The sequence below is a fragment of the Temnothorax nylanderi genome, unplaced genomic scaffold, assembly GCF_030848795.1.
Source record: "Temnothorax nylanderi isolate EJ_2023f unplaced genomic scaffold, tnyl_v1.0 TNYL_tig0506_pilon, whole genome shotgun sequence".
In the NCBI taxonomy this organism is placed as follows: Eukaryota; Metazoa; Arthropoda; class Insecta; order Hymenoptera; family Formicidae; genus Temnothorax; species Temnothorax nylanderi.
The window spans coordinates 700-72,788 of record NW_027249568.1 but is presented as its reverse complement, the minus strand read 5'-3'; the positions used below and the strand labels follow the sequence as shown (position 1 = coordinate 72,788).

At 35.2% G+C, this 72,089-nt stretch overlaps 3 protein-coding genes, 2 long non-coding RNA genes and 3 pseudogenes across 7 annotated transcripts in view; 5 read left to right on the top strand and 3 right to left on the bottom strand.

Annotated features, from left to right (window-relative positions):
- Positions 1-11,457, bottom strand: part of LOC139783497 (inactive hydroxysteroid dehydrogenase-like protein 1) — a 32,686-nt gene extending 21,229 nt beyond the window's left edge. Inside the window, exon 1 of one of the 2 annotated variants that reach the window (XM_071722679.1) lies at positions 11,280-11,457. The gene's annotated coding sequence lies outside the window, so the exon portion shown is untranslated. Of the gene's footprint in view, positions 1-7,304; positions 7,426-11,279 lie in introns of those variants that run through there. The other variant, XM_071722678.1, reaches the window with a different exon arrangement.
- On the top strand, positions 4,538-8,107 carry LOC139783498 (uncharacterized). Of its 2 annotated transcripts, XR_011721292.1 has the most exons (5): positions 4,538-5,388; positions 5,515-5,649; positions 6,710-6,941; positions 7,494-7,707; positions 7,820-8,107. It is a non-coding gene; the product is annotated as an uncharacterized lncRNA (long non-coding RNA). The 2 variants fall into 2 exon arrangements; XR_011721291.1 differs by having other exon boundaries at positions 6,710-7,707.
- Positions 11,458-18,115: 6,658 nt separating the features above from the next.
- Positions 18,116-18,711, top strand: LOC139783500 (uncharacterized). Its single transcript, XR_011721295.1, has 2 exons — positions 18,116-18,293; positions 18,524-18,711. It is a non-coding gene; the product is annotated as an uncharacterized lncRNA (long non-coding RNA).
- Positions 18,712-35,315: 16,604 nt separating this feature from the next.
- LOC139783492 (uncharacterized) lies at positions 35,316-37,257 on the top strand (annotated as a pseudogene).
- A 2,899-nt stretch (positions 37,258-40,156) lies between these two features.
- LOC139783491 (uncharacterized) lies at positions 40,157-41,116 on the top strand. The gene has a single exon (XM_071722668.1). The coding sequence runs from the start codon at positions 40,157-40,159 to the stop codon at positions 41,114-41,116; it is 960 nt and encodes a 319-aa protein (XP_071578769.1).
- A 2,896-nt stretch (positions 41,117-44,012) lies between these two features.
- On the bottom strand, positions 44,013-63,291 carry LOC139783488 (dedicator of cytokinesis protein 7-like; annotated as a pseudogene).
- A 2,233-nt stretch (positions 63,292-65,524) lies between these two features.
- LOC139783489 (terpene synthase-like) lies at positions 65,525-67,931 on the bottom strand. The gene is made up of 7 exons (XM_071722667.1): positions 67,887-67,931; positions 67,125-67,276; positions 66,791-66,932; positions 66,573-66,693; positions 66,326-66,465; positions 65,998-66,097; positions 65,525-65,859 (listed from the first exon to the last, which is right to left on the bottom strand). The coding sequence occupies exons 1-7, from the start codon at positions 67,929-67,931 to the stop codon at positions 65,630-65,632; spliced, it is 930 nt and encodes a 309-aa protein (XP_071578768.1). The 3' UTR covers positions 65,525-65,629.
- Positions 67,932-68,026: 95 nt separating this feature from the next.
- Positions 68,027-70,209, top strand: LOC139783504 (uncharacterized; annotated as a pseudogene).
- Positions 70,210-72,089: the final 1,880 nt, after the last annotated feature.

The following is a 72,089-nucleotide window of genomic DNA, read 5'->3' as shown; positions in this document are numbered from 1 at the left end:
TTATAATTCATAACAGATAAAGAATACAATTATGTTAATAATTGTTTGCATCGTATAATATAGAAAACAATTCATTTATGAATGTATGCATACATTTATAAATGTAATTTTTTTAATTTTTTCTATATACATATATACGATTTTATTCCACATTCTGTTAATTATAAATTGTGAAAAGTGATCTTAAAATTATCATAATATTCTCTATATATTACTTTTGCTTTTCTATTCTCTATCCTTTATATTCTTTTCTATTTTATTTATTCTTTTATATCTATCTTGTGTCTATCCTTTTAACTATCCTTTATTCTATCTATTCTATCTATTTCTATCTATCTTCTATCCTATTTACATTAAATATTCATTCATTCATTCATTCATTCATTGGAAATGTAGAAGTTATTTTCTTTAATATTATATTAAAGAAAATAATCTTTTACATTTCCTACTGACGGAAGAGACCACCACCTTCTCGCGGTTTCCGTTGAGCAACAATGTGCACGTCGTCTATTAAAAAAAAATTTACATAACAGAAATATTTGTTCCTTGCTTAATTACTTTTACTCGATATTTTTCTTAATTTTACCATAAATCGATAATTTTGTTATTTTAATCATTAATTCCAAATGAAAAGACGAACCATATTCAAATATGAAATCTTAAATAAGTACATTGTATGGAAATATCATGCGTTGGCTCAAATAAACCTTCAGCTTTATTTAAAAAATTATTTATTTTGTTGTAAAAATAATTTCTCTCTTTTATTTTATTACATATATTTTCTATTAGTAAAATAACAAATATATTATTAGAATAATTTATCCACTAGCATGTAATAAAACCTTAATATAAATTCTTTGTTTACATTTTATTGTGCTAATTATAAATCATCTTTTTAAATTACTAACAGATGATTTTGTAAGAAAAAGACGTACACGTTGGCCAAGAGTGGATTTCATTTTCTTTTTCTATCCTTTACTTCCTTAATTTTAAGTTAATACTTTTTATATACACAAGAAATTATAATTTAATTAATTAATGATTATAACTTCTAAATTGTAAAATCATTAAGCGATATGATAGTGTATCGCATCTGATCGCATGTAGTGTAGAAAGAGGCATGCGACAGTCAAGCGCAGAGACACTTGATATTTTGGATAATTTCGATTAGATCATTTTCCAAAATGCCTAAAAGCATAGGTCATACAATTTGTAGCGTTCGAGATTGCCGAAATACGAGCAAAAAATCAAATTGTCATTTCTTTCGTTTCCCTAAGGATGCCGAAAGGTTTGTATATATCGACTTTTTGTACATGTTACAGAACAATTATTTTTCCTTTAAATCATAATACAAAAGTTTAATAATTTTAGGTTAAGACAGTGGGCAATTGCGTGTCGTCGCGAGGATCTTTTGAAAGGAAAACCAGAACGTGTTTATTCCCGCAGAGTTTGCAGCGATCATTTTGAGGACCGAATGTATACAAATTATTTGAAAAACCGTTTACTTCCTCTGGCTCAACCAACTCTTAATTTGGGTGAAAATTTAGAAAATGATCAAAATATGGTAAATTTAGAAAATGATCAGAATATGGAAAATTTAGAAAATGATCAGAATATGGAAAATTTAGAAAATGATCACAATGTGGTAATTAAATTAAAAATGATCAATTCAAGATTAAGTAAAAGAATCGAGCTGCTGATTAGAGGATACTGCAGCTGATAGATTTGAACCTGCTAGACGTGATCTTTATAAAATCTGATTTCAGAATTGTGCAAATGCAAAAAGTAACACTTCATCTGGCATGCGACAAACCACTCATTCGTTGGAAGAGGGAGAAAGGTCGCAGCTATTAATTGAGTTATATTTAGTGTAGGTAACAAAATATACAATAACCTGAAATAAACATTTCATTAAATTAATAGTACACTTTATTGTTTTAATGAAGCAATAGATAAAAATTATTTAATGTATAATAAATATGTTAATTCAAATCACTAAATACTTTACTGTACTTACTTAAAATAACAATGTAACTCCTTAATGAGAATGTCTAATCACTTATTTGTTAAAAAATAAAATCGCAAGATTTACAAAATAAGCTTTTTATATAAGTTTCTGCAATCTTTGCAATATTTTTCTCAATAAATAAGTATAGTCAGAAATACTGAACAAATAACTGAAGCGTTATATATAAAAAAAATACTGTGTAAAAATTTTAAAATAATATGTGCTCTTTTTTATTTTGGTCTTACAGTCGGTCATTAACCTTATAAAGGAGTTACACATTGTGTTATATTAATTAAGTTCGTGAAGTACGATATTTAATGATTTCAACTAACATCTATATTTTATGTATATTAAATAATTTTAATCCACTGCTTTATTAAAACAATGAAGTGTACTATTAATGAAATAATTGTTTCAATTTATTGTATATTTTATTACTTTTATTAAAAGTAGCCTCAATTATTTACAATTTTTTATTGTTACAATCTATTCTTTTGTTAATACAGATAAATCTACTATTGTTTCAAGTAAATATGCATGTAAAGTAAATGCTATATTTCTTTGAATTTATCAAATATAGGTCTAACTCACTGAAATATTTTGTAGTGTGAACCACATGTTTTGTTGGAAATATCAAAGTACAATTAATTCAACAAAATACTTTTTTAAATTAACTGAATATTTCATTGAATGTATTACTTATGCCTTCAATCCCTTGAATCATTTGATAATTTTGATGTCGTACTTTGATAGATCAACGAAAAACATTATTGTTTCAATCAAATATTTGATAATTTTCATAAATTATTTCGTTGAGTTCCACAAAATGTTCTACAATTTTAATTACATATGTAATTAAATAAATCTCATATTTCATTGGATTTATAAAATATAGTGTTAATGCATTGAAATATTTGATAATTTTAATCTGATGTTTTATTGCGACAATAAAATGTACAATTATCTGAACACAATATTTTTTTCAACTAATGACATATTTCATTTACTTTAAGAAATATAACTTTGATTTATAAAAATATTTCATAATTTCCATCTGCTATTTTTTTGCCTCACCGAAACGTATTATTGTTTCTATGAAATATTTGTTTATTGCTCTCAGTGTACTTACTTTCGATCGTCTTGATCACTCAACACTGAAAGCGCGCAATGGTCGATGTGCTTTTATATTATGTTTCCCCACTCGAGTTAACGATTCGAGAAGGGATGGTGAAAGGCAGATGATAATGAAGACTTCTCGCATTCAGTGACAACCCTACTCTCGACGTTACGTAACAGCCGCGCCGAAATTCTTTGCAACATAGTGGAGGCAGATTAGATTTTTATCTCGGAACCGGTTAAAACTACTCGGATTTGAACGTTTTTTTTTTAAATGTAGGTAATTAAAAACACTACAATGTTTATGGGTTAAAAATTGACTTTAAATTGGCTTTAAATAGGATATTCAAGAAAATTCCGAAAAATTGAAATTCTAAGACAAAACATTTTTTAAACGTGCTAGCTTGCATTTTTTGCTTATAAACTTAAAATAATTATAAAAAAGAGGTTTTTCAGATAGTTAATTATGTTTTTATTGATTACAATTTATAAAATTTGAAATGTAATATTTTACAGAATAAAAAATAACATTACAAAAGTGAATAAATGTGATACAAAATATGAAAGTAGGTAAATAGTTTATATTGTTTCTTTACATAATGTTTAAATTTAAATGTTTAAATCTTTATATTTTAAATATTTTTTTAAACTTCTTCCTCGAGTTCATTTTCTAGCAAAATCGTAGGGGAACAATTGGAGCAGTTGTCGCCGTTGCATCCTGAGCAAGCTGGTGAACAGAATAATCCCGTTTTCCTGCATCCGCAATTTCCTCCACATCCTGATTTGCATTTGCAAAAGATGATTTTTATCAATTTTTTAGGGGCAGGTTGCTGATTCATGGGATTTGGCATTAAAAAATTACCAATTTTCCATCCCCATTCGTTTGGTATCAAATTATTATCTAACCATAATTGCGTTTAAAGATAAACTTTTTTTAAGTGTTCTAGAGCTGCATCTGCTGTGCACTATTTTTGATTGTACTGAGACGATCAACGACGATTCAGCGTCAACGCTGGATGTTGAATAAATTCAGCTTTATTTCTTGACGCTAGCGTCAAAGCGAAACCACGTGACCCTAGAAATAATATTTTTTACTTATTTATATTATATAAGTAAATTTATATATATATATATATATATATATATATATATATATATAAAATATATTATATTTGAAGATTTTTGTGCTCGCTGAAAATGAGCGTCGAGCGTCAACGTGAAATGGCACCTTTAACCAAGGTTAAATCAAATCAATTTAATTAGAGAGGAGAATTATGTGCATAATGAGGAGAACGAACGAGAGAAGCAGAGTTATTTTTGCTCGCGCGACCAACGTTTTGTTTACGTTTACTGCCTGTTTTCCACGACTCGCCGTCCTTGCTGACAAATTCGGATGGAATGCGAGTGAAGTGAGCCCGGATTACCGGTTCAGTGTTCTTTACTGATTGCTTCATGTGTGATACGCAGCGAGAGAGAAAGGAGGAGCTGATCGATCAACGCCGAGTTCTTCGGCTTCCGCTCGTCGTGGATCAAAGTGACCTGCGAAAGTATCGCTTTTGAGAGTGTCGAGGCTGCGATCGACCGAGTTGCGGAAATCTACGGGAATTTCCATTCGCGTAGCTGTGCGCCTGGGTGCAGTGGTGTGTGTGCGCCCAAGGTTAGGATCGTGCCGCTGGGAGAGAAAGAGCGGCATTCTCCTCCCGCGCGTGAGTCCTGTTCTTCTTCTTTGATATATGGCCTTTGAGCAGTACTGCTCTTATATGGCCAGGACGAACCAATAGTCTTATGAGCCGTGAGGCGTGTCTTTTTTCAATTGCACTGACGCAAGTATGAGCCGTGAGGCGTGTCTTTTTTCAATTGCACTGACGCGAGTATGTGTAGTTGTGTGTGTATGTCCGCGGTGTCGGGAACTCGGGTTAATGCCGTAGGTTTGTTAGGCCCAAGGAACTGCGCGGATCACTTCCCCCTGCGGCCGCGTGAGTCCCGTGAGTCCCGTGCCCGTGGCCGGGAAAGGAGAGCGGCAAGGAATCTGGAATCGGCGTTGCGGCGCGCGCGAGGCACACCGAGGAAAACGGAATATCGAATCGCTGGGCGGAGAGGGGTAGCAGTCTTCGATCGAGATCTGGATTACGCGGGCGCGTCGAGGATCGCCAAGATTTTACCAATTCGTAAAAAAGGAGAACACAAACAGGGATTGTATGAGGGAGGGCTCTCACTTTTTTTCACGCTGCTTACTGTTACATCGAGCTTTAAAGCTTTAAAAAGTAAGTGTATCAATTTTGGTTATTTTATGTATACATATGTATATATATGTAATGTATCCCGTTCCGATCACGTGCATAGCACGAGGGTCTCATTTACAATACAAGTTTTTTTCTTATCTGTTGTAGCAAATTCTACTGCTGTTATTCTTCATTACTTCCACATTTAGTCCCACCTCGACAACTGCAGAAACTTGATTCTGGAAAAAACATAAAGGCGAGAATATATCTGAGGCAAGAGATGCTTTTATACTCCATGTGACAGTAAGTTTTATTGATATGCTTCGTTATATTCAGTTAACTTTTTATTAAGACACCGAATTTAAATGTTTATTCAAAAAGCAAGTTGGAAATTGCTTGTAACAAGTTATTTGACAAACTAATAAATATAAATTAACAATTAAAGTAATTATTACATCGACCGTAACTGGCAATATATGACGTCTTTCCGATATGAACATAGAAAAACTGTGAGCCAACTTGGTTTGTCGGATTCATACAGCACTTTTTCGAATCAAATCGAGACATTATTAATTTCGACCATGGGTTTTGGTCAGTTGATGTAATTTCTAAGTTAAATAGTTTAAATTTTTATTGCGAAAAAATATTACCCCAGTCAGGGTTTGAACCTGGAACCTCCCGTATACCGTGCGGGTGTCGTGCCAATTCGACCACTGGGGCTGTGGTAATATTTTTATCGCAATAACAACTATAAGATGGAGCACCGGTTCCTCAGGTCGACGGTGTATAATAAACAGAATAATACATTTCTTTCGCCAGTATATAGAATAACAATTGTTGTTATTCTATATACTGGCGAAAGAAATTTATTATTCTAATAAATATACTTTTTTTAACTTCACTTTGTTATTACATCTGCTATTGCATTGCTATTGCATCTGCTTCTATATTTAAGAAAAAATCAAGATATACCTTAAATATCTCTAACTTTTCTTCTTTAAAGTATATATTATTTGATTCTTAGAAAAATTGACACCTAGTAGTTTGTTTTTGTTAAAAATAGTAAAAAATTTTATATTACATATTTTGTGATTTTTATTAAAAGACATATTTTCTTTTTTGTACTAATCTACTTTTATGTGCCCAATTCTATAAAGATTACAATAAAGATGTCAAAATATATATTTCCTTTTTTATACTAATCTGGTTTCATAAGCCACATTCTACAGATTACAATAAAAATAGATTGTTTTTTTTTTCGCTTTTATAAAGTGGAGCATGTGCTAAAGTTTCCTGAATCTTTTGCTCCTTGTAAAATTGTAATGTAATAGTAACTTTTTTATTTTATTTTTCTTATATATAGATGCCAGGAGATATTAACCCCGCTATTCAACGAAGGCGTGCTGTGGCTTTAAAGCTTAAAACTAGAGTTCAACCCTTTGTTCTTCTTGTTGGGCCTACGGTGGAACAATACGAGTGTTGCTACGTCATAATTGATGACGTCAAATATCAATTTAACAATGTGTTAAAAGCCTTCGATCAATGTTTCAAAGCAATACAAGTTTTGATGACTGAATATTCATATGAAGCAAGAGGTGCATGGCTTTTTGTTCAGCAAGCTCTATATCGTATCTCCACAAAGTATGATAGAAAGAATTCAACTGTCAATGCGCTTGTTAAATCCTTTGAAGTTCTTCAAACAAAAATTGCGAATGAAACTGAGCAAACATCTGGTTAAAGTTTTAATTTAAGTTTAAATCTACGACGTTTTCAAGTTTGTAGGCTTCTATTCTAACAGCTCTAGGTATAGCCTCTAAACATCATTATCGTGATGTATTTTGTAATGAATACAATTTATCCTTTCATAAACCAAAAAAGGTGTGACCAATGCACAGCTTTTAAAAATTTATCAGTCGGTGAAAAATTGATAGCCCAGAAGGAACAAGATGAACACTTACGAAATAAAGACTTTGCCAGAAATTGTATGAAAGAGGATAAGCAGGCTGCTGTGAATGACTCCACCATTTGTTGCGCATCTTTCGATTTACAAAAAGTTTTGAATGTCCCATGCGCTGAATCATCTGCTTTTTATTATAAAAGAAAATTATCTATATATAATTTTACCATTTTTGATTTGGCTACGAAAGAGGGCGAATGCTTCATTTGGAATGAAACAACAGGAAAACGTGGGGCTAACGAAATTGCAAGCTGCCTATGGAAATTTATATGTACCAAAGTTAAAAATGGTTGCACGGAATTTCGCTTTTATAGCGACAATTGCGGAGGCCAAAACCGTAATTGTATTTTATATACAATGTATATGAAGGCAACGCTTAATTTCAAAATATCAATAAGTCACAGGTAAATTACTAATAATTTTAACTAATTAACAAAATTGTAGTTTTTACATAATATCAATGAATCAACAATTCACTTTAGTTATCTAAAACTTTAAATCATCAATAAATTTCAGATATCTTGTAAAGGGTCATACTCAAACTGATGGTGACTGTATGCATTCAAGTATTGAGAGTACAGCAAAACATAAAGTGTTGTATACGCAAGAGCAATGGTGCGACGTAATAAGATCTGCGAAAAAGTAACCGATCCGAAATATAAAGTTCATACAATAGAGCAATCTGAAATTTTTGACTTCTCGAAACTTGTCGAGAAAAAGCAGTGGAAAAACGTTCCAATTTCAAAAATTACTAAAATAGAAATAAAAATAAATGGAGACAAAATCATTGCTTATAATAAAGAACCGTACAAAATTACCTTTCTTAAAAAAAAGGTAAAGAAAGGCGCCAAGTACACGTATAGTAGTGTATATGTTGTTACCTCGAAAAAAAAGAAAATGGTAGTATTATACCTCGAAAAAACCTAAGTAACAAGTGGTAGACGTACTCTTTGTATCTCGAAAAATCTCGAAAAAATCTAAGCAGTAGTATCTTTATTTCCAAAAAATTATAACCCAAGTGATACACATCACAAAATTATGTTACCTTATCAAAGAAGAGTCGCGTTTCAAGTGATCTATTACAATTACAAAAAAGAAATGATATCTCTTTAAATTATAGCGCCAATTACAGAGAGAACATATATATCGCCTCAAAAAATAATTGTTGCACTACTTTGAAAAATCTTTACATGGTGTCAATTAGAAAAAGAATGTATGATAACAATTTTATAAGATTAAAAAATTTTATTTAAATTTAACAAGGGAATACAAGATATTTAAATACAAAGTTTACATGTGTATTTTTTAGTGGTCACAAAGAATTACAGAGGAACAATACAAAATAAAAATATTTTATTAAAATATTTAATCCAACGAGGGAATACAAGGTATTTAAATACAAAGTTTATATATGTATTTTTCAATAGAATAAAAAATTTAATCACAAAGAATTACAGAGATAGTACAAAATAAAAATATTTTATTAAAATACATAAATTTTTCTTGTAAAAAAACTTGGCGCTGCTAGACCTCGAAATTTTAAATAAATAAATAAACTTATCCTATACTTAATTATAAGCCGCATTATTCGCCGTCGTCACGCACACCCATATCATTCGCTCGCACATACACACCACGCTGATAATCATTTTGTTACTTCCGTCGCATTCTTCTATGAATTATTTTTATTTATTGTTATCCTTATTTATTTAAAATTTCGAGGTCTAGCAGCGCCAAGTTTTTTTACAAGAAAAATTTATGTATTTTAATAAAATATTTTTATTTTGTACTATCTCTGTAATTCTTTGTGATTAAATCTTTTATTCTATTGAAAAATACATATATAAACTTTGTATTTAAATACCTTGTATTCCCTCGTTGGATTAAATATTTTAATAAAATATTTTTATTTTGTACTGTTCCTCTGTAATTCTTTGTGACCACTAAAAAATACACATGTAAACTTTGTATTTAAATATCTTGTATTCCCTTGTTAAATTTAAATAAAATTTTTTAATCCTTTCTAAAAAAAGGCATGTTAAGTCGATAGTCGAATTTATTGTTGCCGCTTTTCCGCGATGCTGATTGGTTTTCTCGCTGCGCTTACTTCATTTGCAGCTGTCATCGTATATTTTGACAGTTGTGTGTATCAAGAAATTAATAGTGTAATAGTAATAGCATAATGTTAAAGCTAAATAGCGCGCGCGAAGCGCGCGTCTGTGGTGCTAGTCTTATAAAATTGTTATCATACATTCTTTTTCTAATTGACACCATTGCATGTAAAGATTTTTCAAAGTAGTGCAACAATTATCTTTTGAGGCAATATATATGTTCTCTCTGTAATTGGTGCTGTAATTTAAAGAGATATCATTTCTTTTTTTTGTAATTGTAATAGATCACTTGAAGCGCGACTCTTCTTTGATAAGGTAACATAATTTTGTGATGTGTATCACTTGGGTTATAATTTTTTGGAAATAAAGATACTACTGCTTAGATTTTTTCGAGATTTTTCGAGATACAAAGAGTACGTCTACCACTTGTTACTTAGGTTTTTTCGAGGTATAATACTACCACTTTCTTTTTTTTCGAGGTAACAACATATACACTACTATACGTGTACTTGGCGCCTTTCTTTACCTTTTTTTTAAGAAAGGTAATTTTGTACGGATTTGTATTTATGTGATATATGTAAACTTAAACACGCACATATTTTCCTGTATCTTTTCATGTACATTTTCCTGTATCCATATATTAAGCAGCTTACCCTAACGAATAAAATGAGACTTTAGGAAATGATTTAGTCATGCCTCAGAGCTAGATCAGAAGCTAATCAGATTTGCTGCAAAATTTCCAGGAATACCAGTATTTAGAATCTGCATTACTGATGACTTGATGAGGTCTACCGCTCAAACTAAAAAATAATTACATTTGCATGTATTATTTCTATCGATAATGTTTCTATCGTGAATGTTTCCACAAAATTTCTCCTGTTTGCAGTCACTAATAGCAACGGCTGAGTGCAGTTTTGCTACTTTTCCACTTGTTTATTATATTATATATATAAACCAATTTATTCATAGTTCCACTTTACTACTGATTAGATAACAATTATAATTAACAAATTCATTTTTTTAAACGATTTATATATATATATATATATATATATATATATATATATATATATGTATATATGTATAATTGGCTTTATAATATCGTTCTTTACTGCAGGTATTATTCATTACATAGTATCTCCAACAACTCCTGCAAGTTTCAACAAAATCAGCGGAGAACAGCGCGTAGTGTCCCCTTGTTGTTAGTATAATACCGAGTGGTGATACCATAAACATAGCCGTAGTAAACATAAAATTTCGATCACTCGATCTGGGTGAGTCACATTTTATATGTACTTTGTGTCGCGATACTACACCGTACCGCGTGATCCAACAACTCTATCCGATTTTAGAGTTTTACACGGTTACTTACATTTAGCTGTTGTAAACATATTTGCTCAAAATGTGTAAAACTCTAAAATTGAATAGAGTTGTTGGATCAAGCGGTACAGTTTTAGCATCGTGACGCAAAGTACATAAAAAATGTGACTCATCCAGATCAAAATGTATAATAAATATTTGTAGGCGACATAAAAACAAAATTCATGAAAATGTAAATACGGAACAAACATGGAGCATGAATGTTTTTTATTTGTATACTTGGCTTATTGGAGGGCAAATATTATACTGAAAGATGAATTTGTTTCGATTTCGATGAATAGCGTTAATTTCGTGGATATTCTTCAATTGTCCCTAAGGTAGTTGAAGTGTTAGGCTACGGTCAACGTGACGCTACAAATGCTTCGAAGCATTCCTCTTCTCTTTTCTTTCAATGAAGAAAGAAGGAGAAGAAGAACGCTTCAAAGCATTTGTAGCGTCACGTTGACCGTAGCCTTAATCGTAAATAAAGAATCACATCTATCTACCTCTTTGTAAGTTTTTACAACTGATTTCGTCCTGGAGACGGCGCGGCGGTGGATTATTTCTCTCGTCAGGATGACAAAAGGATGTAATGAGTCTCTCGTGCGATTATTATGCCTTCTCAGAAAGTTGGTAAGCTTTACTGTCAGCAGTTGGATAACGATCGGCGTTGTTGGAAAAGAACTGAAAGATCGACACTATATGCATGATACTTAAATATTATTGGCGATGGTTAAAGAGAGAAAGAGACTGCAATATTGGTGGCACCGTGTACTCGCACGGCAAAACAACGAGATGAAGAGCAGCACGTCATACATATTTTCTTTAGGTCTGAAGATGCTTTATGCGTCAATCATGATTTATTTATTATGAATGAAAAATGATCGATGTATTACATGTATTACAAAAAATTTTATGCGAGCTATTCTGATTAATATCTACCATAATGAAAAATAATAATATCTATATATCTATTAAAATAATTTAAAAAGTAGTTTGTTTTTAATAATTCTAGTTCCAACGATAACCGAATGTGTAGATAAAAAATCTGTTTCGTTTTTCTGTGTCAGATTACTGAGTGTCCAGATTTTATGGGAACCGTGAGACCTTGCGCGCTTGGACGCGTCACGCAAATATTTGTATAACTTTCGTAACTTTTATTATTTCTACTTGAAAAAATTCTGAATTATACACAAAATGATTATCGACATTGATTCGACGTCGGGTCAACTAAAACAGTCAAAAAGTTCGTCGATTAACAGTGATTCGCCGTCGAAGACGTCGATCAATTCGACTTAACCAGCTGTCAACTTTTTCGACGTCAAATTAACGTCAAATCGACGTTACCTTTCTAACTGGGATAAGTTGCGATAAATGGACGATGACTAGCATATTTGCTACACTGTTGATTACCGTGCGGACGTGTATCACATTACGCTGTGCCCACAACAGAGCCTCTTCTTAATTTCGAATTTTAACTTTTAATTTGTTTAATATTGTATGTTATGACCAACAACATATCTTTTTATTTTGAATTTTAATTCTTTTATTTTATATATTACGCTAAGACCAACATCTTATGAATGTTCTGCCGGTTCTGCGGTAATATTGTTGCGTGTTTGTCATGATAGTAAGGTCATAGTAACATGATTTGAAAATCAAATAAGAATTATATGATTCAAAGTGCACTTTCAAAATGACACACGCGAGCGTGAATTAGTTATATAAATGTTTCTTTAAGACGCTCCTATAAGTGTATTACGCGCGCATTTTGAAACTGCCCTTCGATAAAAATGAGCAGATGAGAACGATGCACTTTTGTCAGAGAACTAGTTCAAAGAGAGATAAGGTAGAGCAAAAGATTATAGACATTTTAAAAATATCAATACATACACAAAATCGCAGCGGTTAATAGTGCACGATAAAACGATCGATGCGTCACGTATGGACGCTTTCAAAACGATAGCATTTTATACTATTGTTCCTCCGATATATCCCAGTAAGCAAAAAACATACATATGTCAATGTGTAACTTTACGTCGAACAATCATATAGTCATTATAATCTTCAATTTTGGCTATATTTAACCTTTTCTACACCTTTAAAATTAAAGCAACGAGACAAAAATAAAAAATGACCACAATTTGTGATATAAAGTATTAATTCCATTTCTACATAAAACAATAAATATAAAAAACAAGTGCAGCATGTATTCCTAAGTGACTATATCTATGATTCATCTGGTATCTTAAATTATAAATATTTGTAATTAATTCACGCATACTCGTGCGTCATTTTGCGCGTGCACTTTGGATCATTCTTACTTGACTTTCATATCATGATTATATGACCTTACTATTCAACTGTTAGAATGGTAGAATGTTATCTGTTAGAATGTTCTCTAAATGTATTTATCATCGTCATCCTTTATTACAGGAAAATGTAACAGAAGCCAAACAGAATGTGTTGCGTGAAAAATTGAGCGCATGGATGGGCACGGACATCGTGTGTACAGAAGGGTTTTTAATTAATTCTGTCATGTATGACAAGCTGTAGTTACAAGTATTTTAATTAACTTCAATTAATTTTAATTAATTTTAATAATCATCCATGATACCTATGGCATACTCACAAATTTGAGTGCGGATGACTGCTTTGATGTTAAAATACCATACGGGCGCGCTAAGTATGTTGCTGCTGGAGATTTTGTCCATCTCTAATTATTATCTCTCATATAATTTGCCGTTTTCAATTTCTGCGCCTCTCATTACGCTATCTGTTACATTTCATAATTTTATTTTATTTTTTACAGTATTTTATACATTTTAAATATCTTCCGCATCCTTAAGACTACTGCAATTTTGAGAGATACCTTCTGAAATATTGTATGTATTCCTTTAAACTCAATTTTGTCTACAAAGTATATTTTATGCGACATTCGTATTCTAATAAATATACTTGGGATAATATTATAATTTCATTTCTTTTTTCACGGCATTATATTTCATTTTTTCTTTTGTGTTTCTTAAATAAGTATTCTAAGTATTCTAGTCTGTACCGTTGCCGGCACTGGGATCTGTTTTTCCGCCGGGGATCAAGGAATCATAAACACTCGCGAATCTCTTTTTAAATTAATCACTTTATTTCAAATAAACTCCAAATTTAAAAGTACAATGGTTTTAATTATTTAGCGCGCATTGACAGTGAACATTTTACGCGAATGGAACTTTAGACTAATAGCTTGTTAACTTGAATATAACTCGTCTATTCTGAAGAAAAGACTGCCCGCCGCTTCGTCTTTTCTTCTCTATTTATTTGGCGGGCTCGATGTCCTGATACTGAATCGGTTGTAAGCGTTCTTATTATATAGGTCCACTTCGACCAAACTCCGATTAACTTAATCGTTGATTAGTCCATTGGAAATGACCAATCGCATTTGTCAATCTGCTTAATGAGCAAATGCGATTGGTCATTTCCAATGGACTCAATTCCAATCAACAATTAAGTTAATCGGAGTTTGGTCGAAGTGGCTCTTAAGTATCGAATCTTAGTAGAATCCAGGTGCGTTACTTCGGTCGGATTCTGTTTTGGTACCGACTGTCTAACTGGGTCGCGGTTTATTTTTCCTGTTTAATCCTTTTTTACCAATGCAGATTAACTTTGATCTTGGTTTAACTTACCTTTTATCTTTCTCTAATTTTAAGAACTGGAAAAAGATGAAAAGAGCAAGTTAAACCGCTATTAAAGTTAATCTACATTGGTAGAGAAATGGACATTAGACGATTATTATTTAACTACTGCTAAATTTGTTCGCTATTGAATATGCTCATTCCGTTCAATAGGTTGTACTGTTAAATATAGGTACATATTTTTTAATTTCTCATACATAATACAAGAGTCATCCAGATACATATACTGTGTGTGTATATATAGGTACATATGTTATAATATATATTTGCATATGTATACCCGAGAAAAAATAATTAGATATAATCACATATGATTATATAAAATCGACATTAGATATAATTAGATATAAAAAATGGCCCGATATAATTGTATATAATTGTATATAATTATATATAACCACATATAATTATATAACCATATATGGTTATATATAATTGTATGTGGTTATATGTAATTATATACAATTATATCGGGCCATTTTTTATATCTAATTATATCTAATGTCGATTTTATATATAATCAGATGTGATTATATCTAACATAATAAATATTTTATATATATTAAAAAAGAATTTTGTTAACTTCGATTAAGGAATAAAACATTGATAAATTTAGTGTATATTTTTTCAAAAGCTAGAATCAAAAGTGAAATGATTTACATATAACTTGGCGCTGCTTGGCGTGAGATACTGCCGTGTCTCTTGATATCATTCTTATACCATTGTTTGTCAAATTTTAAATACGAGAAATAAATCCTATCGGATGCCATCTATCGGATAATCCGAATTTAAGTTTATATATGGTTATATAATCATATATAATCTACATGGATAAATGCTTAATTCTTATATATATACTTTATATATAAATTATATGAACTTATATATAATCATGTCAAAATGTATGTGAAACTTTTTATATAATATATATATTCGATAGGATTCGTTTCTCGTATTTAAAATTTGACGGACAGTGGTATAAAAACGGTATCAAGAGACACGGCACTGTCTCATGTCAAGCAGTGCCAAGTTGTAATATATGGAATAAATTATTTTACTTTTGATTCTATAGCCTTTGAAAAAATATACATCTTAATTTATCAATGCTTTATTATCGAAGTTAACAGTTCTTTTCCAATATATATTGACTATATATGGTCATATATGATTATATATGATTATATATAATTATATATAATCATATAGAGACAAAATTCATATATAATTGCATTATATATAATCATATATATTTATATATAATTATATATAATTTTTTTTTCCCGGGCAAGTTCCATACGCACACATGACCTGCAATATTATTTTATAATACTGAATTATATAATATTATGTAACGAATTTTTGAATTTAATATCTATAATATATATAAAAACGATTCAAATAAATTTTTAAATTTAGGATTAAATATCTGCAGCATATATGATGACTTGCGAATCTATATCTATACAGATATAGTGCTATATCTGGTTGTACATAGGACAAGATTAGTCACATTAATATATCTGGCTATATATGACTTCATATATAGTTGTATGCTATATCTAGTTATATGTAGGGTGCACTACTCATATATCATTATATATCATTATATCTGGCTTCACATACATTTATATACGATTAGATATGGTGCTATATCTGGTTGTATATAGCGCCAAATTAGTCACATTAATATATCTGGCTATATATGACTGCATATATAGTTGTATATAATGCTATATCTAGTTATATGTAGGGTGCACTACTCATATATCATTTTATCTGGCTTCACATACATTTATATACGATTAGATATGGTGCTATATCTGGTTGTACATAGGACAAGATTAGTCATATTAATATATCCGGCTATATATGACTGCATATATAGTTGTATATAATACTATATCTAGTTATATGTCGGGTGCAGTACTCACATATCAACATATCTGGCTTCACATACATTCATATACGATTAGATATGGTGCTATATCTGGTTGTATATAGCGCCAGATTAGTCATATTAATATATCTGGCAATATATGACTGCATATATAGTTGTATATAATACTATATCTAATTATATGTAGAGTGCACTACTCACATATCATTATATCTGGCTTCACATAAAATTATATACATTTATATACAAGTAGATATGGTGCTATATCTGGTTGTATATGGGACCACTGATTGCACATGTGGCCATGTATAATTAGATATGACCCCATATAAAAACATATATAATTATATATAATTATATATATACCAGATATAATTATATATGATTATATCTAATCATTTTTTCCCGGGTAATGTATGCATGTATGTATAAATTACATTTGTACGATAGTTTTTACTTAAAATTAATTTTTTCCACATTATTCTCTTTAACCTATATTTTTGTGTGATAAAAGCACATTTTTTAAATTCAAACAACATTTGTATTAATTTATATTAATTTCTATTTTTAATCATACAGAAATGATGGGTGGAGTGGTAAATTGAAGACTAAATACTTAAAAGAATTGAAAAAATATATTCTATATCGTGCTGAATATTATTGGTATTCATCATATTTTATGGATAACGCAACTGTAACACAAGTACAAAACACAAATTTATTGTAAACTTGTAAGTTTGATTTTTATATTGTTTTTTAAGGTATAGTATGTTATTGGACAGTATATATACTCTTTAGTAATTTGAGTAATTATTTCACCATAATTTATTTTGTCTTTTATTCTGCTATACACGGAAATTTTGCTTTTTATATATATAACGCTAGATGAAATTATATATAATCATATATACGATTATATATACTTTTATATGAATCTTATATTATGTATCCATGAGTGCATATATGATCTCTTGTTCATATCTAGTTATATTTTGAATTATATATGTCCATATATAATGATATATGGATCCATACATAATTTTATATAAAGTACCAAATATTATATATAATCACATATAATCATATATATTTATATATAATTATATATAATATTTTTTTTCCGGGCAGTATTCAGAATCTGCATTGATAACTTGGTGAGGTCTGCCACTCAAACTAAAAAATAATTGCATTTACATGTATTTTTATCGATAATGTTTCTGAATGTTTTCACAAAATTGTCCTTGTTTGCAGTGACTATAGCAGCGGCTGAGTGCAATTTTGCTACTTTTCCACTTATTTATTATATTATATAAACCAATTGATTCATAGTTCTACTCTACTAGTGATTAGATAACAATTATAATTAACAAATTTATTTTTTAAAACAATTTATATATATATATATATATATATATATATAATCGGCTTTATAATATCGGCTTTACAGGTATTCACTACATAGTATCTCCGACAACTCCTGCAAGTTTCATTGGGGCAAGTCACATTGGAGAGGGAGGCGAAAACCGAAAGCGATTGTCCCTAAGGTAGTTGAGGGTGAATAAAGTTTAATTTAATCGTGAATAAAGAACATCGATCACCTCTTCGTAAGCTTTTGCAACTGATTTCGTCCTGGAGACGGCGCGGCGGTGGATTATTTCTCTCGTCGGGATGACAAATGTGAAAGACAAAAGGATGTAATGAGTCTCTCGTGCGACTATTATGCCTTCTCAGAAAGTTGGTATGCTTTACTGTCAGCAGTTGGATAACTATCGGCGTTGTTGGAAAAAAACTGAAAGATCGACACTATATGCGTGATACTTAAATATTATTGGCGATGCTTAAAGAGAGAAAGAGACTGCGATATTGGTGGCACCGTTTACTCGCACGGCAAAACAACGAGATGAAAAGCAGCACGTCATACATATTTTCTTTAGGTCTGAAGATGCTTTATGCGTCAATCATGATTTATTTATTATGAATGAAAAATGATCGATGTATTACAAAAAATTTTATGCGAGCTATTCTGATTAATATCTACCATAATAAAAAATAATAATATCTATATATCTATTAAAATAATTAAAATAGTAGTTTGTTTTTAATAATTCTAGTTTCAACGATAACCGAATGTGTAGATTAAGAATCTGTTTCATTTTTCTGTCAGATTACTGAGTGTCCAGATTTTATGGGAACCATGAGACCTTGCGCGCTTGGACGCGTCGCTCAAATATTTCTTTAACTTTTGTAACTGTTATTACTTCTGCTTGAAAAAATTCTGAATTATATATAAAATATACGTTAATATATATGTAAAATCTAGAATAAATCGGCCGTATAGTTAAAAAAAAATGAGAAAGATAGTCTCTTTTTTAGCCCTCGAAACGATAATCCCCCTTTAATAATAATTAATTATTAATAACACTTTTCTTATTACGGTATACGTTTTTCTTATTAAAATATAAATAAAAATCAAAAGTTTCTTTAAATAATCTTTGACATCGATATTGAGTAGCATAACATATTTATTGACGGCTAACTTGACAACGGCCGAGAACATTATCGAACATAGCTGACCGCTCTTCACATGGCACGTGTAAGTGGCCGTCTTTTATCAATTAAAACGTTCATAACAGCAATTATATTCTACAGACCTGCTACGCCGCAGATTGCTGTTTTCTCGTTTTTTATAAGTTGCGATAAATGGACGATAACTAGCACATTTGCTACACTTACTACGTTTACGCGAGCGTTACTTCTGTAGTAACTTACGATAATTCCTTCGCGTAAACGGGATTTTGTAATAACTTACAATAATTTACTCCGCGTAAACGAGTGAATTATCCGAAGTTACTACAGAAGTAACGCTCGCGTAAACATAGTAACTGTCGATTGCCGTCAAGCGTCACATTACACTGTGCCCACAATAGCCCTTTCTTTATTTCGAATTTTAAATTTAATTTGTTTAATATGTTATGACCAACAACATATCTTTTCATTTTGAATTTTAATTCTTTTATTTTAAATATTACGCTAAGACCAACATCTTAAAATGTTCTGCGGTAATATTGTTGCGTGTTCTTCATGGTAGTAAGGTCATAGTAACATGATTTGAAAGTCCAATAAGAATTATATGATTCAAAGTGCACTTTCAAAATGACACACGAGTGTGCGTGAATTAGTTATATAAATGTTTTTTTAAGACGCTCCTATAAGTGAATTATATAATCGCGTAAAATTATGAACAGATAACTCTTGTATTACGCGCGCATTTTGAAACTGCCCTTCGATAAAAATAAGCAGATGAGAACGATGCACTTTTGTCAGAAAACTACTTCGAAGAGAGAGAAGGTAGAGCAAAAGATTATAGACATTTTAAAAATATCAATACATACACAAAATCGCAGCGGTTAATAGTGCACGATAAAACGATCGATGCGTCACGTATGGACGCTTTCAAAACGATAGCATTTTATACTATTGTTCCTGCGATATATCCCAGTAAGCAAAAAACATACATATGCCAATGTGTAACTTTACATCGAATAATCATATAGTCATTATAACCTTCAATTTTGGCTATTTAACCTTTTCTACACCTTTAAAATTAAAACAACGAGACAAAAATAAAAAATGACCACAATTTGTGATATAAAGTATTAATTCCATTTCTACATAAAACAATAAATATAAAAAACAAGTGCAGCATGTATTCCTAAGTGATTATAATAAGACGGAAATTATGACACGTGTTTAGTGAATTTTTTAAAACTTTGCTTAAAAACTTTAGAAGTTAGAACTGTTTCTAGCGGATGTTAGTTAAAACCTAAGATAAGAACTAATATTTAATTTATAACTAAGAAAATGCAAAGTCCAAAATGCATTTAATCGCAATGACATTCGGTACAAGCAGGACGGCCTTTAAAAATATTGCTTATACCTTTTCCTTGATACTAGTACCAGATTAAATAAAATTAAATTGTTATACATATAACATTACTACATTTGCAGATGTAGTACGGACGCGCACCAAAATGATGTTTTATCGGAAAATAAACGTGGCTACATAGTACCAATTTCGAAAATGGATGTACTGGCGATAGTGTACAGGGACTTTCGACAGTCCCACGAAAAAGGCCGGGATGGCCTCTCTCACACTTCTCTCTGATATTACTCATTTTTCATTTATTCCATTTTCTTATTACTAAATATTGCTTATATTAATTAATAATATGAAATATTGATGAGGTATTATTTAGGAGACTGGTATGCATTCGGCAACTCTCCCCTATTTTTATCAGTGTAAGGGAGGGGGCAGCCAATCAGAACGCGCCATTTTAGGGGTAGCTCATTGGTAGAAAGAAGCCGGCAAAATCGGCAAAAGGCGACCAATCAAGTGACGTCATGTGGTCACCCCGAAAATGGCGCGTTCTAATTGGCTGTAATAATGTCTTCATTTTATCAGAGGTAGGGAGAGCGCTATATAAATATCAGCATCGAGACTGCAGAGCTATCATTATCTCTTAGGTTCTCGAAGAATACAGGACACAGATCAAGAGCAATGGAAGCCTTTAGAAGAATTGTTTCATATTTTGATGTATTTATACAAAAGAAATTGGATATCATTAAACAGCTGCCTCTTGAAATATCCAACATGATTTTTGGCATGTTGGACAACCGATCTCTCCGGTCGGTTTCAACGGTGTCTGAAGCATGGGAAACGATATCTATGGATGAACGGAGACGCAGGCTCCGCCTTGCGAAATTAAATGTAAAATCTGTAAAACGGCAACCTGTAAAATACAATAAAATTCTTACTTTCAAATTCAATGAACGAAACGGCAGAGCTATTAAGGTAGATCCCAATCGATCTCGCCGATTACGAACACGCACCTCCTTTAGAGATAAGAGAAGTAATCTGCGCTTTTGAATAGAAATGTAATGAAAAATAAATGTAAATGGCATGTAGTAGCATTAGTAGTAATAAAGTAGTAGTAATAATAGCAGATAGAACTAAGTTAATTCCTAACATCATCTAGATTTAAAAAGATTCTCTGTAACTCTCGTTGGTTTTCGTCTGTGTTGTCAATCCGATGTTCTGCACTAGAACCTATGAAATCATCTTTTCACGAAGACTATCATAAGATGGACCGTAACCATAACGATAATTTAACCTTATTCGACGCTGCGTGAGAATCTATGGTATGTATTTACTTGCTATAAAAGTTGCGAATAATTTCTAACAGAATATGAAATTATACATATGTATATTTGTATATTTGTCGTTTATTACCGACATAAATTAAGTTTATACCATTCCTTTTTATAAAAACTAGACATTACAGACGCGCGCGCTTCGCGCGCGCCATTTAGCTTTAACATTATGCTATTACTATTACACTATTAACCCTTGATACACACAACTGTCAAAATATACAATGACAGCTGCAAATAACTCGCACAACGCATCGAGATAACCAATCGGCATCGCGGAAAAGAGGCTTCAATTTTTCGATACAAACGAAATTCACTCAGTTAACACGCCTTTTTTAAAAGTGGACTAGAACAACACAAGGGCGCGCGCTACGCGCGCGCCATTTATTCTATTCTATTTCGTTCATTTATAATATATCACTTAAAAGTTTGGAAGTATTATAATTATTTAACACATAAAAATATAAAGTCCATACTTTATTTATGATAATTAGCGTAACACTTGCGACAGAATTTAATTTTATCTTATAAGGTACATCAAACTATATATATCTATATATTTTTTAAATACGTCCTTTTCAAAGAAGTAACAGGAGGGAAAGTTAAACCTGGGGAAAAAGTAAAATTTCTAAATCTTCTATACCATTCAATTGATTCGAAATTGAATAATCGAGTTGGAGAAGACAAACGCAATTATAAATATAAAGAATAATTTTAAAATATGTCTAACTTATATACATATTGAACAAAAATTTTAGACAATAATTGCCAATAAAAAGTTGTTTTATTGTAAGTAAAATTATAACACAATATTAATAAGAAAAGGAATGAGAACAAGAAGAGAATTAATTGTAAATATTTTAGATATTTTCATTTACATTTAACATTATTTACATTAAAACATTAAACATTAAACATTAAACATTATTATATTGTAAATATTTTAGATATTTTCATTTACATTTAACATTATTTACATTAAAACATTAAACATTAAACATTAAATATTAAACATTAAATACTATATTAAATTTTTAACAATTTTTTAAAAGAACGTTTTTTTCCAAGCAAGAACATTACATTCAAGTAATTTTCTTATTCTGAATCTGAAAATTAAAAATATATATAAATTTTGAAAGATTTCTTAATGTATGAAAATGTAATATTATTATTTTAATATTATAATTATTATTTTTATTGTTATTTTTGTTATTTTTGTTGTTATATTTGTTGTTATTATCAGAAGACACACAGAGTGCTCAGTTTTCGTGAATTACAACTTCAATATATATTATATGTCACATTACATTTATATATCGTAATTAGATGCTGCACACTCATACATACGTATATTATTAATTTGGCGCCGACTTCAAAACATTGAAAGAAATTCTTAAAAGTATTATTTCATACCTTTTAAATCTTCTTTATTTTTTAATTTTTTTCATTCTTTTTAGAGCTTTTTTGAAAAATCGGTTTTATTAAAAAAAATTTTTATTTTAAATTTATACTTCTTTAGTGCGTTATTCAATTGATACAAATCAAAAATAATAATTTATTATTTGCTCGTAATTATTAAGTAGCATATTTCCTTACTGCTCCGTACCCTGATGTTCTAACGCGATATTTTATATACTAAAACTTTCCGGAGCAAGGATTGCTCTACAGTGAAAACCGCATCCGTCCAGTAGTTTCAGAAAAAATCGTGGACATATCTACATACATCATACTCGCCGAATTGAGAACCTCCTTTTTGAAGTCGGTTAAAAATAAATTATATTTAATTTTTTATCATGAAATTAAATTTTACACGTAACTGTTATGTCACATAGAAATTAATATATAAATCTATTTTAAAAAATAGAAGAAACAATTAAAATTTTAAAAATTGCTCAAAAATTTAAAAAAAGATAGAACCGACTTCAAAAAACTGTAAAAAAATAAGAAAAAATTTTAAAAAATAAAAAAAGCTTTAATTTTTTCTTACTTTTTAGAGCTTTTTTGAAGTCGGTTTTATTTAAAAAAAATTTTTATTTTATACTTTTTTAGTGCTTTATTCATTTAACATGATTAAAAAATAATATGTAATCTCTTTCAAATATTATATATCTTTCTACTTCTTTCTGCACTTTTTCAATCAGTATCTCCAATATTTTTGCAATATTTTAACCATACAGGATAACTCCATCTGTTTTTGTTACATATAAAATGTTATTGCATTGTCTCGTATACTCTCCTTTGGTTTTAGTCTGTGTAATTCCTTACTTGTGTCGTAATTGGATATCATTTGAGGATAACATTTTCTTGTAATTTTTATTTGAGAAAAGTCGCTATTTTATAATTTAAATAAATCTTCGGGTAATTATGAAGAAAAGTGGCTTCCTCACCGATTTGTCTAAAACTTAATAAATATTGTGTAGGTCCACCTAGCTTACTGGCTGAAAAAGTGCAAAATTCCTATACACATAAAATCCCGAAAAGACGTAAAATGTAAGTGTAAGAAAATCGACCAATCCCAATCAAGTATTGTGCTGTCCGTAATCCCAGTAAAAGAAAATATTAGATTAAAATTGATCGATTTTCTTATGCTTATTACCTTTTATGTCTTTATGGGATTCTATGTGTGAAGCGGGGAGCACACACTTCTGCACAACGCATAATGCGGAAGCATAAGAAAATTGATTGTTCTATTTCCTTATGCACATGTGTATGGACCAATCAATTTTCTTATGCTTACGCATTATGCGTTGTGCAGAAGTGTGTACTCCCCACTTGAAGGTCTTTAAGCCCCGGACACACACTTTTTCGTAACAGTAACAGTAAAGTTTCGACCAATCGCTTTGTTCGATTCGGGAACATACGGTCGTACATACGTTCCCGATTCAAGCAACGCGATTGGTCGAAACTTTCTGTTACTGTTACGAAAAACTGTGTGTCCGGGCCCTTAAAGGCTATATAACAAAGTTTAAAGGTCAATCCAGACAAACTTGCATAGCGCATAAACATAAGCATAAGAGAATTGATTGGTCCATATGCATGTGCATAAGGAAATAGACCAATCCGTTTCTTTATGCATATGGTTATGCACCTATGCAAGTTTGTCTGGATAGACTTTTATGGCTTCTGCCCACAGAACACGGAAACGCTTGCCGCGCGGCAAGAAGCGACACGGTAGCTAATAAACTTTTGGTTCTTACAGAAAAGTGACACGTTGCTTGGTTACCGCGTCGCTCCTTGCTGCGCAGCAAGCGTTTCCGCGTCCTGTGGGCAGAAGCCATTAGTCATAATTGTAAGGCCATAAGAAAATAGACCAATCACACTCGATTATTCTTCAAACGCAAGGAGAATAATCGATTATGATTGGTTTATTTTTTTACGACCTTACGATTATGGCTGAATCTTTGTTACGTGCAATGGCCTTAAGTTTGATCAAAATAAGCCCATAATCGTATTCATATATCGCATCGTTTATATTAAAGGAAATTCAAGGTTTATTGTACTAATTGCCAGTTTACGTACAGAAATGTTTTATTTTTAAATTATGATCAAATTACAATCAATACAAATATATCGGAAACAAGCAAGTTAGAGAATATCTCAGTTTTTTGGCTACCATAAGAATATTCAGATAAAATGACAGCTATTTTGTTAGGTGTCGATATATTGCATCAACCGCCATGTGTTTTTGCAAAATTCATGAGATACGTCCTATTAGTTATTATCATATCCGACAGAAGAAACAACTGTTTTAAATTAATAACTGATTTTTAATAAATGTTGATAATAATCAATTTAAAACAATTGATCATATCTATTTTATAGCTTAGTATAGTAAAGCTAGTTTATTTGTTCAGACATCCACATTTCCACTAAGTATTATTATAGTAATAAAGGTATGCGCTAAGTCTGTACTTTAGCTAGATATCATAAAACATGTATCATTCTTTCTCTCTGGTACATCATACATTAGTATTACTAACAAGGGAACGGTCGGGGGTGTCCGAGACCGATTTGGATGCGCTTTGGATATGTTGTTGAGCATCAAAAAATATTAGACTCGTATTTTTTTTTTGCGGCTTATCTCGACGTTTATTGGTCGAAAAAACCCGATTTAGAACCTACCCGATTTGGATGCGCTTTGAATATGTTGTTGAGCATCAAAAAACATTAGACACGTGTTTTTTTTTGCGGCGTATCTCGACGTTTAGGGGTTGAAACAACCCCTCGAAAATAACGGATTTTATAGTTTTTAGCGAATATCTTCGAAAATATAAGGCGTATGAAAAAAAGTTTGGTACAAAAGGTTTATGGCTTTTTGTGCTCTTTACAATGGCGTAATCAGATTTTTCAAATTTGTCACATTTTTTAATTTAACCCCACCCCCACCTATTATTTTTGCCAAATATAACAATTTTTCCAACGCAAATTTAAGAGCGTCAAATGCCAAATACATCCATGTGTATTTTTATTATGATACCATTATTAGATTTTTGGCAAGACGAGATGATATGTGGTATAGGCGTCGCGCTGTAGGTAGGTGTTGCGTTATTTCTGTTCAAGTTGCGCCGTACGCTTAAAAATTTTCATTTCAACTCCGGGATGACCGAAAGCGCTGATGCGAAGGCCAGCGCAAGGCTATTTCGAGAGTCCTGGACTAGCAACGGAATGTCGACTCCGACATTATAAATACCGCCGAATTGTATCGGGCGGGCAGTCGCAAATTGGAAAGAGACGGTATCAAACCTAACAAAGACCACTCCATTAATTATAAAGTGCGTTTTTTATTTATATAATTAAAGTTCGAGACAAATATTTAATTTTAATATCTTTCAGAATGAAGTTTAATCCATACAATGTAATAATGCTACTTTCTGCAACTTTCACTGCTTTCAACTATTCACCTCTCTCTCTCTCCAAATTATGTTATGTACTTCTCGCTCAGCGACTCAAATCTATCTGCCGTCCATCCGTGCCTTCCTTCAGAACGCGCGAAGGCTTTCCCCTACTCCATATAACCTTCCGGACTTCCTGCTTATTTATTTTCGTGCTAACGCTATCGAAATAGCGTAAACTCCTCGCTGTCAGCGCCTAGTGCTGACCTTCGCATCAGCGCTTTCGGTTGTCCCGGAGTTATAATTGGGATAGTGTATTATTGTAGCGGTTAATGTGACGCACGTTCAAATTTGCGACTGCCCGCTCGATCTTACAATTCGGCGGTGGTATTTATAATATCGGAGTCGACATTCCGTTGCTAGTCCAGGACTCTCGAAATAGCCTTGCGCTGGCCTTCGCATCAGCGCTTTCGGTCATCCCGGAGTTGAAATGGAAATTTTTAAGCGTACGGCGCAACTTGAACAGAAATAACGCAACACCTACCTACAGCGCGACGCCTATACCACATATCATCTCGTCTTGCCAAAAATCTAATAATGGTATCATAATAAAAATACACATAGATGTATTTGGCATTTGACGCTCTTAAATTTGCGTTGGAAAAATTGTTATATTTGGCAAAAATAATAGGTGGGGGTGGGGTTAAATTAAAAAATGTGACAAATTTGAAAAATCTGATTACGCCATTGTAAAGAGCACAAAAAGCTATAAACCTTTTGTACCAAACTTTTTTTTATACGCCTTATATTTTCGAAGATATTCGCTAAAAACTATAAAATCCGTTATTTTCGAGGGGTTGTTTCAACCCCTAAACGTCGAGATAAGCCGCAAAAAAAAAATACGAGTCTAATATTTTTTTATGCTCAACAACATATCCAAAGCGCATCCAAATCGGTCTCGGACACCCCCGACCGTTCCCTTGTAAGTATACGTTTACTTTCTTTTTAAATCATACGAAACAATGCAGAAAAAAACTCGATATCGAATTCTAAAGTTTGATATAGTGTATGCTTAGACTGTAGTAAAAGTAAAAAAATATATATAATAATTTAAAAAAAAGGAAAAAAAGAGAAAAAAAGAAAGAAAAGACGCTTAATTACGTGAAAAGTGTATTCAGAAATAAAAATCGATTCCTTGTGCACATCTGACCGTGTTAAATTCAAACAAGTCATTTTCGTCATCATCATGATGCTATTAATCAACACAGCTTTGAAACGTAAAAATCTAGTGTTGTTAAATAACTCTAATCGTAAATCAAAAACTCAATTTTCTCAAGTAAATAGAAAGGAACATCATTGGGAACACCTTTGAACCAGAATTTCTTGAAGCTGCCGCCTACCATTGTTACGATTAAATAATAACAGAAATCCATTTTCCTTGTACCGCATCGAGTTACATCTTAGTTATGTCACATTCATTTTTCGGTTTTCATAATCACCTCCGATAGCGCGTATCAAAGTAATCGACGAGATTATTGGGTCGAGTAATAAAGTGATAAAGTATCAAAGCAACAATACATATTTTACCTCAATACGGAACATTCGTGAAAAGTATGTTGAATAATTTGCCCATCGGATTAAGACACTATCAAGCTAAATTAAATAAACTCGATACCAGAACATCACACTACGAATACCAAATTGTATATATTGTGTAAGTACTGAGCGACATATCTAGATGAAAAATCTATCCAGAGCGATAATTGACGTACAAACCGCGCGTTATCCAACCTAATATTGGATCGTTAAACTTTAACAAGTGACCAAGGTGTACCATACGATACATCCACATAAGTTAGGAGAGCTTAGTATAAAAATGAGGCACAGTTTCACAATCAGGGAATCCTTCTTACCAAATGCTACTCCTCTATCTCCCAATAAATATATCCGTATATCAAACATGACAGTGTAATTACCATCATTAAACTAAACCATGCATGGATATTAATATTATGTGTCCTTAAATGTGTTTAAGGAGAATGACGATTTCTTAAATAACTGTCGTATTCTTATGTCGGTAACAAACAGTCTTAACAACGAGTGTAGACTAATCATGACGCGTTCTATAATCGTGTAATCCTTGCGTCGGTATGCGTCATGTTACATGCTGGGAGTTAATAATTCTCATCAGGTGTAACGTAGCAACGTTAGTAGCGATTGGCGATTGGTGACGACGACCAGACAAACTTGCATGTGCATAAGCATATGCATAAAGAGATAGATTGGTCTATTTCCTTTTGCACATATATATGAATCAATCAATTTCTTATGCTTATGTTTATGCGCTATGCAAATTTGTCTGGATTGACCTTAAAAAAGCAGCGCCAAGTTTTTTACAAGAAAAATTTATTTATTTTATTTTAATTAAATATTTTTATTTTATAATGTTACCTCTTTAATTCTTTGTAATTAAAATGATTCTTTGTAATATTATAATTTTACCAAGAAGAATTAAAACTACTACCATTTGGGTTGATAGAAAGACTCTCAGGAATACAAAGATACATACCACTTGGGTTGAGTTAGGTAACACAATTTTGTTTTATTTTTTAAGAGTAGTTGCACTACAATTATTTTTCAAAGCAATATATATATTCTTTTTGTAGTTGGCGTAATTTAAAGATTTCATATATTTTTTTGAAATAACATATCACTTAGGTTGAGTTAGGTAACGCAATTTTGTGATATAATTTTGTTAAGGAGAAATAAGGCTACTACCACTTAGGTTGGTACGTATCACTTGGATTGAGTTTGGTAACGCAATTTTGTGATATAATAATCTCTTTGCAATTGGCGCAATTTAATTTAAAGATTTCATATCTTTTTTTGAAATACATGTCACTTGAGTTAAGTTAGGTAATATAATTTTGTGAAGGAGAAATTAAATATTACACATTTTTTTTTAAATACATGTTACTTGAGTTAAGTTAGGTAACATAATTTTGTGAAGAAGAAATAAAGCTATCATTTAGATTGGATTTTTGAATTTACAAAATACATTGCGTGTACTTGGCGCCTTTTTTTACCTTTTTTGAAAAAGGTAATTTTGTACTGATATCACCCATTTTTTAGTGTTAAGCAAGGATCTATAAAAAATTTTTATTTTTTATTTTTTAATTATTCACGAAATTAGCAATAACAACAAATTAAATTTTTATTGAATTAGCAAATTAGTAATTCGTTACAAAAAATTACTATTTACATAAATTTACTATTTACAAAAATTAATAATATTTAAGTAAAAGTAAATTATACATTTCTCACAAAATTAAAGGAACACTAAATTTATCTTTAAAAACAAAATTCAAGCAGCTGTAACTTTGTTAAAAATGAACGAAGTTTAAATTTAAAGCTTAAAACCTCTACTTTCGAAAGATATATTGTGTGTGTGTGTGTGTGTGTGTGTGTGTGTGTGTACGTCGTAGATTTACTTCTTTTGAACGGCGCGTGCGAGAACGTGAGAAGTGTGAGAGTGTGGGGTGAGACACAGAGAGTGAGAGATTAGCTGTAATTAATAAAATAAAATAGCACGAATAAAAGACGTCAATATTTCAGTAAGAAATACTTTTATTGTATTGTTTATTGCACTACCTAATGTACTGTCCGTTAGAGTACTTCATTGTATCTCTCGCGAGCTTACCGATTATTAATATCGAGTCGCTGCAAGCGCTTGGACACTTCGATAAGATTAAAGCGATCACAGACAGAAGCATTCCGGTAAACGAAACGCCGCGAACACCCCAATAGATACAGAGGCTAATACTTCTTTTCTTTTTTTTAAGGATTTCTAATGATATCCGTACCGCACGTAGGGCATTCCCGTCATTGCGAAACCGTTTCACGACTCGGAGGCTGCAAATGTAGCGAGTCGAGTTTGTAACGCAAGCTCCGTGTCCCAATTCGTTCTAGATGCGCTCCTCTCTACCTAATGTAATACATTACTCGCGTAAAGTATCGCGCAATTGTAATTGTACGTTATAATAAATGTAGTACAAATAGAGAATATACCGCGCGCGCGTGATGTAAAATTGTAAGAGTAGACCTAAAAGGTAGTAAAATCGTAAAACGTAAATATCGTAGAAAAGTTTCGCGAAAAAGCAAAGGCTCGTTCCAAAACAATAGCGGAAGGCTTATGAAATAGAATAAAAAGAAAAGATGATAAAAAATTTCTCATACACATTCTCCGTTAAGCTCTGATATTTGTATGATTCTTCGTCCTTATGTTAGTTCGTCTATCGATTATCTGTCAGTAAGAAAGCATTTATACTTCTAGTAGACCGTCGTGTTATAGTTCTGAAGGCACTGTTCAAAAGTTTATTACATTTCTTGGAATAACGGGTCTTCGCAAAACACCTCTTCGAATGGTGCGACAAGGAGAGTCGTTATAAACATCGACATGACCATTGCACACGCCTCCTTCGGTCTATATCACAAAATTCAAAATAGAGTAGTCTCAACTTGACAGCCTGTGCCACAATGCCAATGCCGTATTTGTCGGGTCTGTGATCGGTTAGGAATTATCGTGAGCTAGCAAAAATCGATGGTCAGAATTCAGGCTTATGATACGCAATGGCCGGTGCATTTCCATTAATTATGTCATATCAATATCGTATCATTATAATATTACACAAACGCTTATTAATTTAGAGGCACATTGCTAAGGGTCTCGGTTTTTTTTCTTTTCAAGTTGCTCCCTACATTAATGAACTTATGACAATTAGCTAATTACGATTATTCAATACGACAGCGATTTGCCATACGATATTGGAAATTGTACAAAGATTCGGAGGATGCAATAGTATTTGAAAATATTGCTTTGTACATATATATATATATATATATATATATATATATATATATGTATATTCTATATATATATATATAGAAGAGAGAAGTGTGTGTGACGAACGAACGGTGGATATCTTTCTTGAAAAGAACATCAATGTGTGTCAAGGTAGTTTAAAGACAATATTTGAGCTCGGAATTTCTTAAAATTAAGCGTAAAAAAATGTCATGTACATAAAAATAATAAGACAACTCTCTACAGATGCTATAACGATCCCGGATTTCCTTACCTAAGCAGGAAAACTTTGGCTACTGCTACACGCTATTTGTACTTCGGCGAAAAGAGCCGAATTTACGATTCTTGCTAAGGACACCGATTGCGCATTTAGAAGATTTAGAAGAAAAAAGAACGGTACGCAGCACACACAGTACCTAAACCAGCAACAGATCATTTATATGTTCAAGAAGACCTTAACAGTACTATATATGCTCACGCTTTAATAAATCTGAATTCTACGCACAACGATTGTAATGTCAGAGAAGCATTCACTGTACTCAGAGAGTGTACTTTTTGCCGGAATGTTTAAACGTGATATATTTTCTTTTTATATTCACACACAGCACTGGACTATTTGCGTTATTCGCGCTCATAAATTATTTAAAAGCTCTTAGTCTTTTGAACATTAAAGTCCAGAATGCTGCTCTGAGATATGAATGCTCTACAGAATGTACATAGTAGACAGCAAAAGCGTCTAGACCACAGAATGTTCACATTCGCTCTGATGCAAAATATCGTTTTCTTTTTTTTTTCGAGCTACAAAAATTAGGCTGATGCAATGGCAGATACTATGTAGATATATAAAAGTTAGCTTTACAACATGTAAAACCTGATAAAGTTCTTAAAAAATCTAAAGAACATTCCCTGAATAAGATCAATCACACGACAATTCAGTCCTCTCTAAGTATCGTACTTTAATCGTAGAACGCATCAAATAATTTCTTTTAAGGGAATCAAAATTTTCTAGAGTAATATGTATAATCAGTGATATATTCTCATGAATGTGTGGGTCTGTCATGGTACCAGCCTGGATCCGGCCGATCAAATCATGTGATTCCGTAGAGTCTAGACACAGACATTTCTCTTCCGCATCCGTACAGAAGAGCCACTAAGATAGATCACAAAAAGTACGGAGTGGGCGTTAGAGGTGGGATTACTCTCTCGGAATCAGGCACTGCCTGGAACAGCACGGGTGATCTCTGATCCACTGTCGTGAACTGCATGATACTAGTCTATGTTACCACATCGATAACAATAATTTGGGGCCGACCACACTGTGACGAGTTTGTCATTAAACATGTACCTATAACCTGCATGATAAAAATATGCGTCATCAATACATACTTCCGAGATTAAAAAAATCTACGACAGAAATATTTGAGCAAAGACATACCTTCCTGAATTAATTGGTGCGCCCTACAGATGAGTTTAAGATCATTCACTTCCATGAACATGTAAGTCACTTTGCTGCCAAACAGCCAGCCTGCACCACGCGGACTCTGTCCATGTTTCTACATCTTCTGGATCTGACCAGACCAAATCACAGAAAGCACCTGTAATATGGCAATTAAGCAACGATATTTTATTATTATTGTACAATAACAGTAAATATCCAGTCATGTAACTTTTAAATTATTATGTAACTTTTGCAATGACATATCACTTTATACAATTAATACCTTTGTGTGGAATCTCTTGATTCCGTTCAATCGTTCTAATTTGATCTAGTGTTCTAATAGCTGGAGACAATCCACCGTGTACACAAAGAACCTGTTCATCAATTAACTAAAACAGAATTTTATTCGAGCGTAATCAAAAGTGAAGTTATAAAAAATCTTTTATACAAATACTCACGGCAGCAACTGTGAGCAAGTCAAATACCCTACAACAGTACTTCCACGCATTAGCATTGCCGTACTTGTTTTGGCATTCATCTAGAACAGAAAATGAAGAGACCAATGAAATCAAAGCTTCATTATACACAAATGTAAAAAAAAGCCCAGAAAAGAAAGTATCGTTGCGCACTTACCGTAAAATCCATAAACGTGCGTGATTTGTCTAGATTCGTGATTACCGCGTAGTAACGTTATCCTGTCGGACCATTTAGCTTTAAGTGTGAGCAGACGAGTAAACGTTTCTAAGCTATAGTAGCCCCGATCGACAAAATCTCCCAGGAATATGTAATTTGTATCTGGCACGGGGCCACCGTTACGAAACAGTTCCTCTAAATCATAGAACTGTAACAGCACAAAAACATGAACAATCTGATGTATATTAATAAATATCACGATTGTGTACAAATAACTATACAGCTACAGAATATTAAAATCGAAAGTTGTGAGGCAATAGATAATGGAAGACTAATATTGTTGCGACGCTAATTCGGAAGATTAAAATCCGCTAAAACTTTACGTCGATCCCGTAGCGGTGAGCAAGGATGCTCCGACTTTGAGGTTAGTACAACATTCATCGCACGATACTGTTATAATTGCAAATCGGAAACGTACCTCGAGTCCAGCTCTTCTGCGATCAACGAAGTCGGGATTGAACGTGTCAGTCGTCACTTTCTGCCAAGCGTAGAGAACCTTCTTTTCCGGCAGCGGTGGTAACACGATGTAGGGATACGAAATCTCCAGAAAGCAATTCAAATTCAGTATATCGCCGGCACGATTACGGTGTTACTGCCGTTTCGCGTACGCGCGTATGCGCGCGTTGTCGCACCTTACCTCGCGACAGCGTGCGGCTCGTGCAAACGTTAACGCGCGGCCGCAATCACGCTGCAGAAACGCCTCGTGTGAACAGGCTCCTTGATCTCAGTATCAGTCCCTGCCGTCCCTGCCGTCAATATATATAGGTTAACCTGTATGTAAACACTCACGTAAACGTAGTAAAGTAAACAGTATAAAATAAGTAACAGTAATATATAGAATAAGATAATTATAGGATAATTACATAAAACAATTACCTTGAATTAATCGTCGCGTCGCGTAAAGAGTCACGGTCGGTCTCACTCCGCGCGTACTACCGTATCTCTCGAGATAGGTTAACTACTGATGTGTGACAGCGCGCTAAACGCACTATCTGCACTCGCGCAGTACACAGTGTACACACGTATAATGTGCATATCGAAACTGGCGATACTAGCACCGCCCTGGTGTCGAAAAAGTGAAAAGGACGCGACTCCAACCAATGAAATGATGGCATGGCCATGAGAGACGGTCGACGTAGAAGTAGAAGTAGTATCTTAAAAATAAATTTTCACATTTGGACTTTGCGTCGCAATATTTCCGCTCGTAGGGCACGTAGCGGAATATTATAAGAGAAACCCCCCCCAAATCGACCCAAGCTATCGATCAAGCCTACTTAAACTTGATTCGTTCACTCGTTATATGAGATCTCAACATCTCGAGTACTCGCAACTCGTCGCGTCGCGTAAAAGAGTCACGGTCGGTCTCGCTCCGCGTGTACTTGGCGCGAGACACTACCGTGTCTCTTGATATAATAACAATATGGTGAAAATCAAAAATATTTATGAAGATAGAGAGTTGACGCAATGTTATACTTTCAAAATACAGTTGGATGAATCCAAAAAGAAAGATTTTGAGAATCTTATAAAAAAATTTAATTCCAGCCGAATTTCATGATTTTTATTTTAAATTGATGGAATAAATTTTTTTCATGTAAATATAGTTGTTGCGGTCGTGCACGACCATGCGAGTATGCGAATAACAATAGCACACTTCCATACACACACATACACGCTACACACAGCCACACGAGCACGCCCTAAGGATCTTTATTGATGTTATGCCAGAAAATCCGACATTAAAGGAAGCGACGGCTTAAAAGCATAGCGGCATCGACTATCGGCGTCCTTTGACGGAAGGATCTAAAAATCCGCGGTCCGTCTGATCTAATGAATCCCAGAGGGATTCGAATATATAATGCTTCGCGACTGTGGCACAGTAGTACTCGCGCTTAGAGTTTCGGACCGTAAGGATCAGTAAGGGCCTGAGCAGAATAGCTGACTTATAATTTTAAGACAGTGTTTTATGCTTTAGATCTTTGTTTTTAGCAACGCACAATACTGTCTTATGTCTCAAGTCTTACAATGTTGACACTTTGTACACTCGTTTAAGACTTGAGACACAAGACAGTATTGTGCGTTGCTAAAAACAAAGATTTAAAGCATAAAACACTGTCTTGAAATTATAAGTCAGCTATTCTGCTCAGACACTAAAGATCTTTACGGGCGTGCATAACTGCGACTCAGAGACAAAATAAAGAACTCCCAGGCGTTGTCGTAGTACGTTGTCGACTCAGGGCAATAGCCCCCAAGCGTTGTCGCAACAGAGAATATCTCGATTGTCTTGAGAGTGAGATTGTTTCCGGAAAGCAATACCTTTTGAGATACATTGTATTAAAGCGACTTGTGAATACGAACTGTGTAAGAATAAACGACGGCGTAAATCTTAAAGGACTTACGTCGACACAGAACATTATGGTGCCTCCTGTGAGGTTCGCGGTCCCTGGCTAGAGAAGAGCGAAACAACGACGGATACAGGACCCGTTCTAAGAAGCAGAGATCATCGCCATCCTCGAGCTCGAACCCACATCACACGTTTTACAGGGACGGTATTTACTAATATCATATAGCTAGCGTGTCGTTCGGTCTTATCCTTATCTTAGTTTCATCGTCAAGTTTAACAATGGCGGATAAGATTAAACTTCTCGTTCAAAGACGAACGACATTGAAATCGCAGATAACTAATTTGAGTAATCTTCTCGAAAAGGAAGGGCTAGATAACACGGCATTAAGATTGCGCATAACACGTTTAACAGAATTATTTCGCGCATTCGAGGAACACAACGACGAACTCGCGATTTAGATCCAAACGAATCTCATCAGGAAGAATTCATGAGCATACAAGAACGATTCTATACTCTCGCGTCTAAAATTGAGAATATTTTAAATCCAACAAGTTCATCGATAGCGAGTGGCTCGAATAACCAAGTCCGAATCGAGGAAACAACCGCGGTAACATCTAGCAATAGGCGACGGATAAATTACCAGAAGCACCGCTACCGACATTTGACGGTAAATACGAAAACTGGTTAACATTTAAAAACGCGTTCGTAATTTAATCGACCTACACTCGGAGCTCTCAGATGTAGATAAACTGTATTATCTAAAATCAGCATTGAAGGACGAAGCCGCGAATAAAACGAGAATTTTTGCAATCGACGGAATTAATTATTCGAAAGCGTGGGAATTACTAGAACGCGCGTATGAAGTAAAAAGAATCCTTATCTCGCGTCATTATCATTAATCTTGAATCTACCTACGTTAGATAAAGAAAGTACAAATGGCTTATCCAATTAGCCGATGATACTCAACAACACCTTGCATCATTGAGCGCGTTAGGCGTCAACGTCGGGCCCGAAATAATAGTCCATATTATCGAAAATAAATTACCAAGGGTCACTCTCGAGAAGTGGGAAATAACTCTTGATAGAGACGCATTTCCGTCACTTGAACAATTATATGAGTTTTTATATAAAACCGCGGTTTGTGCGTCAAAGAAAGAAAAGGCGAGACTAGCGGATAGTGAATCGGGTTAAAAACGAAATTCCGGCCAAAAGGAAACGTATTGTTCAACAAATCAGGCATTTATGACGAATACTGGTCAGAAATGCGTCGCGTGTAATATCAAGCGTCACCCGCTTTATTTATGCGATAAATTTAAGCAATTGCCGGTGTCGAAACGCATTGAAACGGTGAAAAACGCAAAACTTTGCTACAATTGTTTGCGTTCGCATCGCGGTAGTCAGTGCAAATTCTCGAACTGCACGATATGCCAAAAACGGCACAATACGCTATTGCACGATGATAAATACGTGTCCACCAATAAATCCAGTACTTCTAAACCCGAAACCAGCAAAGCCGAATGACTAGACGGCGTGCACGAAAAGAGCGAATTAAACGTCGCGACAATAACAGCTGAAATAACACCGCAGTTACTAACGAGCGCATTAATATATGTATACGATAAGCATTATAATCCGATAAAGTGTCGCGCGTTACTAGATACATGCTCTTCCGCGAATTTTATTTCAGAAAACATCGTAAAACATTTGGGTATACGGGACAATCCCGCAATCGATCCCGGTTAATTCTATCGAGGCAACGAATTCTACATCTAAAGGCGTGGTACAAATTACGATACGTTCAATACGCGATAATTTTCCACAAAGATTTGACATGTTTAACTCTTCAACCATCGCAGATCTTGTTCCATACGAAGTTTTTCCGCGAAATCAGATAAAAATACCACCGAACATAAAACTTGCGGATCCGGAATTCCATTACCACGTCCTATCGATGTATTAATCGGTTCGGGTGCCACGCTGTCTATGTTCTCGGTCGGTCAGATCAATTTGTCATGTCACAAACACGATCTATATTTACAAAAAACGCGCCTAGGATGATTATCGCCGGTAACACGTCTTCTCCAACTTTAACAGAAGGGTTCGGCGTCTTATTTGGACAAATCTAGACAAGCAATTAACGAAATTTTGGACAATCGAAGAAGTTCAGTTGATAGATCAAAATCGGAAGAAGAGATCGAATGTAAAGCACATTTCTTGAGAACCGTACTCGTAATTGCGACGGGAGGTACGTGGTTCGTTTACCGTTCGCGAGTCAAACATTGGTATCGGAGAGTCGCGATCTATCGCATTAAACGGCTAGCGACTTTATGACGCAAATTGGAGCAAGATCTATTCTGAAATTAGAATACACACGTATAATTAACGAATACAAAGAATTAGGACATATAACTCTAATAGAAACTCCCGATGACAATGGATACTACATGCCTCACCATGCAGTTATTAAAGAGTCAAGCAATACTACTAAGGTTCGAGTCGTCTTCGATGCGTCCGCAAAATCGAGTAACGGTGTGTCGTTAAACGACGTCTTATTAGTAGGGCCCACGATTCAACCTAAACTCTTTTTGCACGTAATTCGGTTTCGCATGTACACTTACGTAATAACCGCAGATATAGAAAAAATGTACCATCAGGTACTGCTACACGAAAAAGATCGTCAGTATCAGCGTTTCCTTTGGCGCGAGGACGGCAGAATAAAACATATCAATCAAAACACACTTTATTTGGAGTATCATCATCTCCGTTCCTCGCAATCAGCTCCACACAAAAATTAGCGGACGATGAAAGTCATATATATACTAGAGCGGCTAACATCCTTAAAGAGGAATTCTATGTAGATAATCTAATAACCGGTGGCGAATCCATCGAGCAAGTTCGAGACATTCGAGACGAAACAATTGCGTTGTTAAAGCGCGGAGGGTTTCACATTAGACAATGGGCGTCAAATGAGCCACGCGCCGTCGAAGATTTACCGAATCACGCGTTGCACGCTAATTACATGCTTACCGACAATCAAGCGTTTCAGACATTAGGTGTTTATTGGAATACCCACGACGATAAGATATGCTATTCGGTACAGCCGGTTAAAATTACAGAAACGGTGACAAAAAGAAAAATTTTGTCAGAAATATCAAAGATTTATGACCCGATAGGTCTTTTAGGGCCAGTAGTTTTGTACGCCAAACGATTAATACAAGACGTGTGGAAAGCTCAAATACATTGGGACGAATCTATCCCACAGTATATTTATACACAATGGTCAGAATTCAGGCAACAACTAGGATCGTTAAATCAAGTCACATTCGATCGAAAAATATTATTAGAAAATTGTCATAATATCCAGGTACACGGGTTCTGTGACGCCAGCAAGTCAGGTTACGGAGCATGCTTATACATTCGGTCTGTCGGAGAAGACGGAAGGATAAACAGCAGATTATTATGCGCTAAATCTAGAGTGGCTCCGATTAAACCACTCACGATCCCGCGACTCGAGTTATGCGGCGCGTTACTTTTAGCCCGATTATTTCGCGAAGTAAATAGCACATGGAAGTTTTCACCGGACAAAGTAATTTTTTGGTGCGATTCAACGATCGTATTACATTGGCTGAAAACTTCTCCACATTTGCTTAAGATTTATGTAGCGAATCGCGTCAGAGAAATTCAGGAACTTTCTGAATCGGTTAAATGGCGTTATGTGAGTACAGAGGAAAATCCGGCCGACGCGATTTCCAGAGGTCAATTACCTCACGCATTTCTGCAAAACATTAAATGGAGAACGGGACCTTCATGGTTAAACAAAAACGAAAACGATTGGCCTAATGAAAATTTACAAGCTATCGAAGTGTCTGAATTAAAGAAAAATACTTGTCTGACAACGACGTTTAAAGATTTTAGCATACTCGAGAGGTATTCGTCTTACTCTAAACTGTGCAATGTGATAGCCTATTGTCTCAGATTTCGATCAGTCAATAAATATAGCGGTCCATTAAGCTTGAAGGAGATAAAGGAAGCTGAAATACGGGTATTAAGGATCCTTCAAGCCGTTCAATTTTCGGACGAATTAAAAAAATTAAAAAATCAACAACTCATTCGCAAAGGCAGAATTATTAATTTAAATCCTATTATAGACCAGAACGATCTAATTCGCGTCGGAGGTCGACTCAAATCATCAAACTTAACTTTCGAACAAAGACACCCAATACTACTTCCGAGTCGACACCCTCTTACCGATCAAATTATACGCGAAACACACGAGAAACATTACCATACGGGAATTCAAACCACATTATACCTAATTAGACAAAAATTTTGGCTTATGGACGGTAAAAATCAAGTACGCAAAGTAATACGTAAATGCGTGCGTTGCACGCGTTTCGAGCCACCCGCGGTCGAATACAAGATGGGTGATCTACCACCTAGCCGTGTACGCGAATCTAGACCTTTCACCCACACGGGTGTCGACTTTTGCGGCCCCTTCTACATCAAGGAAAAGAAATTTCGGAACCGAAATAAGATTAAGGTCTATGTAAGCGTATTCGTTTGCATGTCTATAAAGGCAGTACATTTCGAGATTGTAAGTGATTTATCGACAGACGGCTTCCTCGCAGCGTTACGGCGTTTTTGCGCAAGACGCGGAATTCCAGAGCATATTTATTCCGACAATGGGACAAATTTTATTGGTGCGAATAATCAATTAAAGGAACTTTACACCTTATTCAATTCCGCAGAACATAAGAAACTTATAGACAAATATGCCAACGAACAACGTATATTATGGCATTTTATACCGCCTGTAGCTCCTAATTTCGGGGGGTTATGGGAATCTACCGTAAAAATGTTCAAGCATCATTTTAAACGCGTAGTAGGCGATGCACTATTTACATTTGAGGAATTAAACACGTTCGTCATCGAAATTGAAGGTATCATCAACTCTCGACCTATCACTTCACTATCCTCCGATCCGAACGATATGCACGCTTTGACTCCCAGTCATTATTTAGTCGGCAAGCCAATAACGGCTCTCCCGGAGAGCAATTTGCAATCTGTTCCAGCAAACCGTCTTTCAACCTGGCAACATATAACGAAGGTGCGACAAGACTTTTGGGCACGTTGGTATCTAGAATACTTGAACGAACTTCAACGTCGCACCAAATGGGTTAAAGACGGCCCGGAACTCAAAATCGGTACAATGGTGCTAATCAAGGAGAAAAATCTTCCCTGTACTCAATGGGCATTGGGCAGAATTGCAAAATTATATCCAGGAGAGGACGGCGTCGTACGAACGGTCGATGTTAAAACGTCCAAGGGAGAAATGAAGAGAACCACGAAAAATCTGTGCCCTCTTCCAATCTCGCAATAATTCAAGGACGCTATCGTCACGATGTATTTTGCGGATGCAATAAATGTCGTACCCTAACATTGCATTATGCGTGGCAATAACATATGTTTCAATCTGCGTTACATATATACATATTATATTCATTATGCGCTAAACCAAACCAAGAATTGTTCGGTACCCTCTCAACGGGGGGAGTATGTTGCGGTCGTGCACGACCATGCGAGTATGCGAATAACAATAGCACACTTCCATACACACACATACACGCTACACACAGCCACACGAGCACGCCCCTAAGGATCTTTATTGATGTTATGCCGAAATCCGACATTAAAGGAAGCGACGGCTTAAAAGCATAGCGGCATCGACTATCGGCGTCCTTTGACGGAAGGATCTAAAAATCCGCGGTCCGTCTGATCTAATGAATCCAAGAGGGGATTCGAATATATAATGCCTCGCGACTGTGGCACAGTAGTACTCGCGCTTAGAGTTTCGGACCGTAAGGATCAGTAAAGATCTTTACGGGCGTGCATAACTGCGACTCAGAGACAAAATAAAGAACTCCCAGGCGTTGTCGTAGTACGTTGTCGACTCAGGGTAATAGCCCCCAAGCGTTGTCGCAACAGAGAATATCTCGATTGTCTTGAGAGTGAGATTGTTTCCGGAAAGCAATACCTTTTGAGATACATTGTATTAAAGCGACTTGTGAATACGAACTGTGTAAGAATAAACGACGGCGTAAATCTTAAAGGACTTACGTCGACACAGAACAATAGTTTAAGTTTTGCGTTATTAAAAGACAATATTTTCTTTTCGTTAATTTTATATGTTTATGTTCTGTTAATAATTATATTATAATAAATAAAAATACATATGTATATCTATACAAATATGCATTGTATATAATTTATTTCATTCTAATAGAGAGAGGGAGGGAGAGAGAGAGAGAGAGAGAGAGAGAGAGAGAGAGAGAGAGAGAGAGAGAGAGAGAGAGAGAGAGAGAGAGAGAGAGAGCAACCATGGGTCATTCATGACCCACCATGTTTTTACAATACTCGAGAGATATTTATTAACTTTTAATTAATAAAAATTAGTAAATTAAAAATGGAACCATATTCATTGAGCAATGTAAAAACATGAAAAATTTCTTATTGTAAAGTTTTTATAAAGACTGAATTTGTATTATTTATAATAATTCATGTTATTAAATATATCATTCCATCGATAGATTAAAATGTTATGCTTTTTTGTATAAGAGTTTTTTCTTTATGGAAAAGTATAATATTATTTAGAATACAAGATTTTTGACATCAAATTCGTAATCAGCACCCTCGAAAACCTATATGTGCATGCTAATAATTTTTCGTTTCAATATGATTTATGTTATAAATATAAATCAAGCACCGACATTATTTCAGCAGTACTGCCAACTTAAATTGACGCGAAAAATTAGAGCGCGCGAGTTAACGCCTTATTCAACCGGCTTCCGAGTTAATGCCTTTTCCAATCGGCTTCCGAGTTAAAGCCCTTTCCAACCGGCTTCCGAGATAACGCCTTTTCCAACCGGTTTCCGAGTTAATGCCTTTTTCAATCGGCTTCCGAGCTAACGCCTTTTCCAACCGACTTCCGAGTTAATGCCCTTTCCAACCGGCTTCCGAGATAACGCCTTTTCCACCCGGTTTCCGAGTTAATGCCTCTTTCAACCGGCTTCCGAGTTAACGCCTTTTCCAACCGGCTTCTGAGTTAACGCCTTTTCCAACCGGCTTCCGAGTTAACGCTTTTTTCAACCGGCTTCCGAGTTAACGCTCTTTTATTCGGAAGCGACGATATGTACATACCCATTTTAAGGCATAGTGCACGTTCAAATTGGTAATAGGGAATATATGACACTAGAGCAGTGGTTCTTAACCGGTGTTCCTCGGAACACTGGTGTTCCGCGAGCTTGTTACAAGTGCTCCGCGAATTTCTGAGCTCCCACTACCGCTCGAGGCTCGACGGCTGAGTTGACGATCGCACGTTTGCATTGTTTCTAACCGAGACAAGATTCAACTTGCATTTTCGAGTAAACTAACGTACCTAAACAAGCGTCTGTGTTGCAGTCGTTCATTGCGTTTGGCTTGACAAAGTTTATATTTGACGTGTATTTGATTTATGTGTTTTGTAGAAACATTATAATTATATAATTAATAACATTTTTAACTTAGATCTCTTACATATAAGATCAGGTAATACATTTTTTTTATTAATAAATAACTTTTATGTGACACGTGCATGGAAAGTGGCACATTCCGCACGCGACGCGTGCGGGATGGACCACTTTCCACGCACTTGCGACATAATTCTCTGAATTAACTCTTGAGGAATTTTGGCTTTTTGTCCAAGCTGAATACCCTGCTCTCTCCACAAGGGCACTGAAAATTTTGTTACAGTTTTCAACATCATATTTGTGTGAGCTCGGTTTCTCAACGCTTACCAATATAAAAACTAAAAAACGCGAAAGACTTACTAATATAGACGAAGAAATGAGAGTAGCTATATCACATATTAGACCTGATATTGCTAAAATCTGCAAAAACCGACAAGCTCAAGTATCGCATTAAAATTTGAAGAAGTCTTAAATTAAGTTTTATTAAAATTTATAGAAGATTTAAAGAAATTTCATTTTTATAAGTTATTTTAGTTACAGTTTTTATGAATATAATATTTTTAAAATTAATGTTTTCTTATTTTTTACTGTTATGTAATCTGTAATTTAATAAAAAAAGGTATGTTTATGCATATTTTTGTTGTTTTATAACTTTAGTAATTTTGGTGTTCCGCAAATTTTCCTTATAATCATAAGTGTTCCGTGACTTCGAAAAGGTTAAGAACCACTGCACTAGAGACTAACATTTTATGAATGCATTAAATTACCCAATTATTATATCATAAATCGCTGTGCTTTATTTACACTATTTACAGTTTATTTAATTCATTAGTTATTTGCTATTCACAATTATGAGAGTTGAACGCATATAACTTTCGCTGTAAAAATGACACTTTATTCTATTACATATTGTGTTTTCTCATCACTGTTAACTGATGAAGCGTCGTCTACAATACACAGAGTAAGCGTGGAATAAGGAGTAAGAGTAGGCAGGTGTAAGCATTATAGCCTGTTGCGTCCTGATTGGCCGAGCGTAAGTGTAAGAGTAAGAGTAGGAGTAGGAAATAAAATTAATTTATTTCGCTTACGCCCTTACGCCAGCTCTCTTAAACCGAAAATAGCCTTCTTACGCCTACTCTTACTCCTTACTCCACGCTTACTCCGTGTATTGTAGACGACGCTGTAGAGTTTGTGATGTTGTGAGGATATGTTGTACGGAGGGAGCTGCAGAAGAGATTTGCGATGGAAATTCAGAGTGTATTCGACATTGATTACAATATCCTGTGTAAAATTTACTTCTTCAAACTACATACAAGGCGTGCTAAAATTAACAGGATTCGAATCCTTTATTATAATTATATTCTCCGCGCCGAATCTCTCGGCATAAAAGTTCTCGAGTCTCGAGAATATTTCCGGGAGTTTGTTAAAGTTGGCTCTTTGTAAACGACTCTTCGCCGGCGAGATCGCCGAATCTGGCGCCATAGAAACCAACTCTGAAGTACGTCCCGAAGACACGCTTGCCAGCCAATTGTTCCACACGCGTATATACCTCGTGAAGTTTACTAAAAAAAAGTTCCGAAATAATATCTTATGCAGTAAATTTGAAAAAGATGTGCCCTCCATATCATACTAAACAATTTAAATTTTCTTACCCGTGAATGTTAGCTAATTTCTTGTAGTCATGTGCAGCTTCTGCTATAGGTAGCAACACCCTTCGTACATTCCAGCTGCGTAAAAAGAGCTAGCCGCGTGCTCCAATAAACCAGCCAATCCACTTTCTGAAAAATCAGGGCCTAAGCAAAGCCCTTCTTCCTTCTGGCCAGTACGTCATCGCCGACGGCGCTCTCCTCTAAAGCGTTCGGTGTTACGGCGTTCAAAGCAACGGCTCCTACGGGCCGACCGCCGCCACCAGGTTCGAGTAGATGAAGATATTCCGCTACCAGAGCGGCACTGTGCACTAAACACATTGCTGCTTCCGTGTGATTTTTTCCTTTCCATGTGCTGCTGCGCCATGTTTGCGAGCCAAGTCAGGCGAAGATCAGGCGATCTTTGATAACCCTTGGCGATTCTAAACAAAATTTAGATACATCCCTTAGCTCGTTATGTTTACTTTGAGTACCACGTCACTCAGATCTGAGTGACGCATAAGTTCTCGCAGGGGCCCTATCACCCATCTATGGGTGACGATTTTATTCACTCAAGTAGAAACGATTTCGTTACTTATAAATATATTGAATTATTTTTGCAGTGCATTGAATATATATTTAAAACAAAACTATCAAAAATTCACTCTTGGGCCCCGCAGAGATCACGCTCGAAATGTGCTTGGCACTCGAAGTGTTTAAGTCAAATTGTTTGCTAAGATTCAGAAATCTTACCTATACATTAGATCCAAGAGCATTTCAGGATCCTCTTGGAATTCCTTCATCTTAACAGTATCAGAGAGGATCATATGAAGATTGAATAGTAGATCCTTCACTTGTTCAGGAAAACTCGTGTCTGAAAGCTCCGTATCTCTCTCGGCGTATACCAGCATCGTTTTCAAGGCCCTACGTAACGCACCCTCGCTAGGTGCTCTTCCTCTTCCAACAAGAGCAGATAAGGACGTTGTGACTTGCATCTTGACGCGCGCAAAGTTCTGTGAAGAATGTAAGATTAAAACAACGCTTATTGGTTCACAACATCACGAGATCTCATGACAGCTTACATTCCCAATTTCGAAATTCTGTCGCATCAGCAGATACAGGCTCGCAGCTGCGTGACTTCTAATAGCGCTTAGGGCGAGCTGCATCGAGCGAGCAATGTTAAGCACAAATCCCCGCAGCACTCGCTTTCCTCGTCGAACAATGCGCTGTGATACTTGAAGACTAAAGCCCGCTGTGTATTGAACATGTGCTGAAGCACCGATGTACTTTGGTTTCTAGCCAACGCTCTAAGTATCACTTTCAATACCGCACCGACAACCGCACCTAAGTAATTTCAAACGTTTAATTCATCTATCTTGTCTATTTAAGTAGTGAAATAAAAAGTCGACGAATACCTCCACCGCCGTCAGCTTAAACTACGGATTCAAAGGTATCTAATACGACAAGAGAAGCCTCAGCCGCTAAGGCTCCTTCTATATGAGCGTCTTGTTCCGCAGCTCTTCCTTCCGGTTGTTCGCAAGATCTTGAAGAATCAATATATTTATATAATTATGACTTCAATTAAAATTAAAATTAAAATAATATAATAATATTTGTATACCTGTAAGGCATTTAATCTTTACGCTATCTCAATTTGTCTCCGGTCACTCTCTCCTTTCTTCGCAGCATCATTTCGCTCCTGGCACTTTCCTGACCGAGAATCACGCCTTCCAGTCACGATCTAATATCGCTGGTGGCCGTTGCTTGAGGTGGCAATCTTTTAAGTGCTTTCTTGCCTTTGTACTCGAAAGCTGCGGTGGCGATATTCAGTACTTGCAGCAAGCTCAGAATACGTCTTGCGCTGAGTTTGGAACACCACTGTGCTAGAGCGGTTTGTTCTAATCCCTTCAGCACCCATAAGGCACACATTAATAAATGTTGAGTAGCTTCGGAACTCAGAGATACACGGCACTGATTGCCCGCGGTGTCCGCCGACATTCCGCCAGCAATAGCCAATGCTACCGATTGCGTGATCGATCCGGATTCATCCGGATAAACGCTTTTGTCTTTGGAGTCCCAATGATAAAGCTGGGGTAAGGCATCCATCAAGATACTAAGTAACGGCAGATATAGCGCGGCAACTCTAGCCTTCGCCGCAGGATCGGAATATCGCGGATCAGCATCGTAGCAGCTCATAAGATGTCGGACGGTCCCAATAGCTTTATTCTGTAGCATCGGATTTGGTATCTCCAAGGTGTTTGCCAGATCGGACAGAACGATGCCGACCAAGAAGTGCTGCTGCCTGAATTCTTGACTGAGTTCCGAAAACCGGGCTCTAGCCCCAGGCACGAGAGTGGATATCAGACAGAATCAGACTGCCTGAGCTGCCAGTCGATGGACTGGGCGATGCCGGAGCCGATCCCGACGTATAGCCAGTGCCAAAGGGAAGATTCAATGCTACATAGTGCTCGTGCGAGCACACCGTTCTCACGAGATCGAGTTTCAGAGCGAATAACGCTGCGGAGTCGGGAATATGCATTGACGCATCCGACAGCGAGCAACAGGCGGCGCGAACGAACGACAGCACGAATCCTCTGTCCATCACGGATAGCAAGTCGGATAGGAAATTGCCAAGGCTCGATATCAAATTGGACGCCACGCGGATTTCCTTGCCGCAGCGCGATATCACCTCGGACGTTAACGCAGCGGTGAGCGTTGCGACATCGTCGCAGAACTGCGGTGAGAATCTCAGTTTTCGCAGTGCCTCCAAGGACGCCATCTCAGACAGCGTGACAACCATCGAGCGCATTATCAGCTCCAGGAAGAACCAGGAATAAGTTATCGCCAGTTCGCGTGCCTGACCGGTGGATACAACCCAGTGCAAGGCAAGTTTTTCGTGTAGAAGTTTTCTGGTGGATGACTGTTGATCGAGGGGGATTCCTGTCGCATCGACGCGGTTCTGTCCAATCCCCGCGAGTGGATCTCCATCTCCAGATCTTCCAGAGGCAGATCGGGATTGCTCTGTGCTCGCACGACGCCCCCGTTGTGAGTCATGCTCGGCAAAGAGTATTGATACGCGATGTAGGTGGCCAATAGCGCGTGTCTTCCATGCGCGTCCAATTGACCGTCCGGTAAATTGGTGATATTTCGTACGAGCAGTCCCAGAGCCTCGAAGATGGTGGCGGCAACGTTCAACGATTGAGACGGTAATGTTGGCGGTCGCACTAGAAGACACAGTAATTGATCCAGTAATTGGGGAAGTGATCGCACCAAGGCGGAATGCGAGGCACGCGCTAATTCGAGAAGAGCTGATTTCAATTTTGATTCCATGCCCGCTTCGCCGATACGAGGCGGAACTTGACCGCGGTTTCCAAAAAGTCGCATAATGATAAAAATCTGTAATATGGAAATTATGTAAAAAATTATTACATATCTTTTTATTCGCTTTTTATTCGCACAAAGGAAAAAAATAATACATTATTACCTGTCGATATATTTGTCTTGCGGATGAACGCTGAAAACAGGCTCCAATATGACAGTGAAGACCCCTCGATGAGCATCCACCCATCGAGTGCCTGGCAAAAGAACATCGGGTGCGATGTAGGAATAATTTGCGGGTGGCGGATCTAGCATAGCAGGCAAACTAAATTCGCCTGATTGGAGATGACCGTCTCTTAGAAGCGGTAGCCACTATAAATAAAATTTTACATATTAGTTTATCAATCAAATTACTAAGTCCTGGTTTTATTAATTACTGATTGAAATTTACCGTATACGCGACCGCCGTTTCGACGTTTGGTTGCTCTGCTTTCTTCTGGCAACTAATATGATAGAAAGTGAACAATAAGTGATTTCGCACTTAAATCCGCGGGTAGTCTCATCTTGATTTCGTCGTAAAAATTCGGATTCTTGTTGTGGTATGACACGGAAGTAAAGTACTCATGCGTCATCTCAGGACACGATAATCTGCCGAAGATAGCTGTAAGCGCGTCGGCTTCTTGCTCACCTCCCATAAGCTGAATTCTTACAGCGATATTACGGGCTGAGCCAGTTCTGAAGTTTGCTTCCTACACATAATAAAATATAATTTCTCATGTCGTATAATTAATAAGAAATAATTGATGGTACAATTTTATTCGATATGCACCTTGGGATAAAGATATAGAAGATTACGATACGTTAAATCGGGCGAAACAACTTCGCTTGGAAACTCGAGTATCTCCTTAACCGGTCGATTCTTTTCATCCGGATCAAGACACCTCGGTAGTTCTTCGGGTCTGGGACTGAGATCCAATTTCAATATCCCTGGTAAGCATTTTAATCGTTTCAAGTTGGAACCAGGTCTTCGTAGTTCAACCAAAAGCTTATAAAGATCTTCATCGCGAAGTCATTCGCTTTCCTGCTTGAAGAAGCTCGAGACTGTTAAAGTAATGAGTCTATAAGAATATCAAGATGTTAGTTAAGCCTTTTAATAAGAAAATGGAGCATTATACAAACCTAAAGCTATCGAGGCAATTGGCAAAATCGTCCGGCGACCAACTACGTCTTTTATCCGAACTCCGTCTTTCTAGCGAACCACGTCGCGTCGGCGGTTCCACTTTCTTTCGCCACTGTTCCAGACCGCCCAACTTTCTGTCTAAAGATCCAGCACTGCCAGTGCTATCCGTATCACCACCGCCTCCGATTACACCAGACATAGATAAACTGCAGTCCACGCGAGAGGCATTCTATAACGACCCAGGCGTTCGCACGCAGCAGCGGCGGCAGCTCTGACTTATACTGAAATGAATAAGACAATAATATGAGAAATTGCCATTTTGAATGCATCAGTATTTTATTTTAACATTTTATTACCTTATCTTTATTTTTATCTTCGCGTAAATATGGTTCGGCACACTCCGATATATCGCCCTGCAATACTTTCTCGAGCCGTACGACAAGAAACAAATCGGGACTGGGTTTATTGGTGCTTAAAACGCAACTTCTAGCTAAGATACTTGCATCGCTATAAGCGATGTGTCCTCCAAGCATTCTTTTCAATCCCTCTGAATTCATATCGACGTAGAAATTTTCGGACATCTGAAATATAACAATTTGTAATTAGCATTATGCATTCTTGAAGTTGTAATTTCAATGATAAAAAATATTATACCTTTTTCTTTTTTCTGGCATCGTATAATGCGAGACTCGCGAATATTGACTCCACTTCTAGTTCTAACTTTAATTGCAGACATTTTACGAGAATTTTATGAGCAAAAGGTTCTGTAGGTTCCGGAGCAACGCTGATTTCTTGCCACTCGTCGTCAGGAGAAGTCGGAGGAGCGTAAAGCAGGAACAAGGCTTCCTGAAAAATAAATATTTAATTATAGCATGGATGGTTGTCGTTCGAGAAGCGTTTCCACGAGCAAAGGGCATCCATTCTTATCGTATTGTGAAGACGGGGTAGGGACGGATTCCTTCTCATTATGATTCTGCGAAGGCTCGAAGGATTACCAGACGCGATATATCTGCGAGCGGCAAACTGACTTTACGAAGGCTCGAAGTATTACCAGACGCGATATGTCTACGAGCTGCGATCTGACCGAGGCGATGTGCGTAGGGTGTGAGCGTATGTAAGCGAGTGCGTTTTAATCGATGTAATGTAGCAGGCCATCTAATTTGTAAGCGAATGATTCTTTATTGTATAAGGGGGTATATTGTTTTAATTTAACGACTACACTGAAGAAGGCCACAGTTATGGCCGAAACGTTTGTTATTGTCAAGTCATTGTTATGATTTTAAATACATGTCAGCATTAACAACCTGCTAGTTCGCAAGCCCTTTTGTCTTGTTATTTAATTATTTAGTCAAATATTGAACAATAAATACAATATTTAATATTTAACATTTATTATTCAATATTTTATTAAATATTTAATAAAATATTTAATTGAGGAATGTATGAGGATAGTATGGGGTTCAGAAGGTTTGACGGTTAAACGGGACACTCTCAATTCACTCGCGAGTGAATTATCGCTAATCTCAATATCTATATTTACGTCACATACACAGAATACAAAATAAACGCCGACAGAAAGATAATCGATCCGACGGACCGAAGGCCCGTTAACGGAATATAGTTCCGAGCACCAGCGGATTTCGACTCGCACGAGCGTAACTACAAAGCGCGTAAACGAATGGGAAAGAGGGCGGCGCGTGACGGAACAGAGCGTTCCCGCGGAAAACAGTTAAATATGAATTTTATATGGACCTTAATAAAATCTCCATTTAAATTTTATTTGATTTAAATTAATGCTGAATAACTGCATTAATATGGCTCATATTTGTTCTATATATAAAACTTAATTAAGAATATAAGAAGAAATGCCGATATACATTTCGATTAAAAATCTCGAACATATGAATACATGTCGTATATTCTTAATCGACGTGTATACTCGTACGTATGTTTCGTAGTATACAAAGTATATACGTACTTCTTACAGTATCATTTCATCATCAAAATATTCGTATTTAATTTGGCTTAATAAGGATTTAATTAGCTAATATATTCAATTTAAATATTAATCTTATTGAAACCATATATGAAATTAATAAGTTGTACATTTTATTCAAATTTCATTAAATTCAAATAAAACTTTTATATGTTCTTAATATGTTGAATTCAAATAAGACCTTTATATGTTCTTAATAAGTTCTAAATCTAATTTAAATTTAATTAAATTCAAATAAGACCTTTATACGTTCTTAATGAGGCTTTTAAGGCACAGCGCGCACGCACCTGGGGCTGGATCCTTGAATTTATTCGCAAGAAAAACGTATGCGGAAATTCTGCTCTTATAAAAAAGTTGCAAGTTGATTAACTAAAAGCCATGCGATCAACTTGCAACTTTTCTGTAAGAGTAGAATTTGCGCATACTTTTCTCTTGCGAATAAATTCAAAAATCCAGCCCCTGTTGTAGCTTGCCGAAATTTTGCGGTTTCAATCAACAGGCAATGTTTTTCAAACGTTTTGTAATATGTGTTTAAAACTGATTTTCAAATATTTTTCAAACGTTTAAAAAACATTGTCTGCTAATTAGGATAATAATGGGATTAGAGAATATGGTATCAACAGAGAATGAGTTATAAGATAAAAAAAAAACGTTTATAAATTACAATTATTGTGTTTATATTGATTTGCTTTAAATCCAGTGGTACAAAAAGAAGATATGTAAACTTCTGATAAAATTAACGAAATGCGCAACACTTGCGCAGTAATCGAATACATAAAAACAAATATTAATCGCTAGCAACAAAAAGATTGATGCAGTTGCACAAAATATTAATCACCATAAAAACCAATAATACAATTTGCTAGCTCAAAAGAATAAAATAGAGACATTTTTTATATACTTAATCAAACTGAACCCTTATGGAAAAATACACTCAACTTTTGGTGTTAACCGTGTGACGTGACATTAGTCACGTCCCCGGCCCGGATGGTAGCTCGGCCGAGGTGGGCGTCAAGGGTGGTGCCTCCACCCGAGCGGGCGAGGCGTAGAGCTATCATAGGCTAAGTTTTTGTAAGAATTGCAGGTTAGGAGCGAGGGTGCGGAGCAGATGGCCAGGAGGAGCAATGTAACGGCGTGGAGCCGCACCGCGGGATTGCAGATCGACAGCCGGGGGCTCACCGAGGAAGGTCGGCCGACGGACGGGTCACGCTGGGGCCCAAGGCCGGGGCAGCCAAGCACCTGTCGCGAAGATCGCGTAGCCCGCAACGACGGATGACGGCCCGGGACACGGAAGGACCGAGAAGGGGGACGCCCCGACGAAGGTCCCCGTCCCACGATGACACCACTACCGGAATTCCGCCACCGGTCGACAGGCCATGGCCCGTCCAGCCTGGTCGTCGACGGACCGGTCCTCGAGTCGCGGCCTGGACAGCCGGACTCGATGCGGATTTAAAACACCCGCCGGTAGGTGGAGGCGCCTGCGAGAGGCGCCCGGGAGGGCGCAGCAGGAGTCGAGCGCGGCGGGCGCGCGAGGCGGCGATTGTGCAAGGCGCCGGAAGTCGGGGGCGGCGATCGCACGATCGGCAGTGGTGCACCCCCGGCGCGCAGGCGCGCGGGCCCAGCGTGGTCCCGCCGGACCGAGGAGAATTGGAGAGACTGTCGTGCGGACCGAGCTAGAGGACGGTGCCACCCGGCCCCTACGAGTGATCCGGAGGAAGGCTGCCGGCGAAAAATATTGTAAGGCCACTGCTCACGCATCCAAGTAAGATCGCTGCGATACCGAGGCCCTCCCGGGAGTCGCGTTGTGCCGCGAGAATGTACCCGTGTTAGCGTATCGAGAGAAATACCGCGGGAGGGCCTGGCCGAGAAAACGAGAGTGTGCTGCCCGTCTCGGGGATTCGGAAGTGCGGCCGCCGACAGTCAGCGTTTCGTAATTTCCGTGTAATTTGAGTCGTCTCGTTTCGTGTGATTTGTGACGCGTTTAGTTTCGTGATATCGTTGTGAGACCGGGAGCGTTTAAGGTGTCGTGAGATTTTCGTGAGATAGTTGTGAAGATTCGGGGGAGTTTCGCGAACGGGAAGATGCGCCGGGCGTAATCGAGCCGTTCTAGGCGGGGTGCTCATCGCGCGACCGGGCACCGTATCATCGCGGGGCCGGAGCGTGGCCTCCGCGTGATCGCGTCGCGGCGTGCGGGGCACCGTGTTTGTCGTATTGCGGACCTCGCGAGGCTTCGTGCGTGAAGGCCGAGGTCAATCGCGGGGTCAATCGGGGACTCGCGTAATCCGAAGGGATTCGCGGTCATTTTGTGTGTAAAGTATCGCTCGCGTTATCGTGTCGTGTGTCGTTGCGTTGTTCACGTATCGTTCTGTGTAAAGTATCGCTCGCGTTATCGTGTCGTGTGTCGTTGCGTTGTTCACGTATCGTTCCGTGTAGAGTATCGTCCGCGTGTTAATGTATCGTTTGAGTAAAAGGTATCGCCCGTAGGAGCGTATCCTTCTCGCGTCAATGTGCCGTCTCGCGCAAAGTTCGTGTCGCGTTAGAATATTGCAGAGTAGTGTGTCGCGTTAGGGTATCGTCGCGTAAGGTCGCGTTAAAGTACCGTCCCGCATAAGAAATCCTGCGGAAGACCATACTTCTTTGCCTATTAAAAATATTTGTTAATTAATTGGTTTATTTCTTTGTGTGTCGATTGCGCTGCGCTCCCTCTCCTCCCTTCATCCGAGACCCACCCGCGGTCTCGCGTATGGACCACACGCCTGAGATATTTCGCGTTTATTCGAGTAACGTGGTGCGCGTATTCGCACCTGGCGCCCATTACCGTCATAGAGAGAATTGTCTGGTCGAGCTACCATCTCGCTGACTTACGGGAAATAAAATATATATATTAAGAGAAAGCGACGGCGCGCTCCTCCACGGCCGGCGAGATCGTGAGGACATCGTCGTCGTCGTTATAACCGTTAAAAAAACACCATAGAAAAACTCTTAAAGTTGGGTGTGATTTCGGACCAATTGAAGGTTAACCATCATTTGAAGGTTAATCTTCAATTGGCGGTCCGAAATCACACCCAACTTTAAGAGTTTTTCTTCGGATGATGATGGTTAACCTTCAAGTGATAGTTAACCTTCAATTAATGATTAATCCTTAAAAAATGACGGTATAAACCCTAAAAATATGAACCCTCAAATGAAAGTAACAAATATGGCGTCCCAATGAGAATCTCTTAAGGAGGGTGGTTAGTCAAATCAATTTGATAAGAATTAGTTCAATGGAGAATATTCGTCTATGGGAATCTGTCGTCCATATATGCCAAAGTTGAAGATAATCGTCTGCATGGTTGTCGAGTAATTAATTATTGAAGTTATACTCTTGTCTCTCTCTTATACACGGGCGACACAGCAAAAATGTTACCTAACCTGTAATGTAACTCTCGAAAGCATATTAAATATTGCGATATTATATACGCATCAAGATCTTGTAGAGAGATTAGACGAAGAGGAGCTAATCAATTCATTTATAAAGAAAAAAAACTTGCACATTGCTTCCTCATAATTCTTAAGTGTGCAAGTAGAAACTTGCACATTGCTTCCTCATAATTCTTAAGTGTGCAAGTAGAAACTTGCACATTGCTTCCTCATAGTTTTTAAGTGTGCAAGTAGAAACTTGCACATTGCTTCCTCATAGTTCTTAAGTGTGCAAGTAGAAACCTGCACATTGCTTCCTTTAAGTTTTTAAGAGTGCAAGTAGAAACTTGCACATTACTTTGTCATAATTTTTAAGTATGCAAATTATTTTTAAGTGTGCAAGTAGAAACCTGCACATTGCTTTCTTATTTATTTTTAAGTGTGCATTTTAAGTGATAGGGGTAGAAAAAATATTTTTTTAAGCAGAAATCAGTAACTCTCACCAATTTTCGCGAAATTCAAAACAATCTTCCTTTAATGATACGTTCTATATATAAGATTACATATATAACTTGTACACTTTTTAGGCAAAAATCGGTAACCCCCTCACCGATCATTGCCAAATTCAACACCAACCTACCTTTAATGATACTTGCGATCTATCCATAAAAAAAATTAAGCTCGATATCTCAAAATTTGTGGAAATTAGGGCAATCTTGTAGATTCTTTTAGATAGAAATCGGTAACGCCTTTATTATTAACAATTTTTATTAATTCTATTATATTCTTCAGTTTTTTTACCCCTATTTTATATATAATTCTTTAAAATTTGGTTAATCAATTCTTAAGTTATAGAAATTTTAGTAAGTTTGGCTGTTTTTTTAACAGACATCGGTAACCCCTTTATTATTAACAAAATTTATTAATTCTATTATATTCTTCAGTCTTTTCTACCCCTATTTCATATATAATTCGTTAAGATTTGGTTAATTAGTTCTGGAGTTATAGAAATTTCGGTAAACTTAGTTATTTTTTTTAACAGAAATCGGTAACCCCTTTATTATTAACAATTTTTATTAATTCTATTATATTCTTCAGTCTTTTCTACCCCTATTTCATATATAATTTGTTAAGATTTGGTTGATTAGTTCTGGAGTTATAGAAATTTCTGTAAATTTGGCACAGACATACATACACACATACCGACATTTTTTTTAATGCAATATTTCGACGTTTTAAAACACTCTGAACATATTGACATTAAAAACTCAAAAAACAATCTTTTCTTTGGTTTCTTGTACCCCTATTTTATATATAATTCTTTTAAATTTGGTTGATTAGAGCCAACTTTATACACAATCAAAGGTTCATATACGAATTTACGAAAACAAAGCTTCCTCTATGAGGAAGCAATAAGAATTTAGTGAAAATAGGTGCAAATAACTCTTTACATATTTAGGAAAAACTTTCTCGAAGACTGAAATGATTCGTCTTTATAGTTATCAAGAAATTGTAAAAATAAAAAAAACAGGACCACATTTATTATTTCCACATTTCAATGTGGATAATAACGTATTTGGGTTTCAATTGTACAAACAACTTTTTTTAAACCTTAAGAAACAGCAATTAAATGCATTCCACATATTTATTTGCTAAAATTCGTTTATTTCACGCGACGAAAATCTAACCTATATGCTTTCCCCCTGCCGCGCCGCCTGCCTCGCACCGAGAACTAACCAACCTCCTTAAGGACTCCGCTCGCTGAACCGGATTCCTCGCCTCGATCCTCCCTCTCGGACGCTAGCTGCGGCAGCTCTCCCTTTCCTGGCGGTGAGCTCTCCCTGGTGATCCGACTCTCGCTCGGTTAGTCTCCAGAACACGCGCCGCAACGATCAATCCGTCAAGAAAGAAATAACGGACTCGACACGTTCGAAGAAACGCAAGCAAGTGCGGCCATGACACCTAACGAGTGAGGAAGGAGGCGGGGGCTCTTTGAGAGTGGCGACTCGCGCGTCGCGCCATCTAATGTGAAACGATCGGGCGTTGTAAAACGCGAAAAGAATTCGAGCGCAATATCTGAACAAATTATTTAATTTTTAATAAGTCCAATTATTAATATTTATTTTCATAATTGAACTTATTTTTTATTTTGATAAATGTAAATACAAATATCTTATTGTATTAATATTTAATATTAATAATTTAATGTGAATAGGTGAGGCAATTAGAGCCAAGCGCGGTAGTCAAAGCGCAAACCAATTTAAAAGTGATAAATAGATGTATTAACGAACGTTTCGACACATTTTTCGTGTCCTCTTCAGCGTTAAAAGTTACATAGTCAAAAACGAAGATTTACAGAAAGTCGAGTATAAGGCGTAGTCATCGACAAATAAAGTATAAAGGACGCAGTCTAAGAATAAAATTAAATCAGGATGTACCATAGTCGAAAGCCCGACATGCCGGTGTGCAATCGCTCCACATCCACCTCATCCTCGAATAATCTCGCCCGGTTGAAAGACCAAGTGGGTGAAAGATTCGAACCATGTCTGCAGTTGCTCCGCATGGTTCGAATCTTTCACCCACTTGGTCTTTCAACCGGGCGAGATTATTCGAGGATGAGGTGGATGTGGAGCGATTGCACACCGGCATGTCGGGCTTTCGACTATGGTACATCCTGATTTAATTTTATTCTTAGACTGCGTCCTTTATACTTTATTTGTCGATGACTACGCCTTATACTCGACTTTCTGTAAATCTTCGTTTTTGACTATGTAACTTTTAACGCTAAAGAGGACACGAAAAATGTGTCGAAACGTTCGTTAATACATCTATTTATCACTTTTAAATTGGTTTGCGCTTTGACTACCGCGCTTGGCTCTAATTGCCTCACCTATTCACATTGTATTAATCTAGAGAGCCTATACTTTTATTAATAATTTAATTAGTTGCTTAATTTAACTTCTTGTTTAATAAATGAGCGGATGTAGTACTGAAAATGTACCTATTATATAATATTTTAATTTTCAAAATTGTCAAATTACAAACAGGAATTTTGTTGTGACTTTTACAGTTATAAAGTATAACTATTTAATGGAAATGGAAGCCTAAAAAAATTAATATTGTAACGCAATTATTATAATGCTCAAATTATAAAATATTTACATTATCCATGTCTGCCAATACAATATAATTTTTTATTCATATTGCATTCTATATAATGGCAATGTTATTATATATTTGACAGGCAAATCAAAATAGCTTTGAATCGATATCGAAATGATGAAATATCCATGTCTTAACAGAAAATACATAATTTGCCTGTTTTTCGATACATATATATTTAAAATGATTAAAAACTCACATAGCATGCATATCAAAAAGACGTCCCGAAGATATCCCGAGAAGATATCCTATCTCCTAAATATATCTTCGGGATATCTTCTGGACGTCTTTTTGATATGCATGCTATGTGGGAAGCCAATGACCTACATAACTAAAACTAAAATTATAAAATATATGTACGATGTAGACAGTATAAAATAATTAACATAATTAAACATGCAGATTTGTGGTTGATAATGACAAAATTCAATAATAAACCTATAACCTAACAGACTACAACGCAAGACTAACATAACTCGCAGGTTTATTAAAATCTTATGAATCACAATTTTTGATTAAATATGAATATATGATGGGTCAATGGAAACACTTTTAATTAAATAAAAATTTAATTTGGGTGTTAATTAAAATTTTATTTGTTTTAAATACAAATAAAATTTGAACTCAGGATGGTTAGATGCTTATTAAATATTAATATGATCCATATATGCGCCTGGACAAGTTAAATCCAATAGCAAGATCTTATTTAAATTTAATTTCGATCCAAAAATTTGGAACATATTTAAATTTAATTACTTTTATATTCAATATTTGGTTTTTATTTGAGTTTAATTTCGTTCATATAAATGACTAATATAAACCATATTTAAAACATATTTAACTCTTTTCCGCGGGATTGATCAGCGCGAATTAAGAGATCTTGAGGAGCGCGAATATAGAACGGAGATCTTGAAACGCGCGAACGGAGATCTTGCTGCGCGCGATGGCGCAGATTTTCGCTGCGTCAGCTGAAAACAGTTCTTGGGCCTGCAAGGAGAGCGTGCTCCACGTCAAAACCAGCTCGGTCCCAATAACACGGGAGGCCGGTACCCAATTGATTGTTAATCTTTGGATAATCACACCCGCACATCCTAGTATTAACGCAGGAGAACGGCGACACAATATACGGCGCGAGCAATCCCATGACCGATCGGTCTTTATCGCAGGCCCGTCATACAGGAACTAAATTCGCCGGATCGTCGCACAGCACGCAAAACCTTCGAGTTTGGAAGCGGCGCACAGTGGGAAATTTCGGTGACTTTTCGGACAAAAATCTTGTTAGAGCTCAATTCTTTATGAAACTGAGTGAATTTTTTTTTGAAATACTCGTAAAGACTTATACTTTAGACAGGAACTGCAATAATTTAGTTATCGTTAAACCTACATTTTAAAAAATTATTAAATGCGAGTAAAAGTAAAACTCATGTATATGTGTATGTGAAGTTGGCATATCAATTGTCAGCATATCAAAAAAAAAGTGGAGTTCTCTTTGCATACAACCGAGTTCTATAGTTCCTGATAAATTTTAACAATAGTTCTGGTCATTTAACATTAATAAACGGAAGTTGGGAAATGATATGCTAACTTCCCGCGAAGTCAGCATATCATATAATTTTTTCGAAAATTACTCCAATGAATTTTATAGTTTTTGACGAGTTCTATAGTTCTATAACATAGTTCTGACCATTAACTATCTCTAAATAATTATTAACAATTATTATCAGCATATTACTCGTACTACAGTGATATGCTATGCTTCTGCGATAAGTTCTTGGCTCGTTCGAGGTTTTAAACAATAGTTCTAAACCCCCTGACGATAGTTCCGTACAGTTCTTACCACTCTCTACCTTTAAATAATTATTAACAATTATTATCAGCATATCACTCGTATTACAATGATATGCTATGCTTCTGCGACAAGTTCTCGGCTCGTTCGAGATTTTAAACAATAGTTTTAAAACCCCTGACGATAGTTCCGTACAGTTCTGACCACTGGCTATATTTAAATAATTATTAACAATTATTATCAGCATATCACTCGTGCTACAGTGATATGCTATGCTTCTGCGATAAGTTCTAGGCTCGTTCGAGATTTTAAACAATAGTTCTAAACTTCCTGACGATAGTTCCGTACAGTTCTTACCACTCCCTACCTTTAAATAATTATTAACAATTATTATCAGCATATCACTCGTATTACAATGATATGCTATGCTTCTGCGACAAGTTCTCGGCTTGTTCGAGGTTTTAAACCTCTGCGAGAACTAATGAATTTTATAGTTTTTGACGAGTTCTATAGTTCTATAATATAGTTCTGACCATTAACTATCTCTAAATAATTATTAACAATTATTATCAGCATATCACTCGTACTACAGTGATATGATGTGCTTCTGCGATAAGTTCTCGGCTCGTTCGAGGTTTTAAACAATAGTTCTAAACTCCCTGACGATAGTTCCGTACAGTTCTTACCACTCTCTACCTTTAAATAATTATTAACAATTATTATCAGAATATCACTCGTATTACAATGATATGCTATGCTTCTGCGACAAGTTCTCGGCTCGTTCGAGGTTTTAAACAATAGTTCTAAACCCCCTGACGATAGTTCCGTACAGTTCTGACCACTGGCTATATTTAAATAATTATTAACAATTATTATCAGCATATCACTCGTGCTACAGTGATATGCTATGCTTCTGCGATAAGTTCTAGGCTCGTTCGAGATTTTAAACAATAGTTCTAAACTTCCTGACGATAGTTCCGTACAGTTCTTACCACTCCTTACCTTTCAATAATAATTATTAACAATTATTATCAGCATATCACTCCTACTACAGTGTTATGCTATGCTTCTGCGACAAGTTTTCGCAGAGGTTTAAAACCTCGAACGAGCCGAGAACTTGTCGCAGAAGCATAGCATATCATTGTAATACGAGTGATATGCTGATAATAATTGTTAATAATTATTTAAAGGTAGGGAGTGGTAAGAACTGTACGGAACTATCGTCAGGAAGTTTAGAACTATTGTTTAAAATCTCGAACGAGCCTAGAACTTATCGCAGAAGCATAGCATATCACTGTAGCACGAGTGATATGCTGATAATAATTGTTAATAATTATTTAAATATAGCCAGTGGTCAGAACTGTACGGAACTATCGTTAGGGGGTTTAAAACTATTGTTTAAAACCTCGAACGAGCCGAGAACTTGTCGCAGAAGCATAGCATATCATTGTAATACGAGTGATATCCTGATAATAATTGTTAATAATTATTTAAAGGTAGAGAGTGGTAATAACTGTACGGAACTATCGTCAGGGGGTTTAGAACTATTGTTTAAAACCTCGAACGAGCCGAGAACTTATCGCAGAAGCATAGCATATCACTGTAGTACGAGTGATATGCTGATAATAATTGTTAATAATTATTTAGAGATAGTTAATGGTCAGAACTATGTTATAGAACTATAGAACTCGTCAAAAACTATAAAATTCATTGGAGTAATTTTCGAAAAAATTATATGATATGCTGACTTCGTGGGAAGTTAGCATATCATTTCTCAACTTCCGTTTATTAATGTTAAATGACCAGATCTACTGTTAAAATTTATCAGAAACTATGGAACTCGGTTGTATGCAAAGAGAACTCCACTTTTTTTTTATATGCTGACAATTGATATGCCAACTTTACATACACATACATGAGTTTTACTTTTACTCGCATTTAATAATTTTTTTAAATGTATGTTTAACGATAACTAAATTATTGCAGTTCCTGTCTAAAGTATAAGTCTTTACGAGTATTTAAAAAAAAAATTCATTCAGTTTCATAAAGAATTGAGCTCTAACAAGATTTTTGTCCAAAAAGTCACCGAAATTTCCCACTGTGCGGCGCAGGTATGCGGGAGCATGACCAGCGCGTGATACGATTGTAGGAGACGCGTGTACGCGCGGTGATCGATTACACGCTGTTGTTGACTTACGGACTCGTTGTCTAAATATCGCGGAATAGAATGTATCAGCAACGCCGAATCCGGAACAATATCTAATAAAATATTTAATAACAAATATTTAATAAATATTTAATATTTAATAAAATATTGAATAACAAATATTAAGAATATTTAATCAAAATAAAACGGACAAACTTGCCGCTTTATAATCCTGTACATGTCGATCCTCCAATCTTTTCTGCTCGTTCATCTGATCGATCGTTTCGAGGCAAACACGATCTAACAAACTCGGCAGAAGAGGGTCATGTTGCGAATGCCGCAAATCCAGACTTGCCCAAGATCCTCTCGGAGTATCTCCGGAATTGGACAAATCATCCTCCTCGTTCGGTGATACACAGCCATTTGCATCTTCTTGATCTACCTAATTAAGATAAACCGCTTTCACTTTCTGCTTATCACAAATAAATTAATTTTATCTCCAGCACTAGATACCTCGAAATCTTGTCTAGGTGTATCCTGAAGCAATCATCTGTCTCTGGCGATAGGTGAGATTCTACCTTTGTATTTACGATGTATTACGACCCAGTCTGAAGTAAAACTCTCGATGCATCTTTTCACATAAGGCGACACGGTATCACTGAAAGCCAAATGATCAAAATGAAGAATGGATGGCAAGTTTTAAATAACTGTATTGTAATTAATAGCGTTTCGACTATTTTTTTACATTGATTCGTGCGGTACTACTGGCTCCTCTGTTCGAATTTTCCTCTTTACGACTCTCAATTCGACGTCTCCCGGTGGAAAATCTAGTATTGGTTTTAAAGGATCACGGTCCAGCACTGACTGATGCTGTCCCAAGAATTCCTCGTAATCAAGTGGTTCTAATACCTCGCACAGGGACATCTGCATATAAGGAATTAAATATTAATTTACGCCAAGATTATTGGCAATCTCTTTATATGCCAGTTTTCCAAAGAAGACTGCATACCGTGGAAGAAAATCCTGATACAACCGCTCTTGGATAAATCACGAGAATAGGAAGTAGAAGTGGCAATTTGCCGCCTCACATCGGCGGCATGCTGTTTGCTTAACTTGTGTGAGCAAACGCACGCTGGACCGAAGACATTATAAATGTCCCAGCAAATTAATCCGACGAGATTCTGTAACTGTTAAATGCCATATCGAAATAATACTTAGTCGTGCTTATGTTCTCAGTTGAATTTATATTCTATATTTATGTTCTCTATTTATATTTTTTATTTATATTTTCATGACAAAGCGACGTATGTAGTGTTGTTTTCGTTTTAATTTCAACCTAACGTCCGAGCTTTACAAAGCAATTGATTATGTATACATATAAGAGCTTGTCTCCTGCCGCTGTCTTCTAGTTAATATTAAATTGTAAGAGACAGTTCATAATTAGCATAACAACTAGATTGTGAAAGAATTTTCCTTTATTTATTAAAACGAGTAAACCACGATATTATACGAAATTTACAGTAACCAAAACAGATATGGACAGATATAAATCTGACAAAACTACAAATGATTCTAGCTTTTAAATCCAAATTAATTAATCATTAACAAACAGATATGGACAGATATAAATCTGCATTAATTAATTTGGATTCAAAAGCTAGAACCATCTGTAGTTTTGTCAGATTTATATCTGTCCATATCTGATGTTTGTTGTAACATTAATTATTAATGTATCATATATTAATTTCCTTCTCATTATGCAAATTTGATTTCCTTTGCAATAAAGCAACATACACAATACACGCAGTATCTTTAAACTTACATCATTTTTGTACGTGTCAAACTTGTCGATCAATCATTTCACTCAGAAATAATTGCGTGCTGCATTAATGCATTTAAAAGGACATTACAACAAATAAAAACAATGGGAAAATTAGAAAATAATGATTAATATTCATAGTTGTGAGAGTAGCTCGGAAATCGAGCAGAAAAAGTATAAACACGAGTATGAATAACGAGTATGAATAACGAGTATGAATAACGAGATATCGGGATGAGAATGTGTACTTGTTATATCGAGCAATTACTTACCTTAATCTGAATTCATTGAGAACGGGACTGTGAATCAAAATCGCCAGCAAGAATCCATGCACTGTCTTCCAAAACCTTCCTCGAGGCTCGAGCCTTGTCAGCCTTGATTCGACGTGAATCCTTGGCTGACTTGAGTTGACTGACGCTTTCGATGCTAGGGTCCTTCGGATGATTATTACCTAAACTAGCGACTTGATCGCTCTTCTCAGGATTCTTAAGGCCATTGCACGTAACAAAGTTTTAGTTTGAATCGTAAGGCCGTAAGAAAATAGACCAATCACACTCGATTATTCTTCGAGCTCAAGGAGAATAATCGACTGTGATTGGTCTATTTTCTTACGGCCTTACGATTATGACTAAAATTTTGTTACGTGCAATGGCCTTTACCGTCATATGATACGCAACTTTAACATTTTATAGAATTACCGACAATTAATTTAATTTAATTAGTTTATTTTTTCTATTAATTAATTTTTATTAGAATAGAGTTGTTTTCCAAATAATAAAAATTATATCGACACTTTATCCAAATGATTCTGGAGCGATTGGATTAAAAAAAAAATTTTTTAGACACTTTCTGCTAATTATACGCTTAATTGATTTTAATTAATTGTGATTATTGTATGGTTTTCCAAACTCTCTAAAAAGTTTTTTCCAAATATCTCCAAATGATTTCCAAACGATTGGATAAGATAATTTTCAATAATTTTTAATTTGTTTGCCAACTATACGTCGGTTCCGCCGACCGCCCGGAAAACACCGATGGTAACACCGACGTTCCCACGAACTGCGCCGCGGATGCCCTGCCAGGCGGGCCGCCAATCGCCCCCGTCGCATCACCGACAAGGCGCACTCCCGATTATCGAGCATTGAGCATTTCCTCCTCCAGTGCCCGACGTCATCCCGACCAATCCGATTAGAGACACCCAACCAGGCTGGTCAGCACACGCGCAGTCCGAAATTAACCGGTACACACGCACGCATGCCCACACAAAGACACTTGTTAGTTACATGTAACAATCTATAATATAAGTATAATTTTCTATACGTTATGTCTTTTAAGATATATAAATATAGATATAAATGAATAATGTATAATTGCATGACATGTACAAAACAGCCGTAAAATTTCATTATAAAGGATCATTCGTTATGCTATTAAATTGTCAATATATAAAATTGCTAATAAATACTTTCTAAAGGTCTTCTACTCGGTGAATTTATTTATATAGAAAAGCCACGCTGAAAAAAACTCCATTTTTTGATACTTAAAAAAAATAAAATTTATTGCAAAAATATTAAATAAGAAATTTTATTATACTATTGATGCTGTAGCCAAAAAGTTACGATAAAGAGGTACATATAGCGATAAACAAAGTTTTTTTTTTTTTTTTGTTTCTCGTGGGAAGAGGGAAAATGCCTCGCGCATTCAACCGGGGGCCGGCCACCCGAGATATGTGGGGCTTGCACCCACTAAAAACCCTCTCCCCTAAACACAGCACGCAGGACTATAGTCACGACACACGGGAGACCAGAGGTATTACTTCATGTGAGATAAATAAGGCTTACAAATAAAATAAGTGACTTACAATTATTTAATATACTTACAATTAGTAATGTTATATTGTACAATATGTATAATTATGTAAAGAGAAAATTAACAAGCCATCTGAAAAATCTAGTTACAACATTACTTTCGCAGCTTCAGTACAGTGGGACGACACCTCGTTCTCGTATTCGTTCAGCATTTTTACTAAAAATGGGTTGTTTCCTAAGCGTTCAATTTTAATCCTAATTTTTTGATTCAGTTCTTTAAGTATGTCCCTCGTGTATTTCAATGAACCAAACTTCTCCAACAAGCTTACACAGTAAGTTTTGAGATTGGTATCCGTCGTTCGTTGTTTTAGAATATCTATAGGCTTTATTAAGGATATATGTTTAAATTTTATGAATTATAAAAATTTCGAACGTAAATGCGTACTTAATAAATAATTTCCTACGTCAAGTAAGTACATATATTATCTTAAACATAATGTTTGTTAAAGGATACTTATTATTTTTTCGCCATCATCGTATTTAAGGGCATGTATGATAGGGAAGCTGAACTTCCCTTCGGTCAGATCGTCGCAATAATTTTTATCGTTCGGGTCCTGTGATAATAACAAATTCAGTTAGTTCAAGTTTACTTAATTAATCCTGGGAACGGGCACCCTGAGTGATGTTTACACCCCAGTGTCGAGAAAATGAATCTCACGTCACAGTAATTTTTTTTATTGTTCGAGAATCTATATCTACCTTTCATTCAAGAGGTTCCGAGACCCAATTCGCATAATAGAAAATTAATCAAATTAATAATGAAAATTAAACAAATTACTTACCTTACAAACACTTATGTTGCAATAATCATTGTGTATTTGATGATAATATCCCATTAAATTGAGTAGGGATGAAAAGTCTTTTTCACAGGTAGAAAAAAGTTTCATTAATTTCACCATTAAGATGACCAGCCAGCCAGCCTCTATAAAATTAATTAATATTCGAATTTTATATATGTAATTTAATTTTTGAAATGGAGTTTCTGCTTCAGCAGATAATAAAAGTTATCGCAAAATTATAAACATTTACTTCTTATCGCATTTTTCTCATACTCTTCGTCAGTTGGACACGTTAAATATTCTCTCCAATATATATCCATACTTTGACCTCTGCTAAATTGCAATAATTCGTCAAGTAAGATTTTAACTGCCTGTTAATTAAGATATAAAAATAGATAACTAAGTGCTTAATTGCAAACATGTCGTGAGATTTTTCAAGAATGTTATATCTTTCACTGTAATACTTACTGCGGGATGTAAGTTAGCAGCTTTTTCAAAAGCAATAAGATTTATATAGTTGCTGGTGCTTATTGTGCGGGGAAGCCCAAAAACTGAATGAGTTACAGGAATTCCATCTCGCGAAATTGAATGATCTTGAATATCATCGTATCTATAGAATTAAAAGAATTTATATTATGTCCTACTTTTTGTCGTGCGCACTTGATTTTAACAAAAATAAATACAATATGCAGAAAGCAAATGTAACTATTATATTATCTACATGCGTTCAAATTTATAAAATTAACAACACACATACACACACATAAAAGTCGATGATGCTTTACAATAAAATGTAACTTACAGGAGGCACACGTTGTAGACAATGCTTATTATTTCGTCAATCTGCTGCAGTTTATCGGGTGATATTTTAAGCCAGTAGTTGAAAGCCAGCGATAATTTTGTCCACCTATCTTTTTCAGCACTTCGAACGTATTCGAACGGCTTTAAAATTTTCTATACGACAAAAATCATGACTTTCATTCTATTGTGCATGAGATCAATAATGAAACGAAAAGTAAGATACGAAAGTTGAATTGAACGAAGAATTAAAATATAAACTAAAAATAATATATTTAAATCGACAACAATTGTAAGTGCGTGCAGTGACGTCCATAAATTGCATAAGTATAAGTGCGTGTTAAATTGTGCCATAGTAAGGATAAGGATGGACGATATCACAAAAGATTTATTGGAATCTTGGGACGTAGGTAGTCTCGTCAATCATTTTAAAGGTAATAATTATATCTTTCTTCAAGATTACAGTTTTATCTTGTATGTCTTTTATCTTGACTTGTGAACAGAAGTAGATTTGTAGAGGGTTGCTTTACCAAAAATATAATTAATTAGAACCTCTGCACAAGAACGTCCGTACCGTAAGCTGTATATCTTCGGTCAACGCAACGAAATAAATGAATGTCCAATGTATAGAAAAGGAGAAATCTTTTTATCACACGCGGGAAATACGTCTGTATCTTCTTCGTGTGTGTTCCGGATTCCGGAATTTAAGTTATATTTATATTTTCTCGGACGACTACAGCGTGTAAGTCGATCATGGCACGCATACACACGTTCCCGACAATGGGATCACGCGCGGGCCATGCTTCCGCATATCTGCGTCGCTTCCGAATTCGGAATTTCGCGTGTTGTGCGACGATCCGGCGAGCTCAGTTCAAGCTCGACGGACCTTTGATCGAGACCTATCCGAATCACGATAGGCAACGAGACTATTCCTTGCGCAATAACGTGTCTACGTTTTAATTACGAAGTGCGGGCGTAATTAACGATAAGGTTGTCCCAGACATTCTCATACAATCCTCAACAGTGTGCAAAAAGATTACTTATTTTCTACACCTGGACATTCAGAACAAAGCGACGTAAGCAACGTGTGCTAATACATTTTTGGAAAAATATATCTGCGAAATATCTGTAATTGCATATTATCTATAACATACTTAGACAAATATTTACTTACAGAAAATTGTATCGACAAAGAATGTATGGCTAATTTAACGCCGAAATTAATGAAGGAATTAATTCCGCAAGTCGGATTAAGAATTAAATTTTGTAAAAAATGGCAGGAACATTTTAAAACAACTGAAAACGTAACATCTGTACGTACACATTTTAGTAAGATTTATTAAAATTTTAAATAAATATTGATATGTAAAATAAAAGTATAATTATATATAATATAATTACATATATTTGGTATGAAATATATGTTACAGGAACGAGATAAAAATATTATTCCTGCACACGATACTAATAGTTCATCAGATGAAGATTATACCAATAAAGAAAATCGTTTATTTCTGAATGAACAAGCCACTACATCGTCGTCGATATTTAGAAAGTTGCAACGACCATCTGTTAAAGATATTTTAAAGGGCATAACACAGGGACGCGCAATTTTGAAGTCGTACGAGAAACAAAAATTATTAAGCAGAATATGCCGATATAATATTGTGGATTTAATTTTGTCGGAAGTTTTAAATAATATTCACGGGTAAATTTGTTATATAAATTATAAAATAATAAATGTTTTACAAGAAATAATATATTTATATTATTATGTAATTATTTTGTAGGCCACTTAGAAATGAAGATTTTGAAGCATTATCCAAGGAATTGAAGAATTATTTCCAACAGAAACACGCAACGCCTATTATGTTCCGCCTGTACCGAAGAAACGCTCGAAAAATAATAAATCTATAACATCACGTGGTAAACTGGTTGATAAATATAGAAATAAAAGACGAAATTATAAGAAACTAACAGGATGTAGCTTGACAGACACCAGTTCTACATCTCCTTCAACATCTGCTTATAATAGCGAGTTTGAAGGTAATTACATAATAAATAGATGGATAGAATAATCGATGATATACATTAAATACTTTTTTATGTTTGTTTATATTAAAAATATTTTACTGTTTTATTTATTAATATTTCTTGTTTCTGCAGATGGATTCTGTGATTCGCGAAAGCATTTTGTGGCTTGAAAGTAATCAGTCACCATGGCAATTAGTTGAAAATCATTGGAAAGTAACTGTGGCATACAGACGAAATCAAATACAAAAATCTTCAAATAAAACTGTTGAAGAAATTTTTACTCAGTGGCCTATTTTGAAACATCCTACAGCACATACATTGATTGAAGAAGATTTACATATCTCAAGTTAACATCAGAGGATTGTATAAAGAATTGGTTTAACTTTTTTTCTAAAATTCAGGAAATTTGTCCTGTTAAAGAAGAAAAAATTGTGAGCGAGTTACATCTTCTACTCGATGCAGATGATTTAACAGATGGTACGTTTACAAAAAAATGTATATATTACACGAAATTATTTACTTTCTATGTTTTCAGACGCTAAAGTTGTAATACAAGTTTTGTTGCTATCTCATCTCATTTCTCCAAAAGGGAGAATTGGCATTAAAAAAAAGAACATTTTAAATCATCTATAAGTGAATGTAAAAATAGCATGATAGTACATGCAAAGGTAAGAAGTTTTCGATGTGTGTGTGTATCTTGCATATATTACTGCTATGTATATTATTAAAAAATACATATACGAAAAATTAATAAAAGATCTTATTTTTAGAAACCTGGCGATATTAATCGTATTCAGGAAGAAAAAGTAAAACGAGCACAACAGTTAGGATTAACTGTACAACCATATGTAATAGTTGTTGGTCTTACTCTTGCAGAAGTAAATAGATTATATGTTTGCATAGATAAGGTATTATATGAAGTTTCAACGGCATTAAAAGCAGTTGATTTATGTTTCAAAATATTTCATGTATTTGATGTTAATTATTCACCAGAAAGTGAGCACATTTGGTATACACTGCAGCTTGTCTTTACAAGTTTTCTACAAAATATATGATAACAAATTTCATATGTAACGACAATTATTAATACTCTCAACTCCATGACAAATTAATCACTTTATTTTAGATGTATGCTATATTTTTATGTTATACTTAAAACAGTATATTAATTATTATTTCAATAGTTTTTTAAGTTATTTTACTTATAAATATTACTTATTCCTTTAACTACATAGACTACTAAAAACATTAAAAAAGATTATTGTATAATTATCTGCCATAACATGTATATCTGTTCGTTTTGCGATAATAATTCTTTAACAGTCACATGTCTCATAGCACATTTAAAATAATGCACAACGCCTCACATTCTACTTTTATATGTAAACAAGACAATTGTATGCGTACCTTCATAAATTTATATTCATTTAAACGCCATTTAATACTAAAACATCCCAGTCAAAATAATACAAATGTTTCTGTTATATCTGAACTGCATTCACTAAATATAATTTGTCAGAAATTTTAAAAATTGATGACTTGTTTAAAAAGTACACTAATGCTGAAGATTTATTGAGCACAGAGGCTTGCGAACAAATAATAAACGATCCGTCAATAACGTTAAAAAAATTTGATGATATGTAACAAGAAACGCTGCTTTATTTGTTCAAAATTATATCTGATAATTCTTTATCACGATCGCTTGCACATAAATAATACAATATGTAAGCAATTTTTATAAATCAACTATTGAATTATTATACTAAATATGAAAGTACAGAGAGTGAGCGAAATGTATCATTTAGTATAAAAGATATATGCACAATTTACACACACACACAAAATGCTTTCCTTTGAGACTTGTATTAAGCAGATTCTTACAGTTACTAAATATTTTGCAGATGATAATAAAACACACGTGTGAAAGTAAATGTAATGAACATATAACTTCTATTGTTGATGGAACTGTTTGGAAACTTATTGAAGAGCAATATGCAGAAAAAAATTGTTTGCCTTTATTACTATATTTCGATGATTTCGAAATTAACAATCCTCTTGGCTCTCACAGTGGGGTACATAAATTGGTGCCGTATATTGTACTATTCCTACTATTCCCCAAATGAATATTCAAGTATGCTTGAAAATATCTTTTGCTTCAATTACACAATGTGAAGGATCATTCACAGCTAGGAAACAAAAGTATATTTTGTAATCTAATAAATAAAATTAAGGATCTAGAAAGTAACTGGTTTAGTTGTAAACGTTAATAGTAGGCAATATAAAATATATTTTGCGTTAGCAGGTATTGTAGGAGATAACTTAGGGCTCCACACAATTTTTGGTTTTTCCAAAAGTTTTAATTCATTATATTCGTGTAGAGCTTGTTCAGCTGATAAAATCACTCTTCAAATTAAATATCAGAAGATTCTGAAATATTAAGAACTCGCTTAATTATGCTGCTGATTGCGCCTCAAATACTCATGGTATCCAAGAGGAATGTATTTTTCAATACAATTTCCAGTTTTCACGTTATTGAAAATATATGTTTTGATGTCATGCACGATATTTTCGAAGGCATCTTCCGATACGAAATTCCAAAAATTTTAAATTATTTTGTAAGCACGGAAAAGTTATTTTCTTTAGACACTTGAATGATAGAATACGTCTTTTTAATTATTCTACTAGTAATGATACGAACATTCCGCCTGTCATAAATAAACATCATTAAAAGAAGAAAAAGGGAGAATGGTATAGGACTGACCTTATCTCCTCCGTGTCACCGCTAGGCGAATAATAGAAAGGTATATCTTTCCTTGGGTCCGTCATGTTGCGTTGAAAGATGTCTCTTCTCTGATGACTGGAACAGAAATAACTAAATGTATGCCAGTCTACGGGCTTATATATATTGTATCTCGATGTTTGAAGGGTAAAACGG

What these genes read in the sequence shown, in the direction of transcription:
- LOC139783491 (XM_071722668.1), top strand. Translation starts at nt 40,157, where the DNA reads ATGGGTGATCTACCACCTAGCCGTGTACGCGAATCTAGACCTTTCACC.
- LOC139783489 (XM_071722667.1), bottom strand. Translation starts at nt 67,931, where the DNA reads ATGCGGAAGCATGGCCCGCGCGTGATCCCATTGTCGGGAACGTGT. An exon ending in GCAACATAAGTGTTTGTAAG is followed by an intron (nt 66,098 to 66,325) that starts GTAAGTAATTTG and finishes TTATTATCACAG; the next exon opens with GACCCGAACGATAAAAATTA. An exon ending in TGATGGCGAAAAAATAATAA is followed by an intron (nt 65,860 to 65,997) that starts GTATCCTTTAAC and finishes TAAAGCCTATAG; the next exon opens with ATATTCTAAAACAACGAACG.